This window comes from Equus asinus, chromosome 17 (assembly GCF_041296235.1).
Source record: "Equus asinus isolate D_3611 breed Donkey chromosome 17, EquAss-T2T_v2, whole genome shotgun sequence".
Taxonomy (NCBI): Eukaryota; Metazoa; Chordata; class Mammalia; order Perissodactyla; family Equidae; genus Equus; species Equus asinus.
This window is the reverse complement of record NC_091806.1, coordinates 26,414,760-26,486,848: the sequence shown is the minus strand read 5'-3', so window position 1 is coordinate 26,486,848 and position 72,089 is coordinate 26,414,760. Positions and strand designations below refer to the sequence as shown.

General features: G+C 37.4%; 4 pseudogenes; 1 reads left to right on the top strand and 3 right to left on the bottom strand.

Annotated features, from left to right (window-relative positions):
* Positions 1-438: 438 nt before the first annotated feature.
* Positions 439-1,092, bottom strand: LOC123281848 (olfactory receptor 4A47-like; annotated as a pseudogene).
* A 12,038-nt stretch (positions 1,093-13,130) lies between these two features.
* LOC106839945 (olfactory receptor 4C5-like) lies at positions 13,131-14,055 on the top strand (annotated as a pseudogene).
* A 17,681-nt stretch (positions 14,056-31,736) lies between these two features.
* LOC106839937 (olfactory receptor 4C3D-like) lies at positions 31,737-32,300 on the bottom strand (annotated as a pseudogene).
* An 11,071-nt stretch (positions 32,301-43,371) lies between these two features.
* LOC139040583 (olfactory receptor 4X2-like) lies at positions 43,372-44,300 on the bottom strand (annotated as a pseudogene).
* Positions 44,301-72,089: the final 27,789 nt, after the last annotated feature.

Genomic DNA, 72,089 nt, shown 5'->3' with positions numbered 1-72,089 from the left:
GAAGACAGGCTATACAGCATTAAATATTTTAAATACTAAAGTAAGAACAATTAACTTAAATGACAAAAAATCTGAATAGAAAAAATATTGAGAAAAGTAAAAAAGAGAAATACATATATTGATCAAAAATTAATGCAAGTATATAAAAATTTTCTCACTAATCCATTACATATTATAGGTTCCTTGCTCCATAATCATCACAAGTTTCTAGGAAAAGTGATAAACAAAACTTTATAGACCTGACATTCTATCATGGAGGGAAACTGTTCTTAATAGTACAATCCTAAATTTATTCTTTAATTATAATTATCATAAATTCTTTGAAGAAAGGAAAATCAGCATCAGATTTGAGACTTCTGAATTTCAAAGAAATGAATCATAATGTCAAATAACACTCTTCAAGGTGGATGACACACTTATTTACCACAAGATATGACATTAGTTCTCCAGAGCATCTTCATAGCATTTGTCATTTCTGAATTTCTGAGTGTAGATTAATGAGTTTAGCATTGAGTTTAGGACTGTATAAAACATGCTTAATGATTTGTCAATGGGGAAGATCTTTTCAGGTCTTATGTGCATGAAAATACAGGAACAAAGAATAAGTCAACCACAGAGATGTGGTAACCATGGAACTGGAGTGCTTTCCACCTCCCTTCCTGACTAACGCTCTTTAAAGAGTGCAAGACGACATCATAAGAGATGAGTAACAACAGAAACATAGTAGCACAGAGCATTCCACCATTGGCTGAAACTAAGAGGCCAATCACATAGGTGTCAGTATAGATGAGTTTCAATAAGGGCTACATGTCGCAGAAAAAATGATCAATGACATTGGGGCCAAAGGACTGGAGTCCATAAATTCTGCTAAGTTGAATCACTGAGTGCAGAAAACCTCCAACCCTGGACACTACTATCAGCACAATACATACCCATTGCCTCATGATAACCAAACAATGCCAGAGCTTACAGATGGCCACATAGTGGTCATAAGCCATCAACAAAAGAAGTAAGACTTCTAATACACCAAAAAAGTTTCTGTGTAAAGAGCAGGGTCATACAAGCTTGGAAGGATATGGTATTTTCCCCAGAGAAAAGGTTTTGAAATCACTTTGGAAGAAATAGATGAGGAATAAATGACAACTATGAAGTGATAAGCTAGCAAGAAAAAAGTATATTGGTGAGCCCAGTGTCTTTCTTGACAGACACAGCCACAACAATGAGCCGGGTACCCACCACGGTCAGCACAAAGAAAAGCAAAAACAACAAAAAGGACTTTCTGTTCCTTTGGATTTTGCTTGAGGCCCACGAGGACAAAGTATGTCACACTGCTCCTTAGCTCCATCTATTCTTTTATAGGTACTGATTTCAGATGTGAGTTTACCTATAAAACATGAAAAAATATCTTTAAAAGTATCTAAGTTTGGGGCCAGCCCAGTGGCACAGCGGTTAAGTTGGCACCTTCTGCTTTGGCAGTCCCGGGTTCGTTGGTTCAGATCCTGGGTGCGGACATGGCACTGCTTGGCAAGCCATGCTGTGGTAGGCATCCCAAATATAAAGTAGAGGAAGTTGGGCACAGATGTTAGCTCAGGGCCAGTCTTCCTCAGCAAAAAGAGGAGAATTGGCAGCACATGTTAGCTCATGGCTAATCTTCCTCAAAAGAAAAAGTATTTGTTTAATCTTTTATTTATTCATTCAATTAAAAAATGCTTTGGAGAATCTATTTGTGTCAACAAATCTGCTATGGATATTGGTACTACCATGTTGAATAAGAGTCATTCCCTACTCTCAGTGATTTGATATATAATCATGGGATCAGACAGTTAAAGACCAATGTAATACATACAATTATAAGTGTATTCATGTTGTGCTCAGGAACATCTAAATCAAACTGGGCTCTGGGAATGCTTCCCAGAGGAAGTGATGCTTCAGCTGAGTTTTAAGGGAGAATTGAGAGAACAAGAGAGGACGGGAAGCTAAATCCATGAAAAGATACACCATGGATAACATCACAAAAGTGTAATAATTAGGACTCATATTCAAAGTCAGTAGTACAAATTATGAATGGAAGTCTATAGACTAAAGGTCACAGTACTAGTTGTTAATGTTGCCACTCCACAACAGTAATTGACCTTCCTCCAGTTTCCAGAAAGATGTTTATTTCCATTTGAGACCTCAACTTTAAAATTTATATTTCTCCACCGTATCTGAAGGAAAGTTTCACTAGACAGAGTATCCTTGGATGAAAGTTTTTGTCTTTCAGTATTTTGAATATATCATCCCACTCTCTCTTAGCCTGTGGGGTTTCTGCCAAGAAATCCACTGAGAGCCTGATAGGATTTCCTTTGTAGGTTATTTTCTTCTGCCTTGTTGCTCCTAATATCTTTTCTTTATCATTAACTTTTGCCATTTTTACTATTATATGCCTTGGAGAAGGTCATTTAGCATTAATGAAATTGGACATTCTATTAGCTTCATTTATTTGTAAATCCAGAACCATCCCCAGTTTTGGGAAGTTCTCAGCAATTACTTCTTTGAGCAAGCTCTCTGACCCTTCTTCTCATTATCCCTCTGGAAAACCTGCAATCCTTATGTTGCTTTTCCTAATTGAGTCAGATATTTCTCCAAGAATTCCTTCATCTTTTTACAATCTTAGTTGTGTCTCCTCTCCCACCTATAGAATTTCTACATTTTTATCCTCTAGAAGACTAATTCTTTCCTTCCTAAGATCCATTCTATTAATGATTCTAGATTATTTTTTATTTCACTAATTGTCTTTTTCATATACAGAATTTCTGCTTGATTTTTTTATAGGTTCTATCTCTTTGGTGAAGTGGTTTATTTTATTGCTGAGCCACTTGAATTATCTTTCCATGTTTTCTTGTAAGTCATTGAGTTTCCTTATGATGGATATTTTGAATTCTCTGTCATTTATGTTGTAAATTTCTGTGTCTTCAGGGTTGTTTTCTGGAGAACTGTCATTTTCATTCAACTCTGAATTGTTGTTGCAGTTTCTCGTGTTGTTTGAAGAACTAACCTTTTGTTGGGGCATTTCTGGTATTCTTAGAACGCAGATTCCACCTGTTAGAGCCACGAGGAAGCTGGAGCAGAGTTTCTGGCCCCACCTCATCTGCTGGAGGCTGTGGGGGTATTATGGCTGCTTGCCTCAGCCTGGGGTGCATTCAGGCACTTGTGTGGCTTGTACTTGGCAGGCAGGGCTTCCTTGCTGGACAGAGTTAGGGCCACTCTTTCACTCCTCAGGGGCACTGTGAACTCCCCCTCCCTGCCAGGAAAGTGATCACCAGTGGGCTAAAAGCTGCCACTGCCTCTGCCCACGGCTGCCCAGGATACATTCCTTCCTTGAGCGCTCTGCAGCTCTTTGAGTGCTCAGGTGCGTGGGCCTGGGCTACGTTTGCCCCAGTGTGTAGGTCTGCTGCAGTCTCTGCTTGAAGTCCGTGGGGCTGCTGTACTTGGTGGGTAGGGCTTCCTCGCTGGGACCCAGGCTAGGGTCACTCCCTGGCACTGCATGGGCACTATGGACTCCCGCTCCCCACCAAGAAAGTGAATGTGAGAGGGCTCAAAGCTGCCACACCTATTCCCACAACCACCCGGACATGTTCCCTCTTTTGGGGCTCAACAGCATTATGAGTACTTGCTCGGGCCTGGGGTGTGCTTGCTCCAGCAAGTAGGTCTGCTGCAGTCTCTGTTTATGGTCTCTGGGGCTTCCTTGCAAGACCAAGCTAGGGCCACTCCTTGGTGTCACAGGGACACAGTGGGCTCCCCTTCCATGCTGGGAGAGTGATCATGAGCGTGGGCTAAGTGTTACCAGTACCTACTCCTACAGTCACCCTGGTTCCTGTTCCCACTTTTGAGGTGTTTATGCCAGTCTAGAAAGCATTTGTGTGCATGCACAGGGCTACCAGAGGAGAGCAGGGTGTGCTCACCTATCTCTGCCACTCTCCAGGGAGCCAGTCCATCCACACTTAGGTGTATAGAAGCATGTGTCTCTCAGGTTCCCTGCTGTGCTGCAAGTACTTCCTAGATTGGTGAGTGAATGTCCATTTAGTTGTTCAAAAGGCAGAGAGACAAAGGGAACAGCTCACTCAGCCATGTTGCTGATATCACCTATCTTAATGTATTCTTAAAGCACAAAGGCAGTGAAGGATAAGATGAATTGTCCCCATTACATGTGGGCAGGGCACATGCAATGAGGTGCATGGAAAGAAAACGTCTTCCAGATGATCCCATAAATGCTTCATTGAGAAGCTAGTTTTAGAGTTCCAAGCCCCAAAATAGTGGTCTCTCTTCTAGATAGCCCAATGCATTATAGAATTCTTCCAGGGGCAAGAAACCTTGAGAAGAAAGTTGAGTGCACTTCTAATTGCCAGCTTTTCTCTAGAGGAGATGGCCCTTGGGAGAACCAGCAGCCAACTAGTATGTTTTTATAATTTCCTGATGGTCTATGACAAAGGTTAGATTTAATGATAAAAATCAGGCAAAAACCCCAAAGTTGACTCATTCATCTTCATTATTTCACTAATTACCTCAGTTTCCTGCAAGTCTTGAAGAAATCGGAATATATTTAAAGAACAGTTCTCTTTTACAGTTTTCATCTGTCTGCTTCTGCCCCACATCACACAGAAACAAACAGAGAGACCAAACAACTTGGTCTTATGTAAAAATTGATGTCTTTAATGTCCTGTGTTAATTGACAGACTGAAGCAGAGGGTCAGTTTCCCTTTCTGTTCTAGTTCAAAGACCACTAGTCTGCCTATTATCACTGAAATCTTCTAACACCCATATATTTGGAAAAATTAGAAGTGGAGAAAAGTGTTGATCTAGCAGGATGACCCTGATCTTCCATAAAAGAATAATTGCATCCTTGCTCAGACTGCAACTTAGAGACAGCAACCCAAGCAGACAAACTTCTTCTAAGCAGAGAAAACTTAGTTACCTGTTTAAGTTCCATACACTCAAACATTTTGAAAGCTAAACTTTTTCTATAATATTGCTTTTCTGCATTGTTAATAGCAAGCAGAGATTTCTTTTTCTACCATGTAGTTCCTATAATAATAATTATTGCTGAGTTTTTCTCATGTACTAGGTAGAATACTATAAACACTTTATGTGCATTATTTCATTTAATCCTCACAAAAATTGCTATAAGGTTGGTACACTATTAACTATGTTATAAAGAAAAAGCAAAAGTGGAAAGGAGAAGGCAAAAGACTTGTCCAAATTCATAATGGTAAAAAAATAGAGGAGCCTATATATAATCTAGGATGTCTGTCTTTAGCTCTTTAGCACTGAGTGCTTCTTCAGTATAGATCCAGTTTACTTCCAGGAATCAGCAATGCCAGAGTCTGGATGAGTGGCCACAAACTGTGCCCATATGAAATCCATGGCAGTTCTTTTTCCAAGCTGTGAACTGTAGAGTAAGATGTTAATGAGTTTGAGGTTCCATTGGACAAGACCCTAGAATTGTTGTAAGCTAAAAATCCTCCACTACCTTGCATTTTATCAACATATGTGCTCTTTAAATATGAAAACATGGAGGCCCAGAAAGATAAGGTCCAAGGAAACACACTTAATTAATTAGCAGTAGACAACTATAAGAATCCAGGTGTTCTAATGGTCACCACAGTGATTTTTTTTTCCACCACCACACCTTATCTTCCCTAACATGTCTTAAGATGGGTGTATAAAAGGAAAAATCACCCTACAGTGACAAAGAGAATTAGCTTTTATCTTTCATCTTTAGTAATATCTGTCTTGACTCTCTAGAAAAACAAGGGGGCTGTCTGACTTTAGGGATGCAGAGATTCAGTTATACTGCTGGGACCACATTTGTTGTAGCAGAAATAAGGTCTTGCCTGGCTAGAACAAAATCCAACAAAGTTTGAATAGTCAGAATAAAAACCCTGATTTAGAGTTCAATATAGATTCACAACCACAGAAAAGAGTACATTGTTTCTTTGCAGATCCTATATTTTACGGCATTCTCCTTTGGGATGGCAGTTTTAGAGCTGAAGCTTTACATCAAAAAACAGAATCCAGGGGGGCTGGCCCCATGGCCGAGTGGTTAAGTTCGCGTGCTCCGCTGCAGGCGGCCCAGTGTTTCGTTCGTTCGAATCCTGGGCGCGGACATGGCACTGCTCATAAAACCACACTGAGGCAGCATCCCATATGCCACAACTAGAAGGAGGACCCACAACGAAGAATATACAACTATGTACCGGGGGGCTTTGGGGAGAAAAAGGAAAAAAAAATAAAATCTTTAAAAAAAAAAAAAAAACAGAATCCAGGGACTGTGCCAGTGGTGTGGTGACTAAATTTTGGCACACTGCACTTCAGCAGCCTGGGTTCTTGGGTTTGGATCTTGGGTGTGGACCTATATCACTCATCAGCCATCCAGTGGTGGCAACCCATATACAAAATAGAGGAAGATTGGTACAGATGTTAGCTCAGGGTGAATCTTCCTCAGTAAAAAAAAAAAAAAAAGCTAAAAAGGCCCACCGAATCCATAAGTTGTCATTCTCTCTCCCATAATGACCTGCTTTTACCACAATGCAAGTTACACATCCTGTCTCAGCTCCTCCTCAAATTTGCCTTTTTTATTCTCGTTTGCCTCTCATATCTCCTCTTATCAGTACAAGTTAGGATTCTTTTCCATCTTTCATCCCTGGAAATTATCAAAGTCAGAGATTGTTTCAAGGAAATGAGTGACTATACAGAAGCCAATCTCTGACTATCAAAACTATGACACAGTATGTCCTATCTCTGGAAGAAATCCCCAAGAACTCATTTAGCTACAAATTACTGCACTACTGCACTGTCTGCACACTCAAAAGCCTAGAAATTGACTCAGGAATCCATAAAATGTAAACATAGTTCTGATAAACAGGGAGGAGGATACACATTTCTGCAAAACTTTTAAAAAGTGATCCTCCATCAAATTTCAGAAAGTAATGCTTCAATGATTTTAATTACAAACACCTTGGGAGAAGATGCAAATGTAAGAAACTGAATTAAAAATAAAAATTCTAGTTAACTTACCATGGTGACCTCTGTAGTTAAGGAGAATGGCCAATGTATTCAGGAATAAGAAACAAATGTTATATGTAGCTGTTCAAACATCATATTATGTAATGTATATTTCCCAAGTCTCCACTGACTGGACAATGTTACCAGAAGCAGAGAACGTGAAGATGGCACAAATTTATTCAAATAGATTTGGCAAGCATTTCAAAGCTCCAACGTCTTGGAAATTTAAGTCAAAGGGAAAGAAAATGTTATGGTGAATTTGAAACCAAAATTCCTCTCACCTCCTTTATCTCTCTCTTAGGTCTTCCTATTGGCCATTAAATATGATCAAGTCTCTCCCATCTTGAAAAAATATCTACCCTCAATCCTTTGTCCCACTTTAGCAACTAATTTGGTTCTAATAACAACCCTTTGAGGTAATCTTATTATCTCTATTTTGCAGAAGAGGAAACTGAGGCAGAGAGAAGTTGAATAACTTACCCAAGATCACACAGTTTATCCAGGATTCAATAAATGATAATCAACAGTATTACAGTAGTGGAAAATGCAAATATTTCTTTCACATAGATTCAGAAAATATTTTCCAAGTATTTTCTATGTATAATGCACTAGCTGGGTGATTTTATATGCTACCTTTTGGTGTTCCTCTCAGTAACCCCAATGTATTCAAGGCTATTTTACAAGTTCTGGTAAGTTAAATGTCATGCATAGAATCTTAAAGCAAATAGAACTGGGAGTCATACCCAGATTCATGTCTTTGATGTATTATTTGTCTAGGGCTCTACCATGTCTCATCCATGTAGAGGATGTCCCTGGTCCTAAGTCTGAAATTCCATTCATCTTCCCTTCTACTCTGCAGGCATTAGGAAATTTCCAAGATCAAAACTCCCGAGATAGTGCTTAGGCAGATCTCCTAGATGGGGGCCAAACATAGGAGAGGAAAATAAGAGATGTTCTTTTTTCTCTATGATACTCCTTTATGGTCATGGCTGTGTGTGGGATCCATCTGAGGAATGTGTCCTGCCTGCCACTGGTGGTAGAACCAAAGCCTCTAGTAATGCACAGCTGGTCTGAATCAGCACCTCCCCTCCCATCGCTCCCAGTGAAAGAGACACATCATAGAACCAGCGTCTAATGCATTACAATAATGTAATTGTTAGAGCTCAGGCTTAGAAATGAGATCAGTGTGTATTTAAATCCAAGCTTTACCAAATATAAGCTTTTTTGATCTTGACCAAATGATGCTCACAGTGAACAACAATTTCTTTCCACATAAAATAGAATTATTCATACCTCCTTCAAAGGGATTATGTGAGACTTACATGAAACACAACATCTAACAGAGTGACATAAATACAAAGGACTCATTACTTGTTATTTCTCATTGTATCCACTTTCCTTTATCTCCTACAAACTTTTCAAGGACTCTCAACTTCACTGTCAGATGTTTTTAGTGAAGAGAAGGTCAAATACTCATAGAAAGATTTCTAAATTATTATGATTTATGAATTAGTATTCAATACTTTAAAAGTTGGCCTTTCTTCTGTCCTAATGTCTTTATTTGCCAAGATTCTATAAACCACAATTGTAAAGAAGATAAAACATGTATATATGAGTTGAGACAATTCTTGCCAGAAACTGTTAGTCACACCCTGAGCTCTGAGTTTCTATACAGAAAATGACAACAGGCAACAGTGAGCTTTTACTTCGTGCCAGGCACCATTCTAAGCACTTTACGTGTATTATCTCATACAAACCCCAGAACGGTCCTGTGATAGATACAATTATCTCTCCCCTTTTACAGATGTAGGAACTCAGTTATAAAGATGCTGAAAAACTTGCTCAAGATCACATAGTTAGCAAATAGAACGGCCAACAAAACTCTTACTCTGAAGCAAGCTTCAGATTTTTATCCTTAAAGATCAGTTTCTCTAACCTATGTGTCTATCCTCAGTAGAATAGCAGTTTTGTACTGACAGACATTTTAATATGTTGTCTTGTTCAATCCTCCCCATAACTCTGTGACACAAGTATTATTAGGGCTGTTTCATGGACTCTGAGTGGCTCATACATCCATACTCCCATGACTAGAGCATTCTGTGCCTTGGGTCCCAGACTCTAAAATCACTTCCCAAATACAGTCATAGAGAGGCTGAAAACTGAGCCCATCTGGTTCCTCCATACGTTGGTCACAGATGCCATGGCCACAGGAGAGAAAGGATAAACTGCTTTGGCTCCCATCTTGATTGAAGCTGATAAATCTACTCCTCTAGGAGTTGAGAGATCAGAGCCTCCCTAACTCCTTGCACTTGAGTAACACCCATTCACATATTTCCCTGGAACTGCACATGAAAATGTTGATAAGGGCAGACCTGGGAAGACCACATAAGCATAATGGGCCATGGATCACAAGAGTTGTTTGGTTTTGAGTTTTCAACCCATTTGGATCCAGATTCCCAAGGGCCAAAGGAGATATCTCCCAGCTGAGCATGATCTTACTAAGAAAACGGCTTAAAAGAACTAGCTTCAGGGACTTGTTTCTCCCAAGGCAACTTTCATTTATTGCTGATTTTATGGTGCTTGCAATCCTTAGTTCTTCTGCTTTAACATACCTTGTTATTTTCAGGTCTTTAAATCAGATCAGATCTCAAAGTGGCTTTTATCATATAATTCATATGGTCACCGAGAGAGACTGACAAATGCTTGGTAAGGCGGCTTGGAGAGATGTTCTCTAATGCTTATGGTTTTTTTCCCATCAATTTCTTTTGAAGCCTAATGCTTTGGAAGATGTCTGACTAACGAAATTCATTATCTGAGCTGAGATGCTGTGCCTCACACTCATAGGATGCTGTGACTCTGTAAAGCAAAAATAAACCCAGCCCATGAACTCAGCATTATTTAGGAAGTCTCTCTTAGTAATTATTTTCAAGTCATTAAGTGAGGAAAAGAAATATTATAATTAAGATAAAAATAAATGAACCTGCAAAGCAGTGTCAGTAATGGGCCAGTGATTGCTACAAGGGTGGTGTACAAGTAAGATGTCTTATTATAGAAGTAACCTGTTACTTCTTTCCCAAATGCACTCAGAGAGGTAAGTACAATCTGTGATTTCTTTGTTAGTATTTTTTTCTCAAGGTGATCCTAGAGTTTTCAATTTATAAGTAAGTTAGATTTAAACAGATGTTTCTACTGTCACAGATTTATATGAATAGTGACTGGCATATTTAGTCTACTGAGAAAAGCAGTCACTTAGTATATTATGAACCCAGACCCAAGATAAGATAATAAAATTTCTTTTATTAAATTATTTTACTGATTATAAGGGTAATCTCTTTTCTTTGTAGAAAACTTAGACCAGAAAATTTTTCAAAGAAAAATTGACCTTAACTTTGAATTCAAATAACCACTATTAGTCTTTAGTGTACTTTTCAAATACTTTTTAATGTATACATATCATTTTGAACAATTTAGATCATAATATATAAACTATTTTATATCTTGAGTTTTCCACTCTATATTAGAAGAATCTTTCTGCACCACTAATTCTTCTTGCACAAAACTTCAGTGTCTACCTGGTATTTCATAAGTATAATTCAGTGAACTGTTCCTCTTTATGTAAACATTTGGACTTTTTTTCCTTTTTTCATTATCATAAAATAATTGTGAAACAGAACGTGTATGAAAAAGTTTTGTCCTTTTTTTTTGAGCAAAATTAGCCCTGAGCTAACTGCTGCCAATTCTCCTCTTTTTGCTGAGGAAGACTGGCCCTGACCTAACATTGCACCCATCTTCCTCTACTTTATATGGGGGATGCCTACCACAGCATGGCTTGCCAAGCAGTGCCAGGTCCGCACCCAGGATCCAAACCGGCAAACCCCCGGCTGCTGAAGTGGAACGTGCGCACTTAACCGCTGCGCCACTAGGCCGGCCACTGTCCATCTTTTTTATCTAGAATAGATTCTTAAGCATAAGGAGTATGGGACCAAGGGACATGACCAGTTATAAAGCCCTTATTATATAGAGTCAAACTTTGTTCCAGAATTGTTTATACTACACGCAGTCACCAGCACTGGGCAATATAACATGTCATGAATCTTTGCCAATTTGCCAGTTAAAAGTATTCCTCTGTTTTTAAATTGTATCTGATAACTTTGAATTTAATGACTTCTGAAATAAAGGATTTTTTAGATGTCTAATGTTTTTGTGAACATTATCTTTTTATTAGTTTTCCCTTTATTTTTATAATAGTGTGAGCCCATCTTTTTGTGAAAACTATTTCTATAATAATGGTTATCTATTACACTTGTTACAAGTATTTTTCCATTGTGTTTCATATCTTTATGTAGTTGAGTCTGTTAGTTTTGTCCTATATCTTATACCATTGCATTTTGCTTAGAATGCTCTTCCTTTCCCATCTAGAGATTAGATAAAATATTTTTCTTTATTTCTTTTTTTGTTTTGAACAGATCTATGATTTATTTGAAGGCTTTAATACACTCTATTCTTTTTTCCTTTTTCTTTATTTTTCCTTTTTGTTTTTTTGTTGGTGACAGCATGAAGAGAAGACTTGCTTTACTTTGAAAAACACCTATCTAGTTATTGAAAAATCTTTGATGAACTACACATGACATTCTTTTAAATATTCTGTAAAAACAATGTCCTTTTGCAATTTGACCATATTTGCTTCTTACTGAACGTATTTGTACTTATCAGATTTATTTGTACTTTTAAAATACTAAAAAGCTTTGGATTTGTTTATCAAGTCTAATATTTCCCTATTACCTGATGTATTGATTTCTGCATTCAACCTTTCTCTGAATATAATCAGTTGCTTTTCTAACCTCTTGAATTGAGTATTTCGTTCATTTATTTTCTCTATTCATTGTGTTCTTTCTTAATATTATAACAATCAAATATTTTGAGGATAAGAATAATGAAATGTGGATTTTTTTCATTTTTATTCTATTATCAAGAATTTGGAATGTGTGAAAAGTTATGCATTTTACCTATAAGTTAAAACTTTGACCTATGTAATAATGCTGTTTTTCAATTCCTCTATGCTATTTTTTGTTTTTCCTATTTTATATATGAGAAAGTTTAGGCACAGTAAGGCTAAGGTTTGCACACAACGTCACATGGCTACTCATCCATGAAAACAGAGTAAAGAATTGTCTACCAGACTATAAAGAACACACGCTGGCCAACAAATTATGATGCTTTTATTGCCTCACCTTAAATGTATCTGTTTTCTAAATAGATCCAGAGAATTTGTCATAGTCTTCCTTAAGTTGAGTTTTGATTTTCAAAATGCCCCTGAAACCTAATCATGAAAGAAGTTCTCTAACTAGTGAATTCTAAACTTTCAAATAAATCTGTGGAATTGCCTTGCATCATGTTCTCTGCTTTATCCTCTTCAGGATATCTTTCTGCCTTCCTGTTTAATGATATTCCTAGACAGTTCTGTTTGAATGCAGTGTAAGCTCACAATCTAATCTCCAGGCTTATTTTGCTGTAGTCTCAAACATTCACTCAGTTCAGTTTTTCTGAAATGTGACTACATCATCCTTAGTTTCAAATTGAGTTTACCTATTGTTTTATATACACCCTGAAACAAGTTAAAAATAACAAGAGTAATGAACTCTGCAGCTTAGCCTCATCAGCACAAGTGACTAGAGGAAAGACATGCGGGTGTAGGCTCATGAATTCAAGCCTCTGGTCTTCCCTACTGGTCCTCTTTTTATTCCTGTTTTTCTAAGGAGGAAATAATTAGGCAAATGATGAGACAATGTCCATCCACGTACAATTACAAGAAAATTCCTGGCATGTCAACAGTCATAAAACCATGCTTGTGTATATAAATGTGTGCATGAATGTGTGTGTGGGAGAGAAAGAACAGGGCTATGTGTTCATTATGCAACTAATAAGATAGCCCAAATTTAAGTCTTAGTTTTATCTTCTTGCAGATAATAATCCTAACAGAAATTATTTTCTTGATCAAAATTTATCTGCCACAATTGCAGCCCCTGTGCTTGTGCTATTCACAGATAACTCAATTATCCAAATACCAAAAAGAATTCATGGAGCTAATGAGCAATGTGACTGAATTCATCCTGCTCGGCCTGACGCAGAACCCAGATGTGCAGAAACTCTTGTTCCCTGTGTTTGCAGTCATCTACTTTTTCACTATGGCAGGAAACCCACTCATTGTGGTGACAATCACCACCAGCAGAGCCCTAGGTTCCCCCATGTATTTTTTTCTGTCTTTCTTGTCCTTTATAGATGGCTGTTGCTCTTTTACTGTGGCTCCCAAAATGCTATTTGACTTACTTGCAGAAAAGAAAACCATCTCCTTCGGTGGGTGCCTGACTCAGCTTTTTGCAGGGCATTTCTTTGGGGGAGTTGAGATCATCCTGCTCACAGTAATGGCCTATGACCGCTATGTGGCCATCTGTAAGCCATTGCACTACACAATCACAATGAACAGGCAAGTGTGTGGCCTCCTGGTGGTCCTGGCCTGGACTGGGGGATTTCTTCACGCACTGATTCAAATTCTTTTTTTGGTCTGGCTGCCCTTCTGTGGCCCCAATGTCATTGACCATTTCATCTGTGACCTTTTCCCTCTGCTACAACTCTCCTGCACTGATACTCATGTCCTTGGACTTTTTGTGGCTGCCAACAGTGGACTGATGTATATGCTTATTTTTTTTATTCTTATCACCTCCTTTGCTCCCTACGACCTCACATCACTGAAGGACAGCGGAAGTCTCTCTCTACCTGTGCTTCTCATGTTACTGTAGTCATCTTATTCTTTGTACCCTGTATATTTGTATAACTTCGACCTGTGATTACCTTCCCCATTGATAAAGCAGTGGCTTTTTTTATACTATGGTAATACCCATGTTAAACCCTTTAATCTACACCCTCAGAAACTCAGAGGTGAAAAATGCCATGAGGAACATCTGGAGCCAAAGGGTAATCTTGGATAACAATTCATGTGACTGCAGAAGATAAAAACAAAATCTATTCATATTTTAACAAGTATGACTAATAGAAAGGACAATGGTCTTGAAGTCCAAATACATGCTTTAAGTATCTTTTGCTTCCCTTTTTTCTGGGTTCTTTAATGGTCCCTATTTCATAAAATATAAATATTTTATTAAATGATGACTAAATTCTCCTCCAATTAGAAACCACTTTGCATTTACAAATTGTTGGTCAAAGGGACATTGCTAATCAGCATAAAAATGTCACAATGTATGGAAAACCTCTGAGTTTATGTATTCAGTAGAATAATTCTTTGTAAAGCTTCAGGTATAGATTATATAAGCAATAGGCCAAGTAATTAAATTGTTTAAACAAAAATGCCTAACAGCTAAGTATTTTCTTGAGAATGAGTAGTTTTAATCCCAACTACTGTATTCAAGGTAGATTTATTATTGTGAGAGTTAGAGATCAACAAGAAATGAATGGGTTTTGAGGAATGAGAGAGTCATTAAGGGAGGAATCATCCCAAAATTAATGCTGTTGTGTTGCACAATTCCAGGGGGCACCAATCACCTCGTAATCTGGGCTCTTCTCAGAATAAATTATTTTCTCTGCCTAAAGCCAGGAAGGAATATAAAATTCTTCCAGGTACAATTGTTAAGCAATCTTGCACATGATGTCCCAGGTAGAAGATATTTTGTGGAGCACTTTTTGGTCGAAGACATCCTATATACCATTTCACCTCCAATGTAACTTTTATTGGATGGATTTATGCCTTAGCTAATAGAAACAAAAGTTTCAGGTACAAAAGAGTTGATGATATCTGAGTAATCAAGACAAAGTGTGCACATTCAAATTTAAATAGAAAATTTCAGGTCAGTTGAAGACCGCTGAGATGGGAAATAATTTGAGATACAGAAACAGTTCAATTTTTAGAGAGATAACCCAGATAAAAGAAGGGATCAGGACCTGGGCTAGGACAGAAGTCCTGCAAATCCTAGCAATTCCACTTCTCCCTTCATAAGGGGTGAAATAACCCAATGACTCCAAAGTCATGCCTATATTTTATGCTATGTATATATTTCATAAAGATTGATATTCAATTATCTAGCAAACAATCTATTCCAAATGTGAGATCAGTTTTTTCCAAGCACAGCCAGTCTATTTGCTGATCACTAAGAATCCATTCTCTAATACCATATTTTCCAGCCCACTTGTTTTTAAGTAGGACCATGTTTGCAGAAGGGATGTATGTCACACCCAGGCTGAAACATTTAGGAGCCAGTGTGCTACTCCCCAGCTTTCTTTTTCCCTGCTGCAGCAAGCCTGGATGACACTCATTGAGATGGTAGGTCCACCCGGCGGAAACAACTTGGATTACTGAGTAACTACATGGAAGAGAACTACCCTGGAGGATAACCTAATCTTAAGTGGATTAGGCCTGAATAGGAAATAAAATTGTATGAGTCAAGCCACTGAGAGTTCAGGATTCATTTGTTTTCATGGCAAAATGTAGCTTATCCTGAGTAATACATTGACTAATTTTACCTTTTAAAAGATTTATAAGTATTAAGGAGAGAAAAGGTTAACATAAGTTTTGCAATTACAGTCAGGGGTCACTTGAGGATGGGGAATCCATTGGTAGGGGATTTCATTGTTGTGCCAACATTGTAGAGTGTATTTGCACAAACCTGGATGGTAGGCTATATAGTACTAATCTTATGGGGCCACTGCTGTATAGGTGGTCTGTCATTTACCAAAATATCATTATACAGGCTTGACTGTATGTTAATTCTCAAATAGGGTAGAATTGGTAAATAGTAATCTTTACAAAATCTCGCCTATATAAAGCCTTGTTCTGCTTCAAGTGTAACATACTACACTAACTGAAGTATTTAAACCATAATTTATATACCATCTTCTTTTTCCCTTTACCTAAGATGTAAGGCAATACTTAAGAAAATTATAAACTAGGGAGTGCCAACAAAAATTATGAAATCAAATGTGAACTAGGACTTCAAAGCTTCTTGAGCAAATTTTCTGGCTCTTCTAGACAGTTCTTTCTTCCTAAACATTCTTCTGGGCATATGTCCAAATTTTTCACCAATTCCCTATAACCTTGATCCCTTGAATTTTCCTTTTATCCCAGGAGGATACTATGCCTCCTGCTTCCCAGGAAAATAGGGGCCAAAACAGAATCATTCTCCTAACCTTAAACTTCTCATCAATAATTATATCTATAATTCATTTTTGCCTACTTGCCCAAACTATTAAAATATGTGCAAGGCCTCATATTTAATGTTAATATATCTACATGTATTCTGCATACAACTGCTTCCTTTCTCCTCAGAAATTTTAACTTGTTAATTATCATCTTCTTTTTTTCTGGTCATTAATACGTATGTTCAAACTGAACTGCCACTCTTATGTGCTCCAAGCCCAATAAAGGAAACAGTATTTTCAGCCTCAAGCTCATTAATCACTTAGTTAGTTCCCTTCATAGTTTATTCTCAACCCCACTCACACTCTTCCTTTTCCTACAAAATTCTCCGTATTAGCTTATTTCACTTTCTAATACATCCTTCCTTCTATAAATTAGGAGACCTGCTTTTCCTATTGAATTTACCACCTCTTTGAATGATTTCACCATTCCATTAGCTACCAGAGCACCTTCAAAATATCTATGGGTCCTGGTAAATCTGAGGGTTTGGGCTCCAGAAGAAAGCATAATAAAGAAGATTAATAAGTCTGCTTTTCTTCATGTCTACTTGAAATCAATGCTAAATTTGAGTTATATTTATTTTATGCTATTGCTAGGAAATTTCCACTATAGATCAGTCATCCTGTCTTTTCTGACATCCTTTTCCTGGGACAGAACTCCAACCAAGCAGTCAGGTTGATGGAATCCAGCCTCTGCATACATGAATAGGTGATTTTATGGATCCCCAAGGACTCTCACTTCTTGCTCAGAACAATTCTGTAGGTGGGGAGTATGCCCATACCTATCCCTTATCATCTCCTTCGGTAAAGGAATAGCCTGAACTCAAAGTGCCAAGTAAGTTACACCAACCCAGATGATCCCTGGCAAGGTTGCAACCAACTCCACATTAAAGGCTGAAAGAGAGTGAATGGAAGTGGAGTCCTGCTCCCTACAGTGCTTTTGTTCTATCTCCTATAAGTGTCTTCTACAAAGAAGCTTCTCTGAGTGTGATTTTTTTCAACCACTTCTGCCTATAAGCATAATTCTTAACTTTACATCCTCATGATTCTCCATTGTACAGTAGGAAGCAAAGCTTTACTCCTGTGCCTCCTGACTCCTAGGAACTCCGGAAAAAAAATTATATCCATGTCTTTTAATTCATTCAACTTGGGGAGCTGAGAGTAGCTAGGAATCCTACCCACTAAAGCTTCTCAGTCAATCATAAATGAAAAGGTCACAGTCTTCCAGGGTGTATAGATATTTAGTCTTAAAGGCTGGCATGTCTATACTATGGACAATCAAACAACACAAGCCAGTAATGTTCTCAGAGGAAAACTCTTTCTTCTGAACACAATAAGGCTTAAACCCAGCCAAAGATCAAAAGACAGGATAGTGAAAACCGCAATCAGACCTTTTGATGAACACTTCAGATTTGCTCCAGTCAAGTCTAAACTCCAAACATGGCCAGCGACATACTTTGAACTCAGGCCTAACTATGTCTTCAAAATTGTCCTAATGATATTTATCACTACCAAGTGAGAATAACTAAAAGTCATCAGCTGCCATTATTTGCAAAGATTCTAACAGGATTACTTACTACTCCTTTGAGGATTTGAAGAGTAAGTACATCAGCAGATCCCTACCCTCAAAATCTACTTAAACATTTCTCTAGATTAGTGAAGAAACAATTAAAGAAAAGGAACCATGAGCAATTAGCTGCAGAATACCATCTCAAAGATAGTCCATGACTTTGAGCGGGTGGGGCTAGGCACAGGGCAATGATTATTAAATCCAGGTTTTTCTCAAATTTGAAACAGACCTAACTTATCCAAGCATGTTTACTAAAATTAGTTTTGTGGTGACAGGCTAAAAATAAACAGGAAGACAACAACAAGAAAACTATCTGTACATGTAACTGTATACAGATTTACATAATTAGCAACAGTGTGCCATATACCCAGCATCCATCACAGTGCCAGATAGTCTAGGCTCTAAAGATAATCTCCATGAAAAAGGCATACAATAGCTACACAGATTTTTTAAAACTTCCAGTTATATGCTGTCTACAAGATACTCACTTAAGGTTTCAGGACACACACAGGTTCAAAGCAAAAGTGATGAATAATGACATTTCATGCAAATAGTAACAGAAGTAGAGCAATATGTCAGGTAAAATAGACTTTAAGCCAAAATTGTCACAAGAAACAAAGTAAGACTTTACATAATGATAAAAAAATTCTGAAGGAAGATATAATAATTAGAAATATATATGCACACAACATTGGAACCCCTTAATATATTAAGCAAATATTATCAGATATGAAGGCAGAAATAGAAAACAATTAAATAACAGTAAGAAATTTCAATACTCCATTTTCATGATGAATAGAACATCCAGACAGAAAATCAATGAGAACAAAATTGACTTGAACAACACTATAGACAAAACAGACCTAACACACATATACAAACCATTCCATCCATTAGCACAGAATATACATTCTTCTCAATTGTACTCAATTGTATTGTGGATAATTATGCAGGATATATCATATGTTAGGCAACAAAACTAGTCTTAAAAAAATAAGAAGATTGAAATCATACAAAGTATCTTTCTGAGCACAATGGATAGGAACCAGAAATCAAGAGCAGAAGGAAAACTGGAAAATTAACAAATACATGGAAATTAAACAACACAGTCAGGTACAAGCAATAGGTAAAAGAAAAAATCAAGGAGTGAATCAGAAAATATCTCAAAACAAAGGAAAATTAAAACACAACATACTGAAACCTATGGTATATGTTAAAAACAATACGAAGAGGGAAATTTATAGTAATGAATACCTACATTAAAAAAGAATATCTCAAGAAAACCTTACATTATACCACAAAAAGTGAGAAAAATAACAACTAAGCCCAAAGTTAGCAAAGGAAGGAATAATAAGATTAGAACAGAAATAAATGAAATAGAGACTAGAACAACAATAGAAAAAAATCAATGAAGCTAAGAGTTGGTTTTCTGAAAAGATTATCAAAATTGACAAACTTTAGCTAGACTGAGAAAAAAAGAGGAAGTCAAAATCAAAAATGTAAAAGGAGACATTGCAACTGATGCCAAGAAAATAAAAAGATTATAAGAGATTGCTATGAATAATTTTATGCCAACAAATTGGGTAACCTAGAAGAAATGGATAAATTCCTAGAAATATACAAGCTACCAGATTTGAATTGTGAAGAAATAGATAATCTGAACAGACCAATAATGAGGAAGGAAATTGAATCAGTAATCGAAAACTTTCCAACAAAGTTTAAGAGCAGATGTCTTCACTGGTGAATTGTACCAAACATTTAAAGAAAAATTAACATCAATCCTTCTGAAACTATTCCAAAAAATTAAAGAGTAAAGAACGCTTCGAAATTTGTTTCACAAGGCCAGCATTACTCTGTTACTAAAGCCAAATAAAGACACCACAAGAAAAGAAAACCACAGGCCTTGTCACTAATGAACATAAATGCAAAAATATTCAGCAAAGTACTAGCAAAGTGAATTCAACAGCACATCAAAAGGCTCATACATCAAAACCAAGTGATATTCATTCCTGGGATGCAAAGGTAGTTCAACATACAAAAATCAATAAATGTGATATACCACAATAACAGAGTGAAGGATGACAGTCATATGCTCATATCAATAGATGCATAAAAATCAATTGAAAAAATCAATACCTTTTCATGATAAAAACTCAACAATCTAGGCTTAGAAGGAAATTACCTCAACATAATAAAGGTCATATATGGCAAGCCCACAGACAACATAGTCAACAACTGAAGAACTTCTTTCTTCAACAACTCAACCAGTGAACAACTGAAGATTTTCCTCTAAGATTTGGAACAAGGAAGGATTCCCACTCTCACCATTTCTATTCAAAATAGTATTGAAAGTCCTAGCCAGAGCAATTAGGCAAAAAAAATAAAATAAAATAAATAAGTCATCCAATCAGGAAGGAAGATGTAAAACTATCACTATTTTCAGAGGACATAATCTTACATGTTGAAATCACTAAGGAACCCCCTCAACTAATAAAGAAACTCAGATTTTTGTTCAGATTATCTATTACCTATTATTTGTTAGAACTAATAAACAAACTAAGTAAAATAGCAGGATACAAAATCAACATACTAAAGTCAGTTGCATTTCTATACTCTACCAAATAACTATTCATAAAGGAGATTTAAAAAATCTCATTTACAACAGCATCAAAAAGAATAAAATACTTAGAAATAAACTTAACTAAAAAGATGAAAGACTAGTAAACTGAAAACTACAAAGCATTGGTGAAAGTAAAAAGGACACAAAAAAATGGAAAGCTATCCCATATTCATGGATTGTAAGACTCAATATTGTCAAGATGTCCATACTACTCAATGTAATCTATAGTCATTGCAATCTACATCAATATTCCAATGCCAATTTTCACAGAAATAGAAAAATAATCCTAAAATTCAGATGAAACCACGAAAGACCTCTAATAGCCAAATCAATCCTGAGAGAGAAGAAGAATGCTGGAGGCATCCCACTTCCTGATTTCAAACTATCTTACAAAGCTATAGTAACTAAGACAGCCCGGTACTGGCACTAATTTTTAATATTATTATGGAGGAAAGAATCCATGAGGACAACTGTACCAAAGGCCCACAAAAGTAGTAATATACGCCCTGATTGTAGGTATGAAAGAGATCAACAGCAATATTCTTGAACACTCTTTATTCCAAGCATTACAACTAGAGTGAAGTTTTATTTTAAAGGAGAAAACAACTGTATCTGGAAAAAGTGTAGAACAGCAGGAGAAGAGCCTTCAAAAAGTGCTTTTAATCAAAATATACTTTTTCGTCTCTTTCTAATTTTAAGAGGTTTATATGTCCTCCCTCCACAGCAATATATTTTTTTTACTAATGATAATCTGAAGAAGAGTGCATTTTCATGCTAAGCTAGTTTTAAAAAATCATATCTCGGGGCTGGCCCCGTGGCCGAGTGGTTAAGTTCATGCACTCCACTGCAGGCAGCCCAGTGTTTCATCGGTACGAATCCTGGGTGCGGACATGGCACTGCTCATCAAACCACGCTGAGGCAGCGTCCCACACGCCACAACTAGAAGGACCCACAGCTAAAAATACACAACTATGTATGGGGACTTTGGGGAGAAAAAAGGAAAAATAAAATCTTTAAAAAAAAAATCATATCTCCACCATTCTCTGTAGCATACAGTGGTCTACAAAAAGAACTAGAATCAGAATTGGCTGGTACAAAAGAAATATAATTAAGAAAGTCCATAGAGTAAAACAGAAAATATCTGTACATTAAAGTCTTGTTTTAGACATAGACAAAGGCAATGCAAATTCTGAAAACAAAACAGCTTTTATAGAAAATTACCAGTGATGTAAGAACAAGTTGGTGTCATGGAGCTGGACAATGATCATGAATCTGGATGATAGAAAATAACCCATATCATGAACATAATGAAATTCTAAGAGCTTTGGAAATAGAAGCTTTGGAGTCAGAGATTAAGAGCTTTGGATCAAATGGCCTTGATTTCTCATCTTGTCTCCAGCTTTAATTAGCCTTATAAATGTAAGCAAATTGCTTCACCTCTCTACCTGTTTTTTTAATCTGTAAAAGGGAAATAACATTACATATTTCCTAAGGTGTAAGAATTCAACAATTTAACTTGAAAAAATGAGTCAGCTGAAAAATAGTGAAAGTTTCTCAGATGCTGTATAGCCTTCAGAGATGTCTCCAGGGCATAAGGTATTCTGGGGACTGCAGTTCCTGACAGTGGAGACCAAGAACACTGCTACTGTCTTTCATCAACCGTGATCACAGGAGGACTAAACATGTGACTCAGCCTCATTTCACTTCAAAATATGTCATAAATGTCATCCACTTACAAGTAGGGACAGCATAATGGTGAGTAATTACCTCAGCAAGGAAAGTTAATGGGGCCAATGATCAGGTCTCTGGACACCAAGAGCTAGCCCATTACCAGCTATCTATTGTGGGATTAAAATGCCCTTAAATATCTCAGCAGTCACAAATGGGAGAGGTGGTTGGAGCGACTGCGAGATGACTAGGTAGAACTAATATAAAAATCTCTCATTAATGATGGATTCTGTCCTGTCCTGTCCTCTGGAAGAAGGAGGAGAAAGGAGAACCCAGTTCTGAGACTAAAAGAATTATCTCTGTACAGAGCTTGTGATTCTTAGAGAAGAGCGCAGAAACCTGTTTTCAGATTTCTCACCCAGGGATTTGAATATCATGTGATCCTGACATTTCTCACGTTCTCAGAACCTTATATCAGGTTAGATCTCACAATATACAAAGGCCTTTAAAAAATAGATGTTTTGATTTATGGCACTCCTATGTGTGACCATCTTGTAAATATATGCAGGCAATGGTATGTTTAAAAGATCAAATTTTTAAATCTTTTAAAGATCTAGTTGTAGTTCCCAAGAAGGATGGAATGAAATAGGACAATGCGAAAATAAGGAGGAGGCGGCGGAGGAGGAGAAGGTAGAAGATCTTAGCTAATGTTAATTGAGCACTTTTTGTGAATAAAGTCTTGACCTAAGCACTCACTTTATATGTTTTGGAGGCAGCTAATTTCTGACCCTAATTTCTTTCTGTCCTTAATTTATTTGAAGCCCCAAACTATGGAACTTACCTCTGTATAACACAATTCACTGTTTGGACATAACGGTGACCCCACCCATAGGATGTGTGAGCAGCATTAGAACAATGATAGTACATATAATTATAGCAGCTTTTTTTATGTGAGTGCTTACTATGCACAAAGTGCTTTATATTCTTTCTGTTATGTAATTCTCACCACAGCTCAAGTGCAGTAATATGGATAATCACATTTCATAAATTAAAAAACCAATGGATGGAGAGGTTAATTACATTGCTTAAGATCAATTAGCTAAAACTGAACTGAATCAGAATTCAAATCTGAGCTAATCTGACCTAAACTCTTTGTGCTTTATAAAACCCATTTTTCATCCCCTTAATATAAACAGATAAGAAGGTAAATTTCTTACATTCCTCTCTAATCATTGTAATTCTCTTCTTGAAGCCCTTTGGCCTTCATTGTTTAAACCAATTTGAAAGTGGACTTGCTTTCATAGATAGTCCCGGCTGAAAAATGTATGAGTCTGCAAAGAACCAGCTGGTGACTAGTTGACGATTTATAACTCTATGAATGTTTCAAGTTCCACATAACAGGAAATGCTTTGAAATTATTATCTTCTCCATCTGCACTAGTTTGTACATAAAGAAGTAGCCTGTGGCTTATACAGTACTACTTTTATAAATAAAAAAATATTTAGCAAATATGTTTGACAAGAATGTGAAAAAACAAAACCAAAAAAAATCCAGTTGAGAGAGGGGAGTTCAAGAGAGGGGAAACACTATTTTTTTAAATTCCACCAGTAGCCACATAACAATGGCCTGCAAAATAAAAATCTCAAATACAGGTCTTCTCTTTTTACACCACAAGTATATTTTCAGCAGTACTTAAAATTCAGAGACTTACTTTATTTCTAGCCTTTATTCTTCTGTTTCCCTTTTTTCACTGGCAGGGAAGGGAGCTATCATTTGTTAGGCTCCGGTCAACTTGTCTGATACTATGCTCTTCATAAAGATTTTCCTTTCATGAGGGCATAAACTAAGGATTAAAATCTCATTTTCTGACAAGGAAACTGAGAATCAGAAAACTTTATTGCCTAAGACACCTAGCAAGCTGAACAAATAAATAATTTAGCCCCTGAGAGTAAATTTTAAGATGGCAGAAGCTGAACCAAGTTTATAGAAGTTGAAGAACAAGGTTGAGGAGAGAAAAAGATGATGAGGAATAGAAGGATATCTACCAAAATGTTGATAGTGATTAGGCAATGGGATTATAGGTGGATTCACACATAGACACTCACACACTTCTATTTTCTTATTTATTGCCCATCTTTCTCTTCTTATTTTCTAAATTTTAAAATAGATATATATTTGGGGAGAAAATATTTTACATAGTCTCCAAAATGGAGACACCATTACCTTTGTAAGCAAGATAAGTAATAATTTTTAAATCATATAGGAAATTGATGATATTTACTCATGTGTTTATTCTACCAGGTTGAAATTTTTCAAAAATAAGTAGCAATCACATGTTGTTTGCGCCATTGTGAATCAAGATTTGGACAACAAGAAATAAGGCCACACTAGGATCAGATCTTTATGCTATTTGATATTTTAATTGTACTAAAAATAAAGGTGCTTTTCAAATTTCAACTAAAGTAAGTATGCTTTTCTAGAATGTCTCGTGATAAAATTATGGCAAGCTGGCAAAAGATAGGCTATTCTTTAGTGAGCCTCACCATGATTTCATATTTTTTAGTTGATTGGAAAAATGGCTCACTTTTATATCTAACAGCAGAAATAAATAGGTGTAGAATTCAAGGTCTCAGTTATATCCAGCTATTATTAATTAGACTATCAAAATGTGACAAAGTGAAAGAAGACATTTATTTTGAGCAAGAACTCTGTAACTTTTTTTTGTTAGACATACAAGTTTGGAGGTAAAATATTAATTATATCTGGATGATCTTCTGAATGTATTGGTTTTTGGAGACTAATTTTTGAAGAGTTATAATAGAGAAATTGATTTTCATATTAATTTCTATATTTTCTCCTTAGTGTAAAACATAGATATGTTGCAACATGATGAATTACAGTTTATTTTTCAAACAAAGGATAAGTTCATTATAAATTCTGGCAGCTACATGGTTAAAGGGTGAAGCCTCGGCAGGGACATGGTTAGAGTTTGTAACACCGGTAAACAAATGGAATGAACGCGGATGTAATTTCAGATTCCAGAACACTAGTATCTTTTGGAATTTGAAACAGAGCTAAGAAAAATACAAAGAGATATCACTTTGCATCACTGGCCAAAAAATGTCATTCTGCTCTAAGCACAGTGTATATTTCAAACTTAATGGAGATAGAAAAGCAAAAGAAAACAAGCTCTTTGTGGAAGGTTAGGAAAAGGTTGAGGTATATATATATATATATAACAATAGCAAGTAAAACCTTTTGCGCATGTATGTACCAGAAACTGGATTAGGAACCTTACATAGATTATGTAATTTAAAGCTCACAATAACACTTTAGACGTGTATTATCTTCATCTTTATTTTGAAGACAAGAATCAGAGGGTTATAGAGTTTTTATCACATACTCAAATTCATGCCATAAACAAACATGGAAAATAAGACTGAAACTCAGGTTGATCTGTCACTAGAACCAGATCAACAATGAGTTTAGGGGCCATAGAAGAAGAATAACAGTTGTCAACAAAGGACATGATGGCTAGGAAAAAAATACATGGGAGAAACCAGAGTGGGACTGGAGGTGACGGTGACAACAATGAGCCTGTTGCCACAAACTATAACCACATAGATGATCAAACATACCAGTGGCCAGCCAAGTGGCACAGTGGTTAAGTTTGCACATTCTGCTTTGGTGGCCCTGGGTTTGCCCGGGTGTGGACCTATGCACCGCTTATCAAGCAGGCGTCCCACATATAAAATGGAGGAAGATGGGTACTGATATTAGCTTTCTGTACCTCTGGGTTCTGTGAGAGTCCCAGCATGAAAAATTCTGTGATATTGTGTGGTATTTCCAGAGATTTCAAGAACACTGAGATTGCAGGTACAGTATTGCCTATAAAGTCAAAAGAGAAACATAATTGTGACAAAATTAACTCCAGGGTGAAAAAATGTTGCAAAGTTTCCTTTAGTTACACCCACTTCTCTTTGTTCATCTTAACCCTTTCTGTTCCAAAAATCTCATACCAATTCATTCTATTAACCACAAAATGTGAGCAAATGTCTGCCTGTTAACTGTAGCATCACTGGACAATAGACATGTAAGTTATTACAAGAAAATAATAATCTAATAATCTACATTTTAATTTCTTTTGTTACTACTGAAATTTAACATTAGGCATTGATTTTCTAATTCAACTGGAGTACATCTCTGACAGTTTTCAGCATGGTTCCATATAGACACAGCGACACTTGAGAAAACCATGACTATTTAGGATCTCCTGAAATTTCTGCATATGTAGTCCATATACTTAAATTAAATCTTTCTTCTTGGACTTTGCAATGAGGTTTGCTACACTTTCTATGAGTGTTTCCAGTAGTAACACAAATTGATGTAAAACAAACTGAAGCAGGATTGGAAGAAATTGACTTGGTTGCAGCTGGAGACTTGCCCAACTTCTCCATTTCCCTCCTTGCTCATTTACTCCCACTCCATGCCCATGCTGTGGACAGCATCATGTCTACAAAGCCAATTTAAAATTCTCTTCCTCTTTGCTTTATGAATTTTACATATTTCTGGGTTTTTCTTTACCTGGTCTTGGTGAAAACCTTCCAGGTAAAGGTTAATAGTTCCTCTGCAGTGTACAAGGAAAAGTCAAAGTTGAAAAGAAATTAAGTTTGGTGAGCATCAGTGAAATATTCCACTAAATGATGATCTGCCTATTCACAACATAAGGAAACTACGCGGGCAGGGAAAACAGATGCGCTATCTTAACCAGCTATAAATTACAATCTCATCTAGTACAATATTCCTACTCACCTTTATTATCCTAAGAATATTAAGGAAATGCCTGTGTCTATCTTAGTTTAGGTTAAACAAAAAACTGTCTCTAACCCCACTTACTATTAACCTATTATTTTCCTGGAAACACAGACCTTCTTAAAGTAGCTACATCTTCAACTTGCTGAAGATCTGACACTCAGTATAAGAATTAAGGGAGAATCATTAGGTATCAGAGGAAGAAGAGACATCCAGATATAAGAAACACGGGAGAGAAGACTCCTGTGTTGATTAGGAAGCTTCCCCCTTTTTCTCTCTTCAAGCTTTATCGCAAAAAGGCAAGTATAGCTTTTGCAAGTGACAAGTCTGATAGAGACCTTTTCAGGGTAGAATATTATGGCCAAGAGCACAGACAGCAGTTATAACAGCAAACACCTATGTAGCACTCAGTCTTTGCCAAGTATTATCCTAACTGCTTTACATACAACAGGTCATTCAATCCTTACATCATCCCCATGAGGTAGATTACTGTTTTTATCCTCATTTTGCAGAAGAAGAAAATGAGACATACATTTAGCAACTTACAGAAGCATATTCAGCTAATAAGTGGCAGAGCTAGGTTTTGCATCCGGGAAGTCTCACTAGAGAGTCGCTGAGCTTTGCTGTACTATACTGTCACTTAAACTCAACTGACTTTGAATCTTTCTTCTGCCATTTATTGGTTGGTAATCATGGACAGCTTCTCAAAGCCTCAATCTTCTTTTCTATACAATAAAAATAATAATACTGCTCTACCCTGAGGTTGCAGAGAGGAGCAAAGGAAAACAGTGCATGTCAAGTGTTTGTACAGAGCTTGGATGTGATAAACATTCAATAAATGATATCTCTGATGTCACTATCATCAACACTATGGGCAATAAATTCTTCATGTGGCTTAAGGAGCTAACAATCAAAGTGTATGCATCCAAGATTAAGCAGGTATTGATATGGGTATAATTTTATTATAAATATGAAAAGTGTCCTAGTACTGATCCCCATGCAGAATATGAGAGTAAATACAATCAGTAAGAATAGTACACAATTTACTCAAATAAGGAATTCACATGTCCCCAAACAAAAAGCTGATTCATCTCTGTGATTCAAATTTGTATGAGTGCAATATAAATTATTTTTAAAAATTAGCAAAGAAAAGAACTCTCCTGTTTGAGTAATCCATGAGAATTTATTCTCTGGAAAGTAATGGGAATTTTAGTGAAATTATTCCATTGAATTTTTATTTCATTTAATTTTTAAAAATATATTATAGAAAGCATACATTGACTGGATCTGAAGACACCAGCAGGCCATAGGTGCTTTGTCTCGTTTTGTTTTTACATCCTAACATCATGGAATGGTAGACCTGGAAGGGTTCTTAAAGTGTCATCTAGGCCAGCTCCAAGCATAGCATCACAAATTTCGCTGTTTCACATGATTAAACTCCTGGATAAGATTTGAGTTGTTTTTTAAATTGAGACAAAGCACAGACTAGGTAATTTCCATTGATTACAGAAACTCGTCTGAGCTGAAAGTTTCTTAGAAAAGTACTAGATGAAAACTCAGAAAGAGAGTCACTCATTTATAAACAACTGAAATTTCTTCCATTATCCATTGCTCTTTTATTTGATGAAGAAGCCTATGACACCTAAAATCATCTTTTCCAATCAAATCTACTTTAAAGATGGTGGATTTAAGACTCATCAAGATTATGTGAAGCTGGTTCAAAGTCACACGGGTAATTCATGGCAGTGGTGAGGCTGGAACTCAGGTTGCTTGTCACTCCAGCTTGTGCCCTCTCCAATTTAACCACTATCTTGCATTATCTATTTTTTCTGCCTTTGACAAGAAAAGCACTGCCCCTGATATTAGGGAAGAAGGCCTCACAGAAGGGGTAGCTGGCTTATTAGCTCTGCTTCCTGCTAAGAATACCCATTAGCACAGTCTCAGAGAACATCTTTTTTCTTCCTCTGGGAAGGGTTATTTATAAGGTGGGACGGACAATATAGGAATTATCAGTGCTATGTGTTTTCTGCCTTTCTGCGGGAGGCTAATTCTCCCCTTACAGGATCACTTGCTGAAGTAGTGTGGGAATTAGCTTTTGCCTCATTCACAGTGAGGTTAGAAGAATGTTGATGCCATTATTTAATTAGTCCCTTTGAATACAGTTTCAATCTCACAATCTCACAAGGAAGTGACTTCTATTCTGCCTCCTATGCCCAGTGTCTTTCTAGTGTCTAGACAGAGTCCACAAATTGTCCAGAGAAAAGGGAGTTAGGATATGTCAGGAATTGATCTTGGAAGGTCAGCAACTTGAGGGAAATCACTGAGTGAACAACAATAAAAGTCAGCAGATGTATTAAGCATCTTCTGTGTTCTAGGCATGGGTCCTGGGCCCTTTCACATACATTGTCCCTTTCATCTTCTCTCATAAAGCTGAGAGAAAAGTACCACTGTCTTTTATCCATACCTCTACTGTATAGTGTGCTAAAGGATCAAGAAATCTAGAATCAGAATGACCTGAATTAGAAATACACTTCAACCATTTCAACCGTTGGGTAAATAATTTTTCAGGCCCCACCTAATAAATGAAAGCACTTTGCTAAATGGCAGGAATACCACAGTGGTGAGGCAGACTTGTTCCCAGGCACTATGGAGCTTATATTCTAAAAGGGGCAGTAGCCTGCTCCAAACAAAGCAGGGGCATAAACAAATAACCTCTCCACGAGGTCCCTCTAGGGTTTATAGGTTCATGTCTGCAGGGCAGAAAGCATGAACAGTGCTTACTCCATCTTTTCTGGAACTAGAACTCCTCAAAATAAGGTATACTCTGAAGTTGAGTTAAGAAGATTTGCTCAGAGGTTAGCTATCATACAAGAGAGAGAGAAGGAGCAGACTCAATGATGACTCCAAAATTTGGGGGCCTGAGACAAAAGAAAAGCACAAGAAGGACTAGGGTAGAGAATCCCTACTGGATAAGGAACAAGCATATAGGTACATCTTCTCAACTCACTAATTCTACAGAACATAATGGGAGCTGAGGTGGTACCTCCTGTCTCTCATTGAGGAGAACACTATTAAAATCCATAAACCTTAAAAAATCTCTCATGCTTACATACTCCAAAAAAAAAAAAAAAACCCCAGAAAACCTACCTACTTGTTTTTCTCTACTCTATCCCACTATTTTCATAAAATTAGCTTTATGATAACCCTTTGGTTTTTACCTGATATAAAAAGAGAGCACAATAAAATATAAACTTTGGGTACTCAGACAAAAATTCCTCTCAAGACATCTCTCATCCAGAAGAATTTCCAGAAACTAATTTATTCCTTGAGGACAGGATTTAGTATGATTCTGTGCAGTGCTGTGCCTCCAGAATCTAGGACAGTGTCTGGTTGTTTGTTTTTCATCAAGAAATCAGCTTATTTATGAGTTCTAGTATATTCTGTTTTTAACATGCCCTTTGGAAAAACCATGTGTGATTATTGTAAATGAAAAACAAACACTTAAAAGTATAAATAAAGCTTCAAAGTAAAATAGAATCCAACCACAAAGTCAAGTACTGTGGGCATTTTGATAAATCTACTTGCAAACACATAACTATCCATACCTACACAAGCAGAAATAAGGAACAAAAACTTACAGCACTCGGCCACATGTGGTTTCATTATCTGATTTTTAAATTCCATCTTGTGTTGTAAACACTTTCTATGACAAAAAATACAGATAAATGTTATCTTTTTTAAATGGATGAATAGAATCTGTATACCATGGAACATGAAATCATGGAGCGACGCATAACTTACTCGCCTTAGATGTGAATCAGTAAATGTATGAGCTACTGAAACCGGGAAAAACATTTAATAGTATTACACAGAAATGTTATTATATCTAATGAGATTTTTCATCTGTGTCCATATTATTCTTCCTTCCAAAGAAACATTTTAAAAATTTCCTTTCACAAGAAAATTATCAACAAAATGCAGTCCTGAATCAGAATACCTGGGACAGCTGACCAGAGAACTCAAAAGGTCCCAGTTATAATGAGACAAACAAATGGAAAGCAAACCATCTCATGGTAACAAGTAACCAAAAGCCAGCATTTTATTGAGTGGATTAGAGAGAATCAAATCCTCCTTGATGACATACTTGATAATGACTCTGGAGGTTAAATAAATCTGGATAAGTGCATACCAGAAATTGACAATAAAGACATTGATAATAGGAAGCTTACAGGCAGGAAATACAAACAAAATAAAACATGCAGAGGAAAATCAGTAGATATTAAATCACTGTTATGCAAGTGCTTTAACGAAACTTCCAAGATTTTAGTTCAGTCATTCCTAATTGTATTTTCTTTATTCTCAAAGTCCCAAGCTACAGATTCTTTCTGATATTATTATTGTACATAGAAATCAGATATAGGTGAACCATCAATAACTACTCTGATCAATACTTTGGCATGCCGAGTTGGAAGACTAGGTTAGTAACATTTCAATAAGGGGATTCTGCTTATCATAGGCTCTCAGTACCCAACACTGATGAAGACTCCATCTCAGACAAAGGTGACAGAGAGAGAGGTGATGTTTCCATGTTCTGTAATTTAGTGTAAACTGTTAAGAAGAAATTAAACTGGTGTACAATCACTTGTCTGGTGAGTAAGATAGGCCAGAGGATAGATTAGACATAATGTCAAACATTCAAATCAATTTTACTCTGAAAATTTTTGGTGATCTCTCAGCTACTATGACAATATGAATTCTTATTAAGAATGATTGGTTATTTCTTTCTCTACTGAGCCTGTATCTTCCATCCACAATTGCTTATTTTTTCCAAAGATTCCTCATGATGTTGCTTACTTCTGCATTTCTCAGGGTATAAATCAAAGAGTTTAACATGGATGTAAAAATACAATAAAACACAGCCACTATTTTGTCTATTGACAAAGTACATGATGGCCATGTGTAAATAAATACACAGAGCACAAAGAACAGGAAAACAACAGTGAAGTGGGCTCCACAGGTGGAGAGGGCTTTATGTCTCCTCTCTGCACTGTGAGACCTCAAGAACTTAAGGATAACAAGTTAGGAGGCAGCCTGCATGAGAGAGTTCAACAGGCAGATCACACCACTATTGCCAACCACCAGGAGACCAATGACATATGTGTTGGTACAGGCATTTTCCAGCAAGGGGTACAAGTCAGAGACAAAGTGATTGATCACATTGGGCCCACAGAAGGGCAACTGAAAGACCAAGAGGAGCTGAACCAATGAATGCAGGAAGGCTCCCAGCCAAGCTACAGCCATTAACAGGGCACAGAGATGCCTAGTCATGATGTTTGTGTAGTGCAGGGGCTTGCAGATGGCCACATAGTGGTCATAGGCCATCACTGTGGGCAGAATGATCTCAGTTTCTCCCAATAAATGTGCAACAAAGAATTGAGCCAGGCACATTCAAAAGAGATGGCTCCCCCTTCATACAAGGAATAACCAATGAGTTTCAGGGTCCTTACAGGAGGAATAGCAAGTATCAATAAAGGACAAATATGAGAGGAAGAAGTACATAGGCAAGCCCAACGTGGGGCTAAAGATGATGGTGACAATGATAAGTAAGTTTCCACCAACAGAGACCAGGTAAACAACCAAAAGGATAAAAATAAAACTCTCTGCACCTCAGGGTTTTGTGAGAGTCCCAGCATGAAAAATTCCGTGATGTTTTGTGAACTATCCATGAATCTGGAGCCACAGCAAAGACTGGGATAAACTCCCTCCTTTCAATGCTGGAAGAAGTTGGCACCAGACCAGGAATTTATACATTGTAGTCCTTTGAGATCCTGTCTCAGAGGCTACCAAGTCTAGAGAGTGTGGTCAAGTGCCAGAGTGTGGAAATATACAGAAGTGGACAAACTTGTCACAAATACTGAACCTGTGGCCCCAGGTTTTCCAGTCTTCCAGGCTCACATTTTATGTTATACTCCCAATAAAATAGCTTAACATTCTATCTTAGGTGCCTGCAGGAAATCACTCTCCTCCAAATTTCTGCTCCAAGTTTTTTTCTTTGGGTAAATTACTTAATCTTTAACTCCCTGTGCCTCAGTTTCCTCATCTCCTTAAAAGTTGTTGAGAGAGTAGATCTTAAATGTTATCACCACACACACACAAATGACAATTATCTGAGAGCATAGAGGTGTTTACTAACCTTATTGTGGTAATCACTTCACAATATATATTTATATCAAATCATCACTTTGTACACCTTAAACTTATGTATGTTATGTATCAATAATATCTCAATGAAGCTGGAAAATAAATAGTGCCTACCTCATCAGGTCATTATGAAGACAAATAAGATAATTTATATGAAATGCTTAGAACAAGGCCTGGCATGTTGTAATTGCTATGAAAGAATTTGCTATCAGTACCATTATTAGTAACTATCATCAGTGCTACTCTTCTCTAAGCATATTCATCTAACCACCTCATCACCATCTCTGTGCCCCTCCAGCACCTCCCTTCCATCGTTTCAGCATATGGACACTTGGTTGAATTTTATGACCTGAGGATATCATAAAGGAAGTATAGTATTAAAAAGGAAATCTTAAATTTTAATATCAAGCACCAGTTGTCCCAGTGGCCACCAACCAGATCACATGCCAGGGAGACTCTAGACCAGCTTAGCTCCATCTCTCATGGTCCTGCTTCCCCTCAGGCCTCATCCCACCTGCCAGATCTACTCTTTCCCAATCCAGAGCCCCAAATGTCTGCCTCTAGCTGCTTGGAGATAACAAAAATCATTACTTTTTTACATGCAACTTTTCATTACTAATGAGTTTACAAATCTCATAAAATTATTAGTTTGGGCATTTTTTTTTCCATGGGAAAATAATGATAACCTCAACTTTTAAGAATAGAAGGAACTTGGGCCAGCCCAGTGGCACAGCGGTTAAGTGCACATGGTCAGCTTTGGCAGCCTCGGGTTCGCCGGATCCCGGGTGTGGACATGGCACCATGTGGCAAGGCATGATGTGGCAGGCATCCCACATATGGACTGAAGGAAGATGGGCGAAGATGTTGGCTCCGGGCCAGCCTTCAGAAAAAAGAGGAGGATTGGCAGATGTTAGCTCAGGGCTAATCTTCCTCAGAAAAAAAAAAAAGAATAGAAGGAACTTTCTTACCTTGAGAATGTATATCTACCCAAAACTGACATCAAACATTATTCTTAATGGGGAAATTTAGAAACATTCTCTTTAAAACCAGGAACAACACAAGAATCCTATCTTCACTGCTCATATTTGACATTGTGCTAGAATTTCTACCCACAAATGTAAAAAGAAAAAAAGAGAGAGATAGAGGAAGATACAACTAACTAATATTCACTGACAATATTCACAGATGATATCATTGTCTATGAGGAAACCCAAAAGTGTTTACAGAAAAATTATTAGCAACAAGAGTTTAGGATATAGGCTGCTAGACAATTAATAATAAAAAATCATTTCATTTCTATATGACACAACTTAAAAGATGCATTTTTTCCTGCTTTTTCTCCCCAAGATACATAGTTGTATATTTTAGCTGTGAGTCCTTCTAGTTTTGGCATGTGGGAAGCCACCTCAATGTGGCCTAATGAGCAGTGCCATGTCCATGCCCAGGATCCAAACCAGCGAAACCCCAGGCCACCAAAGCAGAGCACGTGAACTTAAGCACTTGGCCACAGGGCCGGACCCTAAAAGATGCAATTTTTAAGGAGACTATTTACCAAAACAAACAGAAAAACCCCATAAGATTCCTAAGAATAAATTTAATCAAAGGAGTTGGTAGCAGAAATTTATCAACTTGACTTAAAACATCAAAGTACACCAAAATAAAGGAAGAGCATGGAAAGGAATATTGAGGTCTGTCTGTATCCCTGTCCATATCTCTTTCTAGTCCTTTTTTCCCACCCCATGACTTCTATGTGCTTTCACTGCCAACAGCTAGCACATGCTGCCCTTGGGCTGCTGGAGTAAATTTTCCCTGTGTTAAAGGACAGACAAAAGTGGCTGAGAATTTATGCCCCAACCTAACTCCAGAGAAGGCCTTAGCTAATGTCTAAATGGTGTGGGAGTATGAAAGCTCTACTCTCTTCTTTTGAATCAAAACTCCAGGCATAATTTAAACTCCAGAGTTCTGCTAAATCAATCTGAAGTGACTCTCTGCCGGAATTTACCTGAAATTGCACCCTTGTTTAGCTTCCTCTCCCTCTCAGTCCTACTTCCTCCACTCTCTTATCAGTTTCCCCTGGAATACTTCTTTAATAAATCACTTATTAGTCACAGAAATCTATGCCTCCAGATTTTTCAAAGCACTTTGTCATCCAGTAACATCTAACCAATTCAGAGTTATCCCATACTTGTGAATATGATGACTCAATCTCATAAGATGTAAGTTTTTCCAAAGTTGGTCTATAGATACAATACAATTCTAAACAAAATCCCAATAAGTTATTTTGTGATATTTGACAATTTACTTTTAATATGGTCTAAAAGAAGAAAGAACTAAAAACAGAAAAGATATGCACAAAAAAATGAACAAATTTGAGAAACTTGACCTACCAGATATCAAGAAATTACAAATCATAGTAATTAATACAGTGTAGGATTGGCCCAGAAACAGACTCGTGCAAGTATAGAAATTTGATATGTGACATCAGTGGCACTGTGTATTAGTTGAGAAAAGGATTACTCAATAAACAATGATGGAACATTTGGTAGTCCATATAAGAAAAAAAATAAAATTGAATCTTTCCCTCACTCAATGCCCAACAAGCAATTTTAAGTGGAATAAGAACTTAAACAAAAAAGCAACAATATGGAATGAAATATCAATTAGCATCTTCCTGATCTTGACTCAAGAAATTGTTTCTTAAACAAGTCACAAAAACACTAAGAATAACAGAAAAATTTTAAAATATTAACTGCTAAAAAGTGTTTAACACAGCATAAAGTGAAAAGACAAGCTGCATGCTCATCTTGTAACTGAATATATCTGACAATGGTTTAGTCCTAATATACACAAAACTTTCAGAAATCTATTTTTTTAATTCAAACCACTTGATAGAATAATGGGCAATTCTCAAAAGATATAATGGGCAATTCACAGAAAAGGAAGCACGTATGAGAAGAAACAAATGAAAACATGCCCAACTTCGTTAGTAATCAGAGAATTGCATACTATATACCCTCTAGACTAGCAAAAACATTAAGAAGTGTTGGTACTACCACATGTTGGCAAGGACATACATCAACAGAATCTCTTATACATTGCTAATTGGGGTGAATGTTAGTACAACTGCTTTCAAAAGTCAGTTGGCTTGTTTTTTTTGTAAAGAACATTTGCATACCCTTTGACACAGTAATTCCATGCCTAGCTGTCTTTCCCAGGAATACTTTTCCACATATATATGAATGCTCACAACAGCACTCTTATATATGGGAAAAATACGGAAAAAACCAAGGGACATTAACAGGAGAATAATAAAATAAATAATGGTATAGTCACCCAATGGAATAGTGCATAATAGTAAAAATAGTGAAACATGCAACAACATGGATGAATCTTTCAAATATGTTGAGTGAAAAAGTAAGCCCAGAAGATTATATATCTATGATACCATTTTCATAAAATCAGGAAGAAGTATAACACCAAATTTTGTTTAGGCACATATATACATATGTTAAAACATTTTCATAAAGTAAGGAAATTTTAAATCAAACTTCCATACGTTAATTATCACTTGTGGGAAGCAGAGGAATGGAATAGAGTAGTGCATAGATAAATATTATTGGGAATGTTTTAGTTCTTGGGTTGGATATAAAGTTCATGGATGGCCACTAAATAACTATAAATAACACATGTAAAATATATAATATATTTTTTGTATCAAGTATTTTTCAAGAGCTGATAAGGAAAAAAATGCTTTCATGAAAGCAAACCGTTCTTGGGAGCCATAGGACCTCTAGCTTATCTTCCTTTTCTGCCTTCACTGAAGACACTTTCACCCTCCAAGAAGGAGTTCATAGTCCCTTCTGAGAATATTGTGTTTTCAAGACATCAATTGCTATTTCATTGCTATTATTCTCATAGTCAAGATCAACATTCACATTTGTGTTTGTTATCCATCAAATGGAACTAAAGAGTTTTTTTTAACACAACCATCCTCACCCAGCCCTTACCACACTTCTCCTGATGATTATGCCTACTTCATGATTGTTGTTGTAAGAAGTAAAGGGATTAATTCCATCAAAACACTTAGCACAGGGTTTCCAGTTCCTCTCATATGTAAGGAGCTCGGAAGTTGCCATTTTATCCCTAACAACAAGTTCAAACCTGAACAGATTGAAAAGTCAGCAACTCCTCTTGGATCTGTAAGAGAGTGGAGGACACAGGGAAAACCACTGTCCCTAAGATTGGAGAGAAGATAGGTGAATACAGGGAATTGCAGTTTACTGGAGAGAGACTCACGTGTGAAAACTGCCACAGGAATCACTTCCAAGGTAGGAAAATCTCAACTATAATTAATGAATTGCTGGAGGTTTAGCTTGGGCAAGTCTGAGAGTTAAAAACTCCAGGGGAACTGAATAGCCTGTGTCTGGCACATATGTAAATATTAGCTCAATGAAAGGAGTATGTAAATATGAAACTGACTGATTTTACTTTTTGTTTTTTGCTGCACATATATACATTTCCATGCAAATAGGCACACAATTTTCCTACAGTAAATCCTGTTAAGTCTCTGTCCTCTGGCATTGTGATGAACACTTTGCATTAAAAAAGTCATTCCAAACCAGATGCAATGACAGTCTTCAGGATTGGCCAATCCTCTATTTGGACCAGGTAACATCATTCCCAATTGGGCGCATGGACCAAATGGAGCCTTATTTGAAAAGATTCCAGGTATAACGCTTGCTAGATACTTTTTGTGATCTTATTATAGAGAATTTAAACATATGTAAAAGTAGATAGCATCGTATAATGAATTATTTTTACCCATCGCTCTACTTCAATAGTTATCAACTCATAGCCAAGCTTGTTTCATTTATACCCCTATTCACACCCTCCCTTGCCTCCCATATCAATTTGAAGACAATCTCTGACACTATGTAATTTATTTTATCAGTGTTTCAGAGTAATCTGTAAAAGATAACGGCTCTTTATAAATTTAGCCACAAGAGCATTATCATATCAAACAGTATGAGACATTTGCTTATGTATTCACTAATTCATTAATATGTTCATTTGTTCAACATGCTTTCATTATTTCCCACATCTGACTTAATTCTGATTTAAACCATCACTCATGGATGAGAGAGCTTTTTTTTTGGAAGTCCAGGAGTCCAGTGCAGAAGTTACAGCACAAGGTTGGAGCAAAAAAATCCAAGATGGGACACACTGGGGGAGGTAAGAGGAATAGTTTGATGTTACCTACATAACCCCTTCTCCAGATGGCAGAGCTCAGTGCCAAGAGAGCCCTTCTTGGCCCAAAAGGGGAAAGTAAGAGCACCTAGCCTCTCTATCTGGGCAGGAAGCTGCCAAAGAGGCCCTTTTCTCTCTCACCCTACGAAGAGCCCTGAGTCCAGAGCAGCAGGACTGAGGGGGCATAAGCGACTAGAAGAAGAGCAGCCAGGGCTCATAAGGGAATATATCAAAACAATATGGATCCCCCAAACCACACCACAGATTCCAGTGGGATCTCCACCCACAAGTCACTAGGGAACATCTCACTGGTGGATGGCCCTAAATGATGACATAGTGACCAAAGACACCCTAAGAACTCCAAGTGCCTCACTGACACACATCCCTGCCTCATGGCCAACTCTTGCATACTCCTGATGGTGGTGAGAGCAAACTTTTCCAGACAGCTAGTAAGCACATGCAGAACATTTCCGCAAATCTGCAGGCCTGACTAGAAGAAACCACAAAATTGGACGTTCAGCACAGGGCTACACAAAGCAAAAGGGAGACAGTCAATATGCAGTCTGGCTGTGCAGAATTGAGAGAAAGCATAGAAGCTTAAGAATTCTTAAGCAGTGAGTAAGAATGATGACTTGAATGGACAGATCTTGAGCCTCAGCCTCTATGAAACAAAGAATCTCTTCCCCACACAGACCAAGGCCCAGTCTCTGGCAGCAGAAATAGACAAAATCTTGCATGAAAACTCATGAAAGCCCTAAAGGAGCAGGAGGAGATCAACTTCTGGCCAAGTACATACACAAGCTTATCCTTGCAATCTTAGACCACAAACCCTCCATCCAAAAGATCAAACACTGAGACAAGGGGGTTGGCTGTGGAGTGGTCTCACGAGCCCCAGATCCTGGGACACTGGGACCAAGGCACAGACCCTGCCTGAAGATGCAGCTCAGGCCAGGCCTCATCTACCCACTGTAAATGTACCTCTGACCACCATGTAATGTGTACTTGTATGTAAATGGGGAGGCTGTACACACAGCAAAGGGTGAGCATGGGGCCTTGGCTGTGGGTGACATGTGCACAATTAGCTGTCCATTCACCTTGTGGTCCCTTTACAAGTAGTAGAGAGTACTGAATGTGGGAGGGGGCAAGGTCTGCTATCAGAGGCTCCTGCAATAACAAGAACTGGAGGCATCTGATTCAGATAGTAGATCAAATGATTCTACCTCTGGGGATAATGATTAAACAATATTCTAGTGAAAAAAAATAAGTGGAGCAAGAAGTGTGGGGCGGGGATCCCCATAGAAAATGTCTGAGAAAGCCTTCAAATTCTTAGTGGAGCTGATGGAAGGTTTTCTCTTGCAAATTCAGTCAGTAAAGCCACAAGGAAATGAATGTTATGTCAAACTTTAAGACAGCAACACAAGACTTCAAGAAACATGAAAAATCAAGAAAACATGACCATACCAAAAGAGCACAATAATTTTCTAGAAACAAACCCAAAGACACAGAGATTTGTGTTTTATCTAATAAAGAATTCAAAATAGCTATTTGAAGGAATCTCAGTAAGTTACTATAAAAGAACAACACAGAGACAAACCAAACCAGGAAGACAATATACACACAAAGTGATTACTTTAACAAAGAGAGAAATATTATGGAAAAGAACCAAAGAAATTGTGGAACTGAAGAATACAATGAATGAAATGCAAAATTCAATAGAGATCATCAACAGCAGAATGAATCAAACACAACAAAGAAGCCAAAGAAATAGAAGACAGAACCTTTAAAATGATCCAATCAGGGGAAAACAAAGAAAAAAGAATGAAAAAGAGTAAAAAAAAAAAAAGAACCTATGTAAACCATGGGATGCCATCAAGAGAATAATCTGTGAATTATTGGAACTCATAGAAATGGAGAGCAAATTGGTGATTGTTAAGGGATAGGCAAAGAGAGAAATACGGAAATGTTGGTTAAAGCATACAAACTTCAGTTATAGAATGAATAAGTTCTGTGGATCTAATGTATAGCATGGTGACATAGTTAGTAATACCGTATTATATACTTGAAACTTGATAAGAGAGGAGATCTCAAATGTTCTCACACAAAAAAAAGGTAATTATATAAGGAGATGGAGTTGTTACCTAACCCTATTGTGGTAATCATTTTGCAATACATTCTTCTATCATACCATCATGTTGTATACCTTAGACGTACACAGTGTTATCTGTCAATTATATCCCAATAAAGTTGGGAAATAAAAGAACACATTTTGAAATGATAGTTTGAAAACTTTAAAACTCTAAGGAAAACACAAAAGAAGATGTCAGCAAATGGAAAGGCAAACCATGCTTTTGGATGGGAAGATTCACATCATTAAGATGTTGACTCTATGTAAATACATTTGTAAATGTAATACAACACGATCAAAATAATAACAGTTTATTTTGGGGGCTATGAAGCTGGAAGAGAAGTAAATATAATTTTAGAGTTCATATGGAGAACTTTGGAAAAGAAGAGCAACAGGAAAAAACTAGCCCTCCAGATATTAAAACATTCATAAAGCTTCCATAATAGGAAACAGTGTGGTGCTGGCTACTGTAGAAGCCATAAAAGAAGATAATTGTAATTAACTACATGAAAAAGGCTTCTGTATATAAAAATATTAAAAGAATGAAACCAGACCCCTATCTTAAAGTGATTCACAAAAATTAACTCAAAATGAATTAAAGACGTAAATGTACAACTGGGGTCAATAAAACTCCTAGAAGAAAACACAAGAAAAAAGTTCCTGACATGGGTCTTGACAATGATTGTTTGGATCTGAAACCTAAAGCAAAAAGAACCAAATCAAAAATAAACAAATAGGACAACATAAAACTAAAAAGCTTACGCAAGGCGAAAGAAATGATCGACAAAATGAAAAAACAACTTATGGCATGGGAAAAAATATTTGCAAACCATATACCTGATAAGGGGTTAATGTGAAAAATCTATAAAGAACTCATATAATTCAATAGCAAAAAAAAAAAAAAAAACCCAAGCAATCCAATTTAAAAATGAACAAAAGACCTGAATAAACCTTTTATCTGCACACTTGTGTTTGTAGCAGCATTATTTACAATAGCTAAGACATGGAAACAATGTAAGTATCCATCAACGGACGAATGGATAAAGAAGTTGTGTGTGTGTATATGTCACACACACGCACACAATGGGTTATTATTCAGCCATAAAAAATGAAATCTTGCCATTTGCAACAACATGAATAGAACTTGAGGACACTATACTAAGTCAGATAGGGAAAGACAAATACTTTGTGTAATCTCACTTATATATGTGATCTAAAAACAAGGCTTATAGAAAAAGAGATCAGATTTGTGGTTACCAAATGTGGGTAGACTGGAGGCAGGGGATGTAATTGGATGAAGGTAGTAGAAAGGTGCAAACTTCCAGTTATAAGATAAAGAAGGACTAAGGATGTAATGTACAACATGAAGATTAGAGTTAACATTGCTGTGTGATATATTTCAAAGTTGCTAAGAGAGTAGATCCTAAGAGTTCTCATGACACAGAATTTTTTTTCTTTTTCTCTTTTGTTGTATCTATATGAGATGATAGATGTAAACTAAATTTACTGTGGTAATTATTTCACAATATATGTAAGTCAAAACTATGCTGCACACCTTAAATTTATACAGTAGTTATGTAAATTATATCTCAATAAAACTAGAGAAAAAATAAAAAGCTTTTAAACATTGAAAACTTTGTGTATAAGACCAAAGGTAATTAAATGTTAAAACATTCCTACTCAAAAAAATTGCGAGTTAAACAACAATAAGACATCTATCACATTTTTAAAATATTTTAAAATAATTTACAAAAAAGTTGCAGTAGTAGTACAGAGAATTCCCATACGCATTTAATCCAAATCCCCCTAATATTAGTATTTTTCCATATTTTCTTCATTTATTTTCTCCATAAATAAACGGATAGACAAACAGAATTTTTTGTGAAACATTTGAAAGTTGCCTACATAATGTCCTTTTACCTCTAGATACCTCAGTGAGAAATTCCTAAATTCAAGGATACTCTCTGATGTAAACACAGCACAAGTATCAAATACAGGAAATTATCTTTGGTACAATTCTATTATATCATTTACAGAGCTTTTGCTCACTAATGGCCTTCACCTAGTATGGGATCCAACCAGTGATCATCTGTTACATTTAGTTATCATCTAACTTTAATCTGGAACAAGCCTTCAATCATTTTTTGTCCTGATACTTTTGAAGATGCAGGCTAGTGATTATGCAGAATTTCTTCAGTTGGGGTTGCCTGCTGTTTTTCAATGATTAGACAAAGTTTATGTGTTTCTGGTAGGAATCCCACAGTAATGATATTGTGTTCCTCTCCGGTTTCAACACTGATGATACTGACTTTGAATAATTGTTTAATGGAGTCCCTTTCAGATTTCTCCAAAATAAAGTTACATTTTTCCTTTTGCAATTAATTAGTGTGTTGTAGAGAGATGCTTTGAGACTATGTAAATTCTTCTTCTCTCCAATAAAATGCTATTGTCAATGTTTATTGTGTCAAGAGCACTTTCACTAGGAAGCAGAATTGTTACAACCATTCTGAGAATGAATTTAGCATTTGCTTCAAAATTCGTTATAGTTTTTATTGCAGTAAATTTACTATAACAAGTGAGCTTTCAAAAACATCAGAAGTATAGTTAAAAATTTCTATTCACAAATCCTTACCACAGTGTTATTTATAGTAGTAAAAAATTAGAAACAACCTAACCATCCAACAAAAATATAGCTAAAGTAATAGTTTATCCATAGTAGGAAATATTTTACAGTGATTACAACGAAGTTGTTTAAGACGGGAGCCAGTTAGAGTAACTCTAGATCTAACAAGTCCTGTGAACTATTCTTTATCTCACTCTACCCTTCAGTTTGGACTCAGCATCATTCTAAACCCAAGGATCAATACGAAGACTCTGTCTCTATTTCTCATCTAGTTTCATTGTCCTGATCCACAGCTTCTTCATGGCCTTCCTCATTTCTGAATTTCTCAGGGAGTAGATGACAGGGTTGAGGAGTGGGGTGATCACTGTATAGAATATGGCCACCATTTTGTCCACAGACAGGGTGGTTGAAGGCCTCAGACAGATGAAGATGCAGGGCCCAAAGAACAAGATGATCACGGTGATATGGGACCCACAGGTGGAGAGGGCCTTGTGCCTTCCCTCAGAACTTTGAGTCCTCAGGTGGAGCAAGATGACCACATAGGAGGCTAAGAGGACCATGAAGCTGATCACAGCCATGGTCCCCCCATTGGCAACAATCAGTAGACCAATGAGGAAGGTGTTAGAGCAGGCAAGTTTGAGCAGGGGAAGCAAGTCACAGAAATAGTGGTTGATCACATTGGAGCCACAGAACGGCAAGTGGAAGATGAGAAGGATTTGGGCAAAGGAATGTACAAAGCCCCCCACCCATGCTGCTCCTACTAGGACAGCACACACCTGCCGGTTCATGATGGTGGTGTAGTTGAGGGGCCTGCAGATGGCCACATAGCAGTCATAGGCCATCACAGTGAGCAGGAACACCTCAGTGCCACCAAAGAAATGGATGACAAAAAGCTGTGTCATGCAGCCCCACAGAGATATGGCTTTTTTTTCAGCCAGCAAATCTAAGATGAGTTTGGGGGCTGTGGTAGACGAGGAGCAGATCTCCACGAAGGACAGGTAGCTGAGGAAGAAGTACAAGGGGGAACCAAGACTTCTGCTGGTCATGACAGTGAGCACAATGAGGAGATTCCCAAGCACAATTGCTGTGTCCAAGAACAGAAACAGCATAAAGGAAACTTTCTGTACATCCTGATTGGAGAAAGTCCCAGAAAAATGAATTCAGTCACATTGTGTGTGTTAGCCATGAGGTCACCACCAGGAGGCAGTAACTTGGGTGAAGTGATCTGAAATGATACAAAATAAAAGATTCCTTCATCAAGTGGTTGAATTATATAATAATCCCTTGCACATCTGAGAAGGTTTGAGCTGGATATTGAAAGCTGAGTAGGGGTTAATTATGTTTACAAGAAGAGAAGAGTGTTCCCAAGAGGCACAAGAGCATACAAAGTTATAAAAATTCATCCATGTGTGGCTGAAGCAAACCAGAGAATCACAAAGATAGAGCTGGAGATAGAGTCTAGTATCAGATCATGAAGGGCTGTGGTGAACTTCACGGTTTATCCACAGACAATGGGGAATCATTGAGAATGTTAGTCAATTGGAAAGTATGACCACTTTGTATATACAGATTGGAATAACGAAAGCAGACCGGGGAGAGGATGATTAGGAGACCAATACCTTATTGGCTAATGTTGGGCAGCAAGGATAGTGTTGCTGTCTCCATGTTACATGTCTCTCTGACGCCCTTTGTATGCTTTTAATTGTCTTTTGCCTACAGCTTTCCTTCATCACACTTCCTTTTACTCCCTTTTCATTCTTTGTTTATAGAATAGCTTCCTCACAACTCCACTTCCAATGAGAGTCTTCAGACGTCAGCATCTTGACAGTCAGCATCCCTATTTCTACTTTCTCCTCATAATTCTCTTCTTCTATACCTGGTCACTTGGTGATCTTGTCCATTTCCAAGGACCCAGTGAATTCATGTACAATTCTTCTCCTTACTGGTACCTTCATCTCCTCCAATCATATGCACCCAGTAGCTACAGAGATACAAAGTTCCCCTCCACCCAGAGTGCCCCCTCATGCTGTGACACATACTCTGTGCAGTCCAGTCTTCCAACACTTCAGGGCATTATGAAGAATGTGCACTGACTGATTTGCAGACTGTCCTTGTCCATGCTGGACTTTGTCCAAGATGACTGAGGTCTATGTGTATCAACACAGTCCCTTGTACAGCGAGACTCCAGGGAACTTGAGACTAAGAGTCACATGCCATCTATTCATGTCACAACGCTTCTTTCCCTCAGGGACCAGGGACAGGTTTGAGTAATTAAGGACAACCATGAGCCACAAGGAAATTGCTGATAAAATTTACAATTAGAGAGGCAAATGGAGGGCAGAGACAAGCCCAAAACTCTCAGATCACCTGGGGAATTTTACCAAGAAGCTGTTCATGTAAGAAAACACTGCCATCCTTATGACTCCTGGGTTATATCCAAGTTTCTTTAGGTAGTATTTATGTGAAATTTAGAAAGCTCTTTTTTTTAGAGAGATTTTATTTTTTTCCTTTTTCTCCCCAAAGCCCCCCAGTGCATAGTTGCATATTCCTCTTTGTGGTCCTTCTATTTGTGATATGTGGGATGCTGCCTCAACATGGCTTGATGAGCAGAGCCGTGTCCGTGCCCAGGATTCGAATCAACAAAACACTGGGCCGCCTGCAGCAGAGAGCATGAACTCAACCACTTGGCCACGGGGTCAGCCCCTAGAAAGTTCTTTAACCTCTCGGCGTCTCAAGATCCAAACTGTAACATGGAGATGATACCTATATCACGGGAAGATGCCATGCATCCCTCTCTCAGACCACCCCAGAAGAATGTAAATTCCCATCCTCTGTGCAACATTGGAGTCTTCTCAGAGATAGAGAATACATCTGCACAATCCATAGGCCTTTATGGTCTGTGGCACTCTTCTCTCACTACATTTTGGAATCACAGTACATTTCATACTGAATTGTAATTGTTGTATGTGACCATCTACCCTACTAAAATTTCTCAGGACATAAATTATATCTCGCTACTACTCTGTCTCCAGTGCTTACTGAAGTGCCTCCACAAAATAGCATTCAGTGATTGGAAATTAAATGAATAAAAAGTGGATATAGATCCACCCTAGCCTTCTTAACACACTATTTAGTATACTGTACATGTTCAATAAATATTGAATGAAGAAAGATCCCCAAGGACTGAGACTACACCTTCTCCACTCCTGAATCCCATATGTACACTGTGATTGCATCAGGCAAAGACCAGACCAATATGAGAGAACTTTTTAAAAGGCCTTGTGTGTGCTTCATGGCCACATTCCCTTTGCTTTCAATGTGGAATTGTAATCATCATGCAAAAAAAGTACTTGCTCACAAAACAAAACTCACCCCAGTGTTTCTGTGGCTTTGCTCTCACCACAGTTCTCTTTTCTGTTCTGACCACAGAGATGCAAATAATGCCCTGAGAACAATGCTTGGCTCATGCAGGTTTCCAAGTTACCCAATTGGAAAGCATTAAGGCCCAGCTACCCACCAGAGCTCTTACCTCTCAGGAGTCACCAGATGGAGGATCTGCTCCCCATGCAGCCTCAGGATTGGGAATGCTGAATCTAAGCCTCTGGGTCTATTCTACCTGATTTTTAAAAAGAGCAAAGTAGGCTTGCTGGACAAGTATTCCACAGGGAAGTAAGAATTCTGGCAGCTCAGCCTTGAGTTCACTCTACTTGAGAGACACTCGGGGGGAAGGTGTGATGATCAAATGAGAGAAGATTGGTCCCCAGACAGCCATACCTTTTCCCTTCCTAATTAGGTAGACTACCTCAAGGGAAGCAGGACCTGGGTACTAAAATCTTAAACTTCCTTGTAGGTAACATAACTTCAGCAATAAATAGGAAATGTGAAAAATTTAAATTCATCCAATGTTCACAGGGCACTTATTCTGTATGAGGCTCTATGCTGTTCAGAGGTCAACTCAATGTAGCTCCTGCTTATCATGAACTCAATCATGTGACTCTACATGAAATGACACTATTCAAAGTGTGGGTCCAAGGAATATGGTCTGCAAGTGTCAGAAAACTCTAACAGTACTTCACTTTGCCTTGGTATGGATGAAGCTATACATCCTATTCTCAAATGAAAGTGATTTTCTCCCCCACAGGACATTTGGCAATATCTGGAGGAATTTTTCATTCTCACAACCTGGTGGAGAAGAAGTGCTACTAGCATCTAATGAATAGAGGCCAAGAATGCTACCACACATCCTAAAATACACGGGACTGCCCCCCACAGCAAAAAATTGTGTTATCCAACATGTCAATAGTGCTATTCTTGAGATCCTTGGTAAGATGAAACTAAATTTGCCCTGATTTAGTAATTATTGAAACTGAGTGTTGGGTGTATGTGAGTACATTACCCTGTTTTGACCTCATCTGTATATATAGTAAATTTTCTATAAAAAATGTATTAGAAGTGCCATAATGGCACTTTATAAGATAAATGTGCTCTACACCAGTGCTACTCAAAAATGTCACTATTTAAGCCTTGACTAAAATTAGATTTGAAATAAGATGCCAAGTTTCAACTAATGATTAATTAAAAAATTATGTCATTTTAAGATAAAAAAGGATTTAATATTATTGTTTTTGAGAATACAAACACTGAATTGATCATTATTATTTATATTGAAAGAAACACAATGGAGAAAATTAGCAAATAATTGCCTGAAAGCTCCAAATATTTTACTAAATCCAATATTTATTCTGTAACTTGTCATCATGAAGTTGAGTTTCTGTGAAAGTCTGTCAGTCAAAAATTTTTTTATATTGAAAGGTTTGGTTTAATAAACCTAAGGAAGACAAATTTCTATAATCTATGGTTATAGAAATTGGCATAGTGGTTGCCAGTGGGGAGTGGGGATTGCATGGAAGGGGTGATGAGAGACGTTTGTGGGGTAATAGAAATATTCTGCCTCTTGGTTGGGCTGTTGGTTACACAGATATATAAATTTATCAAAACTCATTGGATTGTACACTTCAGGTCTGTGCATTTCATAGAATATAAGTTTTTCTTCAATTTAATAAATAAGGGTCCAGCCCCATGACATACTGGTTAAGTTTGGTGCCCTCTCTTTTGGTAGCCCAGGTTTGCAGGCTCAGATCCTGGGCACAGACCTACACCACTCATCAGCCATGCTGTGGAGGTGACCCACATACAAAATAGAAGAAGATTGGCATAGATGTTAGTGCAGGGCTAGTCTTCCTGAAGAAAAAAAAAAAAAGAGAAAGATTGGCAACAGATGTTAGCTTAGGGAAAATCTTCCTCAGCAAAAAAAGAGAGAGAGAGAGACAAAGAAAAATAAATTTTAAAAATGAAAACAATAAAACCTGCCTGCAATGGGAGATGACAATGGAGGAAATATCTGGTCTGGGCGTTAGTACCCAGGCTTTGTGTTTGATTTATTCAGGAGCAAGGATTGCTGGTTTCCTCCAAGACGTGTTTTCTCCTTCTTCTTTCTGTAGTATTAGGACTTCCGAATTTTCTTCTGGGGACTACATACCTGGAATAAATGTTGTACTACCCAGCCTCTTTTGATTTGCATTTATTCCATCGCTTCCTCTTTTCTCATCACAGGAATACTGCCATTTTTACTGGAGCTCTAGCAGCCATCTTGGGCCATGAGATAAACTTAGAATGAGAGCTATAAAAGATGGAGAAACAAGATAGATAGAGATCCTTTCTATAACCAACTGTCTAATTTATTTTTTTCTGAGGAAGATTCACCCTGGGCTAACATCTGTTGCCAATATTTCTTTTTTTGTATGTGATCCACTGCCACAGTATGGTCACTGACAGATGAGTGGTGTAGGTCCCTGTGTGGGAACCAAACCCAGGCAACCAAAGCAGAACAGACTGAACTTAACCACTTGGCCACTGGGGCTGGCCTCCCAACTGTCTAACTCTTGACTTCTATCTTCTTTTATACTATGTTCCTTGCACATAAAGCCTAATCTAAATGATGCTTCAACCTCCAAAAATGTACATTGAGAATGATTAATTCAATTTTTATTGACATCACAGGATTTTTATGAGACTCTGGTGAAATAAAGGATGTAAAATGGCTTGAAATATACACAAGGTGTTACGCAAATATAAACTATATAAATTGCTCTACTAATAAATCCAAATATAGTTTTTGGGCATTTCAATGCAGTTTGGAAATTTTTCATTGGAAGATAATGTATTAACATCACTTCTTTATTTCCACTAAAAGTGATTCAAACAAAGTTATTCTCTGAGTGCAAATTATCTCACATCTAGCTCAAGCCTTTCCCAAATGATAAGCAATGTTAACACTGCATTGTATCTTTTACACATTCATTAGTTATTGAGTGCTACCATATGGCACTCCTTACACTATGTAATAAAGCAGAGCAATTCACCTACAATCAATTCACCAGCTATGAGTCTGCCAGAGAACTGAATTGCCCACAGCTCATCCATGGAATTAACCAATTCAACAATTTAGCTGTTAGGCAAATAACAAATCCATTGAAGTATTAATTCACCAAAGACACGCTTCCACTTCCAATCTACTGTACTGCTTTCACACTAAATTAAGAAGCCTTGAAATATTCCAACTGTAAAACAGAGAAAATCAACATTCAATGAATATAGATAAACCAATCCATAAAGAGTAAAAAAGCAGTTGAATTACACCAACCTGTCAGAAATTTGCACACACTATTTCCAGTTAGTTCAAATTAAGAGCAAAACCCTCAGGCAGCAGAAAGGACACATCAATGCCCATGCTCAGCAAAATTATTATAGAAAATGTGAGGTAAGCATACCAAGGCTAAAAAATATTAACTATTTTTACCAAAACTGCTGACATTTCTGTTTTCCTTTGACAAATATTTGTCAGTTCAACTCTAGTGAGATTGTGATGCATAACAAATAACCACAAATCCTCAGTAGCATGCCACAACAAGCATTTATTCTCACATTCCTGGGTAGACAGGTTGGCTGGGACAGCTGTGCCTCAGGCTGCAATTTGGTAGGTCAGATGGAGAAGTACTGCTCCATCTGTGTCATTCTGCAGCCCAGGCTGTGGTGCAGCTGCTGCCTGTCATCTGGTGATGGTGACAGAGATATAAGAAGCAAGCAGAAATACACAAGGCCTCTTAAGATCTAGGCTCTAATGGCTACATTGTCATTTCCAGATACATTCCATTAGCTGAAGCAAATGACATGGTTGAGGCCAAAAACAAAGAATGGAAAAGTATATTCCATGTTTTGTGGGAAGAACTAGAAAGTTACTTGGAAAAAGACACAGACACAAGAAGGAGTAGATAACTGGGGCTGATAATTCAACCTGAAACTTGAAGACTTGGTGAATACAGGTGAAAACGTGGCCAAGCACAACCTCATCTGCTATCTGTATCTGCATGTCTTTCTTGACAAAGTAAATCCAATTAGATTTCAATCTAGTCAACTAACTTTCCTATATCTCTTCTTGCATAGACTTAACAGAAATATGTTTTTGATGAATCTAAATTTCATTATTAGCAAATCACTGCTTGGGGAATTTATTTGCAGTGAATTGGCCAACAACTCTGGGTGTAGGGATACGTATGCACACAAGACTCATTCCCTGTCTTCAAGGAATCCAAGGATGTTTTGGTTCCTATTTGCAACTCCCAGGCAGTCACATTCCAGGGCCCCATCCTATATATTTCAGAGGGAAATTAAAAAAGGGTGCACACTCAGGAAAACAGTGACAATAAGGAAAACGGTTCTTCCACTTGGCCCAAACTTCCATGCCAAGGAAACTGAGTTGCAAAGTTTCAGTCAGTTGCCTGAGCTCATATAGATAGACACCACATGTTTAAGCTGGGTTTCATTCAGTCTGGCACCAGATTCAAATGGCTTAACAACTTCTCTGTACCCAGGTACTTTACCCACAAAGATATAACCTTTACTAAAACACACTGTGGCAGACATTCCTTCCTTAATCACAGAACCACGAGTCTGGTCAAGCACCAATGTGCCCAGGTCCCGGGGGAACAAACACAGTACCTGGTCAAAGTCAATATTATAATCCCATTCCCCTTTGCCACTTCTCACTGTTCCATCCTCCTTTGCATCTAGGCATAGACATATGAAGTAGTTCTGATCAGTAAGAAGAAAATAGTAATGTTTCTGAGGAGTTTCTTATAAATATTCCCCAAGATAAAATGAGAGCCGCTCACTTCCTTCTTGTGAGCATTTAATACCTAGAGCTGTTGTGGCCATCTTGCAGCCACGAGGGGACAGCCAAAAGAATTGGGGACACCAAGCAGATGCTCTGACATTACAGAATTAACAAAACAAATCTAGAACCACTGATCTCCAACTGCTTATTGAGTAAGAAATAAATAATATTACAACTGAAGCCAGGGGTTGGTAAACTTTTTCTGTAAAGGGTTAAATAGTAAGTATTTTGGACTTTGCAGACCACACAATCTCTGCCCCAACTACTCAGCTCTGCCATTGTACCATAAAAGCTGCCAGACATATAAAAAGTAAAATAATGGGCATGACTGTAGTCCAACAAAACCTTATTTATGGACACTAAAATTTGAACGTAATGTAACTTTCACATATCACAAAATACTATTCTTCTTTGATTTTGTTCAACTGTCTAAAAATATAAAACCATTATTAGCTGACAGGCCATACAAAAACAAGTAATGAACTGGATTTGACTTAAGCCACACCTCAGTGCCCAGTTATGACTGTCTAGAAGGGGAAGGGTCTTGTGAAACTATTCACATTAAGACATTAATGGTTAATAATAGCTTTATTGTATTTCATGTCCCAGTGATATTTCCATACTAACAATGTCCTACTCCCATGAAATAAAGCTCTTACTGAGAATTCTAGATATTATAACCATATTAATGGGGGCGGGGGCATCATATGAAGTACAAAAGACTTCCTGGCACTTCTACAAGATCACACAGATAGAGAGGGAAAAAGGAAAACAAAAATTAAAAACATAGATTTCTGTCTCGAAATACCACAATCATTCTACATACCACAGCTTTCTAACACCAAGAGACAAAGTGAGTGAATGCAAGGTTGCACAGGTGCAGGATGATAGAATAGGTTTCCAGTCTAGGTGATCCCTCTCTGAAGTCTATACACTTTGCATTGTAAATCACTGAAGAAGACAAGGCACACAGTGAATTTTTAACATTCCCCAAACAGAGACAGCTATAAAAGTTCTGATTTATATTATGTAATATGAAGGGCTCATCTAAAGTATAACAAAAATATGAATAGGTTAACATTTGCTCTCTTCCTTATAGTTGACAAGAATCAGAATGCATATTTAGTCACCCTATACAAGCTAATTTTCTATGTTTTCACTTTTATTCCACCTATAAATTCACTATCTTGCCCCACAACCTCTTCATGGTGATTTTCACCTCTGCATTTCTGAGGTCTAGATGATGGGATTCTGCATGGGGGTGATGACTCTGTTTGTCCTCAGTGAGGGTGGAGGAGGGTCAGATGTAGAGGACGATGGCAGGTCCAAAGAAAAATATGACCACGATGATGTAAGAAGCACAGGTAGAGAGGGCTTTGCCCTCTCCTCTGCAGAATGTTCATCAAGTTGACCAAGATGAAAATACAAGAGGAAATCAAGAGGAGGAGGGAAAAGACAAAAAATGGTCTAATGTTAGCCAACACAATAACACCCTCCGCCGTAATATTGGCACAGGCAATCTTGAATAAGGGATGGAGTTAACAGAAGTAGTGGCCAATCACATTGGGACCCACAGAAGGGCAATTGGACAGTAACAACAATTGGAATCATGAAGTGAATCACACCACTAGAGAGGAAGCAGCCACCAGAAGGTGATACACAGGTTGGCTCATAATGGTTGTGTTGTGAAGGGGTTTAACAAATGGCCACGTAGCGACCATAGGCCATTACTGTGAATAGGAAAGTCTCAGTAACGTCAAAGTGGAAGAAGAATATCTGAGCCATGCAGCCTTCTATTTAGATGATTTTAATTTTGACAAGTAAGTCTTTGATGAATTTAGGAACAAGAGTAGAAGAATAACTGATCTACACCTGGGACAGGTGGCTAAGGAAGAAATACACGGGGGAATGCAGACTCTTACTGATGCTGACTGATGCTGACGGTTACAACAATGAGGCCAGCGCCAGCCAGCATGGCTCGGCACATGGGAAGAAATGCCACAAAGTACACTGTCTGCCCCTCTGGACCCTGGAAAAGACCAGAGATAATTAACTCAGTCACGTTATTTGCACTTGCCATGGAACCCATTCAGTTGTGCTGGACGAGAACTACTGAGGGCCTTGCAATAAAACAAACATTGATTGTAATAATCACCTCATTTATAGCACTTCAGACAGTGTAAACCATTTTGCAATATACACTTTTCACAAACTCTTTATTTAGCAAACAGGTACTCATTCAGCAATAAATATTAGAAATCTAATAAATGTTTATGTAATAAAAAATGAGGGCTCAGAGAAATGGTCATTTACTTAGGATCATCCAGAATATGGTGGATGCTCAGACTCAACAACCAGGCTTTCTGACTTCAATCCAAGGTTCTTTCTAATTCACCACAAGATATTCTTATTTGGGATCCACTCAAGGTCATAGCTTACATTTTTCTTATCATCCTTGCACTTTTCTCATATTATCACTTTCTTCTTCTCTATTGTGTTTTCCATATTTTCAGCTTTATGGAGGAATAATTGACAAATAAAATTGAACAATATTTCAAGTGCACATGGTGGTAATTTGATATACATATACATCATGAAAGGATTCCCACCATCGAGTTAATTAACACATCCGTGACCTCACATATATATCTCCCCTTTTTTTGGCAAGAACACTTAAGTTCTACTGTCTTACTAACTTTCAATTACATAATACAGTGTTATCAACTATAGTCACCATATCTTACATTAGATCCTTCAATTTTACTCATATTATAGCTGAAAGTATGTATCCTTTGACCAATTTCTACCTATCTTCCTGCACAAGACCCAAGCAACCACTTTTCTACTTTCTGTTCCTATCAGTTTGGGCTTTTTATTTTCTCTTAAGATTCCACATATAACTAATACCATGAAATGCTTGACTTTCTTTATCTGGCTTATTTCACTTAGCATCGTGCCCATCCATGTTGTCACAAATGGAAAGATTCTGCTCTTTCTCATGGCTGAATAATATTCCATGAACATATATACCACATCTTAATCCATTTATCCATTGATGGAACTTAGGTTGTTTCCATATATTGGACTTTGTGAATAATGCTGCAATAAACATAAGGGTGCATATATCTCTTCCATATCCTGTTTTCATTTCCTTTGGTATATACTAGAAGTGGGATTGCTGGATCATATGATAGTTCTATTTTCAATTTTTTGAAGAACCTCCATACTGGTTTTTTTTTTTATTAATGTTATGATAGATTACAACCTTGCGAAATTTCAGTTGTACATTTTTGTTAGTCATGTTGTGGGTACACCACTTCCCCCTTTGTGCCCTCCCCCGACCCCTCCTTTTCCCTGGTAACCACCGATCAGATCTCCTTATCAATATACTAACTTCCACCTATGAGTGGAGTCATATAGAGTTCATCTTTCTCTGACTGGCTTATTTAGCTTAACATAATACCCTCGAGGTCCATCCACGTTGTTGTGAATGGCCCAATTTTGTCTTTTTTTATGGCTGAGTAGTATTCCATTGTGTATATATACCACATCTTCTTTATCCAATCATCAGTTTCTGGGCATGTAGGTTGGTTCCACATCTTAGCTATTGTAAATAATGCTGCGATGAACATAGGGGTGCAACGGACTCTTGAGATTTCTGATGTCAGGTTCTTAGGATAGATACCCAGTAATGGGATGGCTGGGTCATAGGGTATTTCTATTTTTAACTTTTTGAGAAATCTCCATACTGTTTTCCATAGTGGCTGTACCAGTTTGCATTCCCACCAACAGTGTATGAGGGTTCCTTTTTCTCCACAACCTCTCCAACATTTGTCGCTCTTGGTTTTGGATGTTTTTGCCAATCTAACAGGTGTAAGGTGATATCTTAGTGTAGTTTTGATTTGCATGTCCCTGATGATTAGTGATGATGAACATCTTTCATGTGTCTCTTGGCCATATTCATATCTTCTTTTGAGAAATGTCTGTTCATGTCCTCTGCCCATTTTTTGATCGGGTTGTTTTTTTTTTGTTGTTAAGCAGTGTGCGTTCTTTGTATATTATGGAGATTAACCCTTTGTCGGATAAGTGGCTTGTAAATATTTTTTCCCAATTAGTGAGCTGTTTTTTTGTTTCAATCCTGTTTTCCCTTGCCTTGAAGAAGCTCTTTAGTCTGATGAAGTCCCATTTGTTTATTCTTTCTATTGTTTCCCTCAACTGAGGAGTTATAGTGTCCGAAAGATTCTTTTGAAACTGATGTCAAAGTGTGTACTGCCTATATTCTCTTCCAAAAGACTTATTGTCTCAGGCCTAATCTTTAGGTCTTTGATCCATTTTGAGTTTATTTTGGTGTGTGGTGAAAAAGAATGGTCAATTTTCAATCTTTTGCATGTGGCTGTCCAGTTTTCCCAGCACCATTTGTTAAAGAGACTTTCTTTTCTCCATTGTAGGCCCTCTGCTCCTTTGTCGAAGATTAGTTGTCCACAGATGTGTGGTTTTATCTCTGGGCTTTCAATTCTGTTCCATTGATCTGTGGACCTGTTTTTGTACCAGTACCATGCTGTTTTGATCACTGTAGCTTTGTAGTATGTTTTGAAATCGGGGATTGTGATTCCACCGGCTTTGTTTTTCTTGCTCAGGATTGCTTTAGCAATTCGCGGTCTTTTGTTGCCCCATATGAATTTTAGAATTGTTTGTTCAATTTCTGTGAAGAATGTTCTTGGGATTCTGATTGGGATAGCATTGAATCTGTAGATTGCTTTAGGTAGTATGGACATTTTAACTATGTTTATTCTTCCAATCCATGTGCATGGAATGTCTTTCCATCTCTTTATGTCATCGTCAATTTCTTTCAAGAAAGTCTTGTATTTTTCATTGTATAGATCCTTCACTTCCTTGGTTAAGTTTATCCCAAGGTATTTTATTCTTTTCGTTGCGATTGTGAATGGGATTGAGTTCTTGAGTTCTTTTTCTGTTAGTTCATTGTTAGTGTATAGAAATGCTACTGATTTATGCACGTTAATTTTATACCCTGCTACTTTGCTGTAGTTATTGATTATTTCTAATAGTTTTTCTATGGATTCTTTGGGGTTTTCTATATATAAGATCATGTCGTCTGCAAACAGCGAGAGTTTTACTTCTTCGTTACCTATTTGGATTCCTTTTATTCTTTTTCCTGCCGAATTGCTCTGGCCAGCACCTCCAGTACTATGTTGAATAGGAGTGGTGAAAGTGGGCAACCTTGTCTTGTTCCTGTCCTCAGAGGGATGGCTTTCAGTTTTTGTCCATTGAGTATGATGTTGGTTGTGGGTTTGTCATATATGGCCTTTATTATGTTGAGGTACTTTCCTTCTATACCCATTTTATTGAGGGTTTTTATCATAAATGGGTGTTGGATCTTGTCGAATGCTTTCTCTGCATCTATTGAGATGATCATGTGGTTTTTGTTTTTCATTTTGTTGATGTAGTGTATCACGTTGATTGACTTGCGGATGTTGAACCATCCCTGTGTCCCTGGTATAAATCCCACTTGATCATGGTGTATAATCTTTTTGATGTATTGCTGTATTCGGTTTGCCAAAATTTTGTTGAGGATTTTTGCGTCTATGTTCATCAGTGATATCGGCCTGTAGTTCTCCTTCTTTGTGTTGTCCTTGTCAGGTTTGGGGATCAGAGTGATGTTGGCTTCATAGAATGTGTTAGGGAGTACTCCATCTTTCTCAATTTTCTGGAACAGTTTGAGAAGAATAGGTATTAAGTCTTCTTTGAATGTTTGGTAGAATTCTCCAGAGAAGCCGTCTGGTCCTGGACTCTTATTTTTGGGGAGGTTTTTGATTACTGTTTCTATTTCCTTACTTGTGATTGGCCTATTCAGATTCTCCATTTCTTCCTGATTCAGTTTGGGGAGACTGTAGGAGTCTAGGAATTTGTCCATTTCTTCCAGGTTGTTCAATTTGTTGGCATATTGTTTTTCATAGTATTCTCTTATGATCTCTTGTATTTCATTGGTATCTGTTGTGATTTCTCCTCTCTCATTCGTAATTTTATTAATTTGCGATTTTTCTCTTGTTTTCTTGGTAAGTCTGGCTAAAGGTTTGTCAATTTTCTTAATTCTTTCGAAGAACCAACTCTTTGTTTCATTGATCCTTTCTATTGTCTTTTTTGTTTCAATATCGTTTATTTCTGCTCTTATTTTTATTATTTCCCTCCTTCTACTGACTCTGGGCTTTGTTTGTTCTTCTTTTTCTAGTTCTGTTAGGTGTTGTTTGAGGTTGCTTATGTGAGCTTTTTCTTGTTTAGTGAGGTAAGCCTGTATTGCAATGAATTTCCCTCTTAGGACTGCTTTTGCTGCATCCCAAATGATTTGGTATATTGTGTTCTCATTTTCATTTGTCTCCAGATAATATTTGATTTCTTAATTTCTTCAATGATCCATTGTTTGTTCAGAAGCGTGTTGTTTAGTCTCCACATTTTTGCAACTTTCTCTGCTTTTTTCTTGTAGTTGATTTCTAGTTTCATAGCATTATGATCAGGAAAGATGCTTGATATTATTTCAACTCTCTTGTATTTATTGATGTTTGCTTTGTTTCCCAAAATATGGTCAATCCTTGAGAATGTTCCATGTGCACTTGAGAAGAATGTGTAACCTGCTGTTTTTGGATGAAGTGTTCTATATATATCTATTAAGTCCATCTGGTCTAATTTTTCACTTAATTCTATTATTTCCTTGTTGATTTTCTGTCTGGATGCTCTGTCCATTGGTGTTAATGGTGTGTTGAGGTCCCCTACTATTATTGTATTGTTGTTGATGTCTTCTTTTAGATCTATTAAGAGTTGCTTTACAAATTTTGGTGCTCCTGTGTTGGGTGTGTATATATTTATAAGTGTTATGTCTTCTTGGTGGAGAGTCCCTTTTATCATTATATACTGTCCCTCTTTGTCTTTCTTTATCTGTTTTGCTTTGAAATCTACCTTGTCTGATATTAGTATAGCGACACCTGCTTTCTTTTGTTCATTATTAGCTTGGAGTATTGTTCTCCATCCCTTCACTCTGAGTCTGTGTTTGTCTTTGGGGCTGAGGTGTGTTTCCTGGAGGCAGCATATTGTTGGATCTTGTTCTTTGATCCATCCTGCCACTCTGTGTCTTTTGATTGAGGAGTTCAATCCATTTACATTTAGAGTGATTATTGAGATGTGGGGGCCTACCACTGCCATTTTGTGTCTTGTTTTCCGGTTTTCTTCAATTTCCTTTGTTTCTCGCCCCATGGTTTAATCTGTTCTGATGAAGAGCTGCTACTCTCTGTTGTTGTCCTTCTACTTATCTCCTCTGCTCTTGGTTTTGTAGCCCCTTTCCTTTTTTGGATTTTTCAGGAATGAGGGTTTTCCTGAGGATTTCCTGAAGAGGAGGTTTTGTGGCAATGAACTCCCTTAATTTTTGTTTATCTGGGAAAGTTTTTATTTCTCCATCGTATTTGAAGGATATTTTCTCTGGATAGACAATTCTCAGCTGTAGATTTTTGTCCTTCAGATTTTTGAATATATCATTCCACTCTCTTCTAGCCTGTAAAGTTTCTGCTGAGAAATCTGCTGATAGCCTGATGGGGGTTCCTTTGTAGGTTAGTTTCTTTTGCCTGGCTGTCCTTAGTATTTTCTCCTTGTCATTGACTTTTGCTAGCTTCACTACTATATGCCGTGGAGTTGGTCTTCTTGCATTGATAAAGTTTGGAGATCTATTGGCTTCTGTCACCTGAAGATCCATCTCCCTCACCAGATTTGGGAAGTTCTCAGCCATTATTTCTTTGAATAGGCTTTCTGCCCCTTTCTCCTTCTCTTCTCCCTCTGGTATACCTATAATCCTTACGTTGCCTCTCCTAATTGTGTCTGATAATTCTTGGAGAGTTTCTTCATTTCTTTTTATTCTTGCTTATCTCTCCTCCTCTGCCTGCAGCAATTCTATATTGCCATCTTCCAAATTGCTAATTCTTTCCTCCATATTATTGGCCCTACTGTTCAGAGCATCTAGATTTTTCTTAATCTCCTCTATTGTGTTCTTCATTTCCAATATTTCTGTTTGGTTCTTCTTTATTGTATCAAACTCTTTTGTGACATAGCTCCTGAACACGTTGAGTTGTCAGTCAGAATTCTCTCTTAACTCATTGAGTATTTTAATGATGGCTGTTTTGAAGTCATCATCATTTAGGTTATATATCTCATTTTCTTTGAGATTGTTTTCTGTGTATTTGTTATTTTCTTTCTGTTCTGGAGATTTAATGTATTTTTTCATATTGCTTGATGTTGTTGATTTGTGCCTCCGCATGGAGATAGAGTTTAGTTGCTCCTTTCACTTGTTTCAGCTGCTGCGGTGGGGGAGCAGCTGTTTATACTGCACCAACCAGGAACCCTGTCTGCCATTGCTAACTGGGCCTGGGCCCCTACTCGTAGTCACAGTGGTCCTTTGGATTCCCTCCTCTGCCGTGGGGGCCATCACAGGGGGGCTTCAGGCTGCTGGTGCCTACTGTTGCAGCCCACCTAAACGTGCTCCCTCCTTGGGGTCTGCAACGGTGTTATGGGCTTTTCCAGTGGCCAGGGGTGGGATCACTTATATTTGTTGCTCCATTGCTGTCGGCACCCACAAAATCTCACTTGTCCACTATGGGTCGCAGGAGAGCTATTGGCATCTTCTACAGTCTGTGGTTAGTTCACCTAGCTATGCTACTTTTGTCCCAGGGTCTTCCAGCCTTGTGGCTGCCGGATGGGTGCTTTCTACTAGTGCTGTGCAGAGGCTTTCCCTGAGGCTGCTGTGAGCCTGTAGGGTTTCCCCCTAGGCTATGGAGCTGGGTCGCTGGAACTCCCCCCAGCCCCAGTCCTGTTCCCCCAGGAACTCAGGGAGCCCTTTGCCCTGTCTTGGGGGGATAGCCAGAGATCCTGATTTCAGTGGTAGCTGGTCAGCTGCTGCCCTGCCTGATATTCTCCTCTCCGGGACCCTCCTGGTATTGTGGATGCTGGGCATGGCCCCTCTGCTAATAGCAGACAGAGTTTTGTCTGCTGCCCGGGCAGAACTCTGGAGCTTCCCTTCTGGGCTGTGGATCCGGCCTCTGGAGCTTCACCCAGCCCCAGTCCTCTCCAAGATCTCTGGCAATCCCTAGCCCCACGGGGTGGGCAACGGCAGCTGGAGGTCACTTCGCCCTCTGGGATTCTCTCTGGGACTTTCCCGGAGTTGAATGCTGGGAGTGGCCCCTCCGCTAATGGCAGACTGAGAGTTTTGTCTGCTGCCCGGGCAGAACTCTGGAGCTTCCCCTCCGGGGCGCAGAGCTGGCCCCTGGAGCTTCACCCAGCCCCAGTCCACTCGGAGATCTCTGGCAATCCCTAGCCCCACCGTGCCGGCAGTCGCAGCCGGGAGACCTCCGTACCCTAAGCGACTCTCTCTGGGACCCTCCGGGCTCCACAAACACCAGGCGGGATCTCCCCGCCAATGGCGGGGAGAGACTCTCCCCATGGGCCCAGGTGTGCAACTCCAAAGTTTCCCTCTGCATTTAGGAGTAATTGCGGGGGGTTTAGGTAGGGTTCTGGTCACCTGTTTCCACCGTTGCTCCTCTGTTGTGTGCTTGCTCCTGCCCTATATGTGTGTTGATCTTCTGGGGGCATCCATTGGAAGAAAGCCGCTTGTGGGTACTAGGCTATTCGGTCGGGGTTGGAGAGTTTTCACCTATTTCCACATCCTCCCGGAGGAAAGTCTGTCTGCCTTCCGATGTATAGTCGTGTGGGTCTCTCAGACGTCCTGAGATGCTGTCTGGATATCCTTTGTTAAGTGATAAGTGTCCAAATAATTGTAGACTCGAAGGGGGAGAGAAAAAGAAGACTACTCACAGCGCCATCTTGGATCCCCCATCTCCACCTCCATACTGTTTTGATTGTGGCTGCACAACTTTACATTCTTACCAACAATGCACAGGTGTTCCCTTTTCTCCACTTGCTTGCCAACATTTGTTTTCTCTCATCTTTTATATAATAGAAAGTCTAACAATTAAAAGGTTGATATCTCATCGCGCTTTTGATTTACAATTCCCTGACGATTAGTAACGTTGACCATCTATTCATATACCTGTTGCCTATTTAGATGTCTTCTTTGGGAAAGTGACTATTCAGTTCCTCTTTCCATTTTTTAATAGGGTTTTAGTTGGGGCTGGCCCAGTGGTGTAGGGGTTAAGTTTGAACACTCCATTTTGGTGGTCTTGGATTTGTGGGTTCGGATACCAGAAGCAGAACTACACAATGCTTATCAAGCCATGCTGTGGCGAGCATCCCACATATAAAAAATAGAGGAAAATGGGCACAGATGTTAGCTTGGGGCCAATCTCCCCCCCCAAAAAATAGGATTTTTGTTTATTCGTTATTGTGTTATATGATTTATTTATATATTTTAGATATTAGCACCTTATCAGAATATTATTTGCAAAGATTTTCTCCAATTCAACAAATTTCCTTTCATTGTTTTTGATGTTTTTCTTTGCTGTGCAGAAAATTTTTGTTTGATATAGTCCAACTGTTCATTTTTGCTTTGTTGACTTGAGATTTGATGTCATATCCAATAAAATCATAGTCAAAACCAATGTCAAGGAGCTTATCCCCTTTGGTTTCCTCTTGGGGTTTTATGGTTTTGTCTTACATTCAAGTCTTTAATCTATTTTTAGTTAATTTTGTGACTGGTGTAAGAAAGGGGTCCAGTATTGTTCTTTTCCATGTGGCTCTCTAGTTTTCACAACACTATTTGTTGAGGAGACTATCCTTTCCACATTTTATAGTCTTGGCTTCTTTGTCATAAATTAATTGATCATTTATGAATGGATTTCTGAGATCTCTATTTTTTCCATTAATCTATCTGTCTGTTTTTATGCAAATACCATACTGTTTTGATGACAATAGTTTTGTGATATAGTTTGAAATAAGGAAGTGTAATGCCTCCAGTTTTGCTCTTCTTTCTCAGTATTTCTTTGGCTAATCGGGGGCTTACTTGCTTCCATACAAATTTTAGGACTGTTCTTTTCATGTTTCTGTGAAAAAATATCTTGAAATTATGAAAGAGATTGCATTGAATCTGTAGATTGCTTTGGGCATTATGGACACTTTACTTGTCATATATGGACTTTATTATGTTAAAGTACATTCTCTCCATACCAAGTTTTTTCTGATTTTTAAAATAATGAATGGATGTTGACTTTTGTCAAATTCTTCTTCTGCATCTTTTGACATGATCATATGATTTTTTTCCTTTATTTGGTAATGTGGTGTATGACATTGATTGATTTGTGGATGATGAACCATCCTTGCATCCCTGCAATAAATCCCACTTTACAAGGTATGACATTTTAGTATATGGTTGAGTTCCATTTGCTATATTTTCTTGAGGATTTTTGTATCTAAGTTCACAGGGATACTACCCATAATTTTCTTTTCTTGTAGTGTTCTTGTTGGGTTTTGATGTCAAGATAATATTGGCTTCATAAAGTGAGTTTGGAAGTGTGCCCTCATATTCTATTTTACAGAAGAGTTTGAGAAGGATTAGTCTTAATTCTTCCTTAAATGTTTGGTAGAAGTCGCCCGTGAAGCCGTCTGGTCCTGGGCTTTTGTTTGTTGGAAGGTTTTTGATGACTGGTTAGATCTTCTTACTAGTAATAGATTTGTTCACACTTTCTATTTCTTCATGATTCAGTCTTGGTAGGTTTTATTTTTCTAAGAATTTCTCCATTTCTTCTTGGTTGTCCAGTTTGTTGGCATATATTTTCATGATGGTCTCTTATTATCCTTTGAATTTGTGTGGTATCAGTTGTAATGTCTCCTCTTTAATTTCTCATTTTATTTATTTGAGTCCTCCATATTTTTTCTTGGTAAGTCTAGCTAAAGGCTTGTATATTTTGTTTATCTTTTCAAAAAATCACCTCTGAGTTTCGTTTATCTTTGCTATTGTCTATTTAGTTTCTATTTCATTTCTTTCTCCTATGATCCTTGTTATTTCCTTCCTTCTATGAACTTTGGGCTTAGCTTGCTCTTTTTTACTAGCTCCTTGAGGCATAAAATAATTTTGGTGTTCTTTCTTTTTTCTTAATGTAGGTGTTCATCACCATGATCTTCCATGATCTTAAAACTGTTTTTGCTGCATCCCACAATTTTTGGTAGCATGTATTTCCATTTTCATTTGTCTGAAGATATTTTTTGATTTCTCTTCTGATTCTTCCTTGACCCATTTGTTGTTCAGGAGCAAATTGTTTAATGTCCACATATTTGTGAATTTTCCTGTTTTCTTCTTGTCACTGATTTCTAGTTTCATACCACTGTGGTCAGAAGAAAACATTGATTGATTTCAAATTTCTTAAATTTGTTAAGACTTGTTTTGTGGCCTAACTATGGCATATCTTACAGAATGCTCCATGTGCACTTAAGAAGAATTTGTGTTCTCATGCTATTGCCTGGAATGATCTTTAAATCTCTGTGAAGTCCATCTGGTGTAATGTGTACTTTAAATAAAATGTATTTTTATTGATTTTCTCTCTGGAGACCAATCCATTGTTGAAAATGGGGTATTGAAGTCTACTGCTATTACTGTATTGCTATCTATTTCTCCCTTCAGAACTATTAGTATTTGTTTTATATATAGACAGGTGTTCCTACATTGGGTACATAAATATTTAGAAATGTTATTGACAGCACATTTTCAACAAAAGGGGCAAGAACATAAAATGGAGAAAGGAAAGGCTTTTCAATAAAGCATTCTGGGAAAACTGGGAGGCCACATAAAAAACAACCTAAGTAGACCACTATCTTACACTATATGCAAAACTTAACTCAATATGGATTAAAGATTTGAATGTAAGGTCTGAAACCATAAAACTCCTAGAACTAAAAATAAGCAGTCACTCTTTGACATCAGTCTTAGCAGTATCTTTTGGAATATGTCTGCTCAAGCAAGGGAAATGAGAAAAAATAAACAAATGGACCTTCATCAAATTAAAACTCTTCTGCACAGCAAAAGAAACTGTCAACAAAAATTAAAAGCAGCCTACCGATTGGGAAAGGATATTTGCAAAAATTCGATAAGGGGTAATGTCCAAAATATATAAGGAACTCAAAAACTCAACAACAAACAAAGCAAAAGCCCAGTTTAAAAGTGGGTAGAGAATTTGAACAGACATTTTTCAAAAGAAGATATACAGATGGTCAACAGGCACAACAAAAGATGTTCACCATCTGGGGCCAGCCAGTGATGTAGTGGTTAAGTTCACATGCTTCACTTTGGCAGCCTGTGGTTTGCAAGTTCAGATCACGGGTGCAGACCTACACTCTCCTCATAAAGTCATGCTGTGGCAGCATCCCACATACAAAATAGAGGAAGATTGGCACAGATATTAACCCAGTGACAATCTTCCTCAGGCAAAAAGAGAAAGAGTGACAATAGATCTTAGCTCAAGGCCAATCTTTCCCACTAAAAGAAAAAAAGGAAAAGATGTTCAACATCACTAATTATTAGGAAAATGCAAATCAAAAGTAAAATGAAATATCATGCCTGTCAGAATGACTATTATTTAAAAGACAAGAAGTAACAAGTGTTGGAGAGGTTGTGGATAAAAAGGAACCCTTTCACACTGCTAGTGGGAATGTAAATTCGTGCAGCCACTATGTAGAACAGTGTGAAGATTCTTCAAAAATTTATGAATAGAACTACTAAATAATCCAGTTACTCCACTTCTGGGTATTTATCCAGAGAACACTAAAACACTAATTCAAAAAGATACAGGCACCGTTGTATTCATTGCAGCATTATTCACAATAGCCAAGACTTAGAAACAACCTAACTGCCCATCAATTGATGGACGGACAAAGAAGATAAAGTATATATATATATACAATGAAATACTGTGTAGACATAAAACGTATGAAATCTTACCATTTGCAATGACATGAATGGATCTTGAGGGTATTATACTAAGAAAAGTAAGTCAGATGGAGAAAGACAAATACGTTATGACTTCACTCATATGTGGAAGATAAACAAACAAACACAGATACAGAGAACAGATGCCCTCAGTCAAGGGCTAAAGAGGTAAAGAGGCACATGTGTGCCTTGAAGAATGGCAAGTAGACTTTTCGTGGGGAACACAATGTAGTCTATACAGAAGGCAAAATATAATGATAGACGCTTGAAATTTATATGGTGTTGTAAATCAATGTTACCTCAACAAAAAGATTAAATTAAAAAATAAACATTTACAAACATTATATCCTTTTGTTGAATTGACACCTGTATTATTACATAAAGACCTTCTTTGTCTCTCATTATAGTCTATGGCTTAAAGTCTATATTGTCTGATATAAGTATACCTACCCTGCCTTCTTTTGTTTTCCAGTTGCAAAGAATTCATTGCATTTGATAGCTCTCTCCTCTTGGAGAATCCCCATGACACACTTCTACTCCTGAATTCTTTGTTTCGTCTATCTCTGTATCAGAGATTCATTTTCCCACTATAATTCTTCCCTTTCAAGAAAGCCACCTGCATCATTTCTTTATTCAATTATACCTGTCATCAATATGCATATGTCAGAGTCCATTACCAGTATTGCAGCTTCAATAACTATTATATGACAAATGCCAAAACACTTTGGAGAGAATTCAACTTACTAGTTTATCTTCATCATTTCACTATTACTTTCACAATTCTTGCACCACTGTTTAAACTACTCACAGATTCTAGACTTAAACAGCTTGTCCTCTGAAGGCATTGTTAAGGTTGCCTAGCCTACTTGTTCAGGTACCAGGTTGATAGCCAGCAGCAAAGTATATGATAACAAGAGTGAGAATTTCTCTATAAGTTACTTCCCTGGAACAGATACTTACTGAACAACTCTTATACATCTACACACACTTCAGACTATACAGAAGTAACATAGATCATGATACAGAGTCAAGCTAACAACAAAATGTAACTCAAAACAATATTCTCTGGATTAAGGTAGCAATTGACTTTTATTTTGACCAAATATGATCCATTAGAAATAAGGAAGAGAAAGTATGAATGCCTTGATTCCCTGATATAAATTTTACCCCCATTTCTTTAAAAACTGAGAAACTAGTATTCTGGAACTTGAAAATAGTAGAGAAAGAGACTATGATCTCTCATAGATGCAGAGGGTATCCTTGATTCTTAAATTTTGAATCTCTAATTCAGTCCATTGTACATTGAGGTACCAGAGAATTCCCATTATTCCTCAAATAAATTCTCCTTTTTACTTGAGCAGTTTGATGGCTTCCTGTTTCTCACAAGCAAGACATTGTAAGACATAAATGTAAGACAAAACTAAACATATAGCAACAATAAGAAAGCTCAAATGCAATTACCACTTAGAAAACAACAGCTGAAAAATATTCCATTTACAATAGCCAAGAACTTTTTAAAAATAAAAATCACTTAAAAATTTGAAATACTTATACAGATAAAAGTGTAAAAGTACTTGGGAATACAAGACAATACATCTAAAACCTGGAAAACATAATTGTATCCACCACACAAGGAAGTCCTTAGAAAATCATGTTTAAATAGTAAAATTCAATATAATGAAGATTTCAACTTTCCCTGATTTTATCTACAAATTTATGCAACCTCAATCAAAATTCAATGAATTTTTCCTTGCAATTTGATTACATTACTCAAAAGTTAATCTTCAAGATAAATATTCTAGAACAGCTATAAATATAATAAAAAGGAGTATTAGAGACGACATCAGCATCATGCCAGTGTAAGATGACCCACCATTTTGCTCCTTTTTTTTTAACAACTAGTTAGGCATAAATCATGAACAAAAAATGCCTCTGTGAGAATTATGGGACCCAGCACCATAAGCCAAGTGACCAAGGAGGAGTCTAACCCACTTCTGTAACTGGTTATAGGCAGACAGACCTTGACCTGGACTGCCCAACTAGCAAAGCAAATAAACCTGTCTCAAGCCTATTAGGTTATGCTGGGGTAAACCTAGAGATTGCTGAATAGGGAAAATACTCAACAATAAAAGGGATGTGTAGTAGTCCAGCCTTCCTGAGGAGAGATTCCAGCACGATGTTGGAACAATAATAAATATGAGTTTGTATGCAGTGAGTCGAGGGGGTAAGAACTTTGCCAGCACCACTTATCCCCACCTGACACATCATGGAGCTGAACATTTCTGGTAGCAACCCATTCCTCACGGAAAATGAGATTAGTTAGCTACTGCCTGGCTAACCCAGCTGTGTAGGTTAGTGCTGGAGAAACCCATTTCTCTCTAGCCACATCCAGAGTACTGAGGCAGGACCTCCATAACTGGGAGGATGGTAGAGATCTGGAAAGAGGCTGATAAGAATATCAAAGGGCATTAGAGAAACTTGGTTCCCGCTGACTGTGCTCCAGACTTAAGAGAAAACCCACTCAGGATCCTCTAGGAGAACCTCACTGGAGGATCACCCCACTGGGCCTGTGGACACTCCACACCACCTCCTGATCTACAGCTTGCTTCTTGTTCACATTCCCTGAGAGAGGTAGCAAGGGCAATTCCTGGAAAAGGAGTGATATGAGAAAAACAGATGAGGATCTGGGGACAAGGGAGAAACCACAAACTCAAGCTATAGCACCACCTTCTGGAAATAAAGAAAGAGAGTCCAATCAGCCAGCCAGGTAAATTGTAAGAACCAAGAAGACACATACAATTTAGAATTCTGCCACAAGAGAGAGCAAGAAGTGTGGAGCAGATGTGAGAGAAAACCCCAGATATAACATAACAGCTTACCCCATCTGAAGGCAACCAATAAAGATTTGGAGAGTCAAATACTTAAAAAGTGAAAGTAGCAAGGCAACACTACCAGGAACATGAAAAATCAAGGAAGTATGTCATCACCAAAAGATAACAATAATTCTCCAATAACTTATCCTTCAAAAATAAAGGTGAAATACTTTTCCAAACAGACAAAAGCTGAGGGAGCTCATTACTACTAGATTCACCTTTCAAGAAATGTTCAAAGGAAGCCAGGAGCTGAAATGAACAGATGCTAATTAGTGACAAAAAATGAAAAAGTATACAACACACTAGTAAAGGTAAATATGCAGTAAATTTATAAAACTTTAATTCTATAGTAGTATGATGTTATAACCACTTAACTATATTATAAAGGTTAAAGGAAAAGAGTATGAAAAATAAGGGCAGATACAATAATTTGTTAATGATATGCAATATGAAGAGGTAAATTGTGACATCAAAAATATAAAAGGGGGAGCAAAAGAGTGGATCTCTTTTATGCAATCAAAATTAAGTTGTTATCAGCTTGAAATGAACGGTTTTATCTGTAAGATATTTTATGTAAGCCTTGTGGTAAAACAAAGCAAAAACCTAGAGCAGACTAAGAATGGGGAAACAGAGCATACAACTACAAAAATGATGGATTTACAAATACAGGCATAAACAGAGGAGAAAGAAACAACGGGAATACAAAACAAATAGGAAGCAATTAATAGGATGGGCACTAGTAAGTTCTTACATATTGATAATTACTCTAAATGTTAATGGATAGAATTCAACAATAAAAAGGCACATAGTAGATAGTTGAATCAAAAAAACGAGACTCAATTATATGTTGCCTACAGGAGATTCACTTCAAATTTAAGGTCAAATGTGGGTTCAAAGGGAAGGGGTGGAAAAGAAATCTCATGCATGTGGAGACCAAGAGAAAGCATGAATAGCTATGCTTATGTCAGACATAATAGATTTCAAGCCAAAAACGATAGCAAGAGAGAAGGTGATTATATAATGATAAAATGATAAAATGATCAATTCATCAAGGAGGTATTACAATTATAAATATACAAGCATCCACTATTTTAATATCAAAATATATCAAATACTAACATATCTGAATGGGGAAATAGACAACAATACTATAATGTTTGTTGTTTTTAGTACCAGTGAGTTGCTTTCAACTCCTGGCAACTCTGTGTACAGCAGAGTATAACCCTGCCTGGTCTTTTCACACCATTCTCTCACCTTCCAGTGCTACACTATTATTCATAGAATTTTCATGGCTAGTTTTTTCAGAATTATGTGGCCAGATCCTTCTTGGTAATTATAATAGTAGAGAATTTCAATAACCTACCTTTAGCAATGGACAGATCTGCTAGACAGAAAATCAGCAATGAAATTTTGGACTTGAACTGTACATTAGACCAAATAAAACTAACAGACATTTATAGAACATTTCATCTAAATCACACAAGTACACGTTTTCTCAAGCACACATGGAACATTTTCCAGAATAGATCATATGACAGGACACAAAACAAGTCTTAGCAAATTTAAGAAGACTAAAATTATACAAAATATCCTTTCTGATCACTATGGTATATAACTAGAAATCAACAAGAGAAAGAATGCAAAATTTACAAGGCTGTGAAAACTAAAAAACGCGTTCCTGAATAACCAGTGGATCAAAGGAGAAATCAAAAGGGAAATAAAAATTCTCAAAATAAATGAAATTGGAAAAAGAATATACCAAAACCTATGGGATGCTGCAAAAGCAGTTTAAAGAGGGAAGTTTACAGCACTAAATGTATATATTAAGAAAATAGAAAGCTCTCAAATAAACAACCTGACCTTACACCTCAAGGTAATATGAAAAGAACAACTGAAGCCCAAAGGTAGCAGATGGAGGTGAAAGATTTGTAAAATTATAGTTATGAGACTTTGATGAAAGAAGATGAAGATGAAAACAAATGGAAAGACATCCCATGTTCATGGATTGGAAGAATTAATATCAAAATCTTCGTACTGCCCAAAGTCAAAGATCTATAGATTTAATGCAATCCCTATCAAAATTCCAATGGCAGTTTTCACAGAGATAGAAAAAAATGTCCTAAAATTTGTATGGAACCACAAATGACCCTAAATGACCAAAGCAATCTTGAGAAAGAAGACATTCTGAATTCAAACTATACTACAAACCTATATTAATTAAAACAGTGTGGTACTGGCATAAAAATAGACACATAGACCAATGGAACAGAATAGAGAACACAAAAATAAACCCTCATATATGTGGTCAACTAATATTTGACAACAAGGCCAAGAATACTCAATGGGAAAAGGATTCTACAAATGCACTTGGAAAACTGGCTAGCCGCAGCAGAAAAATGAAATTGGACCCCTATCTTACACCACTCACAAAAAGTAGCTCAACATGGATTAAAGACTTAAACATAAGACCATATACTATAAAACTCTTACAAGAAAACAACAGAAAGCAACTCATTGACACTGGTCTCAGCAATGAATTTTTGTATGCAACACCAAAAGCAAAGCAACAAAAGCAAAAATCAACAAGTGGGACTATATCACACTTTAAAGCTTCTACACAGCTAAGAAACAATCAATAAAATGAAAGGCAACCTATGGGATAGTGGGAAATATTTGCAAACAGTATATCACATAAAGGGTTATTATTCAAAAGAACTTATACAACTCAATAACAAACAATACAATTTAAAAATGGGCAGAGGGTCTAAGTACAAAACAGAATATCAAAAAGATATTGTGCTCTCATGTTATTGAAACATTATTCACGATAACCAGGATAGAAAAACAAGGTAATTGTTTGTCAATGGATGAATGGATAAAGAAGATGTGGAAATGGAATATTATTCAGCCATGAGAAAGAAGGAAATCCTGCCATTTGTGACAACATGGATGGACCTTGAGTGCCTTATGCTAAGTGACATGTCAGATAAAGACAAATACTGTATGACATCACTTATGCATGGAACATAAAAGACAAATTTGTCAAAAGAGAGAGTAGAATGATAGTTATCAAGTGCTTACCAGATTGTTACTAAGTGGAATCATGGTTAACAGGGGCTGGAAGTTGAGGGATTTGGGGAATTGTTGCTTAAGGGTACAAACTTGCAACATGTAGATAAATAAGTCCTGTAGTTCTGCTACACAGCATAGTGATTATAGTAAAAAATGCTGTATTATATACTTCCAAGCTGCTAATGGACTAGATCTTAATTGTTGTCCCCACAAGAAAGAAGTGATGGCTATGTGACATGACAAACATATTAGCTACACTATGGTGGTAAATATATTGAATTGGTAAATGTACCAAATCAACATGTTTTACACCTTAAACTTACACAATGTTATATGAGAATTATATCTCAATAAAAATAAATAAATAAATAAATTTAAAATGTATATTAACTATGGGGGTTTTCCCTTCAGATATTGTGTTGTTAAGTGACTGTAAAGAAATCTGATCCTTATTCAGGGATAGATGATTATTTAAATCTCAGAAACTAATAGAAATCTATATGAGAATTTGTCATATGAAAGTGGAAGCAAGGTAGCTTATTTAAAAGATGATTTTAAGACAATTAGTATTCCATTAAAAAAACAGAGATTCTTGGAGGATGGAAGTGTGGGTGGACTCTCAACTCACCTCCTCCCGTGAATACAACAAATCTACAACCATCTGTGGAACAATTACCTCTGACAGAGATCTTGAAACTGGATAAAAAGAACCCTCACAACAAGGATCAACACTGGCAGGGTAGAAGAGGCAGAAATACACCTCTGCTTAGAAATAAAACAGAACTTAGCCACAGTGCTTCATGGGGTGAGAGCAATCTTAAAAGGTAGGAAGCTTTTCCCAGCGCAGTGGGGGGATCTGAGCAGGAGAACTAT